Source organism: Cydia splendana, unplaced genomic scaffold (genome assembly GCF_910591565.1).
Source record: "Cydia splendana unplaced genomic scaffold, ilCydSple1.2 scaffold_45_ctg1, whole genome shotgun sequence".
In the NCBI taxonomy this organism is placed as follows: domain Eukaryota; kingdom Metazoa; phylum Arthropoda; class Insecta; order Lepidoptera; family Tortricidae; genus Cydia; species Cydia splendana.
The window spans coordinates 242,086-314,174 of NW_026946888.1; the positions used below are offsets into that span (position 1 = coordinate 242,086).

The 72,089-nt window shown below is 41.8% G+C and overlaps 4 protein-coding genes across 5 annotated transcripts; 3 read left to right on the top strand and 1 right to left on the bottom strand.

The window, feature by feature from the left end:
- Positions 1-3,898: 3,898 nt before the first annotated feature.
- On the top strand, positions 3,899-4,375 carry LOC134805588 (uncharacterized). Its single transcript, XM_063778864.1, has one exon. The coding sequence runs from the start codon at positions 3,899-3,901 to the stop codon at positions 4,373-4,375; it is 477 nt and encodes a 158-aa protein (XP_063634934.1).
- A 5,915-nt stretch (positions 4,376-10,290) lies between these two features.
- On the bottom strand, positions 10,291-14,501 carry LOC134805589 (uncharacterized). The gene is made up of 2 exons (XM_063778865.1): positions 13,372-14,501; positions 10,291-11,345 (listed from the first exon to the last, which is right to left on the bottom strand). Exon 1 carries the CDS (start codon positions 14,499-14,501, stop codon positions 13,374-13,376), a length of 1,128 nt encoding a protein of 375 aa, XP_063634935.1. The 3' UTR covers positions 10,291-11,345; positions 13,372-13,373.
- Positions 14,502-24,455: 9,954 nt separating this feature from the next.
- LOC134805606 (uncharacterized protein K02A2.6-like) lies at positions 24,456-28,905 on the top strand. 2 transcript variants are annotated; one of them, XM_063778877.1, is made up of 2 exons: positions 24,456-25,628; positions 25,997-26,135. In XM_063778877.1, the coding sequence occupies exons 1-2, from the start codon at positions 24,648-24,650 to the stop codon at positions 26,000-26,002; spliced, it is 987 nt and encodes a 328-aa protein (XP_063634947.1). In that variant the 5' UTR covers positions 24,456-24,647; the 3' UTR covers positions 26,003-26,135. The 2 variants fall into 2 exon arrangements, with proteins under 2 accessions (XP_063634947.1, XP_063634946.1); XM_063778876.1 differs by having other exon boundaries at positions 25,499-25,628; positions 25,997-28,905.
- Positions 28,906-48,857: 19,952 nt separating this feature from the next.
- LOC134805598 (uncharacterized) lies at positions 48,858-51,776 on the top strand. The gene is made up of 2 exons (XM_063778875.1): positions 48,858-49,164; positions 49,520-51,776. The coding sequence occupies exon 2, from the start codon at positions 50,379-50,381 to the stop codon at positions 51,774-51,776; it is 1,398 nt and encodes a 465-aa protein (XP_063634945.1). The 5' UTR covers positions 48,858-49,164; positions 49,520-50,378.
- The last annotated feature ends 20,313 nt before the right edge of the window (positions 51,777-72,089 follow it).

The following is a 72,089-nucleotide window of genomic DNA, read 5'->3' on the forward strand; positions in this document are numbered from 1 at the left end:
ACCGCACACGTATAATGAATATGCATATTTAGTCATCATGGCACTGTCTACCTATTTTACGTAGCTTACGTGCTAGCTTCAGGCGACTGGGTCCTTACGTACTGGCATGGGCTACGTAAGATACGTAGCTGCTACATGTATAACAGTAGACCGCACACGTATAATGAATCGGCATATTTACTCATCATGGCACTGTATAGAAGGTCGTATTTGTATTACAACTCTCGTAACTCGCCTACGTATTCGTAAAGATACGGATATCGTATATGTAAAGCCTTTAAATAAGTAGGAGGTGTACGTTTAAACAACTCGATATGATAACTAACACATGTATGAATAAAGAAGTTTTCTACTTATGTTCATGTTCTTTTGAAAACTACTTATTATAAAGGTATAAGCTACTTATAAGTAGGAGGTTGAACTGGATAATGTACCCGAATATGTATGGATAATGGTGGTAGCTACTTACATTCAAGTTCCTTAAACAACTACGTATTGTACGGGTATAACATACTTATTACGTAGGCGCTGACATTATACGTACAAAATTGCAATGCCCGTACGCAACATTGTGTATCTCCTAAACGCGTAAGTAGCTTGCACCATTAAGCAGTATGCGGCAGCTGTATTAAGTATGCTGCACCCGTAGTAAGTAGCAAATTGCAAGCTACTTACAATTTTTAGCTTCATAAGTAGCAAATTTTTCTCAGTGTAGCTTGCCAGTAACATTACAAGAATTACGCGACGAAACACGCAAAGATGTAACCTTGAGTCAAGTAATTAAATATACGCAGGAAGGTTGGCCTAAGAAAATAGATAATTTAAAATTAAAGCCATTCCATTTATGTAGTACACACACACAGCTGTCAGTGGAAAATGGATGCTTAATGCGGGGCCATAAGGTCGTGATTCCTGAGAACTTACGGTACAAAGTTTTATCAGAATTACACGCTTCTCATTTAGGGATAGTGAAAACTAAGGCGGAAGCCCGTTCGCGATTCTGGTTCCCCGGTATAGACGAACTCAGACGTGTGCGCCGATTAAAAAACGATCGGCGGCGGCGTTTACGGAAAAATCGGCGGCGGCGGCGTGTTTTCGGCGTGAAATCGGCGTGACCTTGACTTTCAGGTTTCTAAAGAAAAATCATTAATTTGTCGTTTGTTCTTTATAATTCAGGTTGCTGGTACTGAACTACGTAATCTACGTATAGTTAGTATAATCTACGTATAGGTTTTGAGTAAAATAGGGTTTGTAAATGAATATATGATACACGGCGGCCACATACAAAGAAGAGGAAAAGACCATGTCGTCAATATAGCACTGAACCTTTCGGAACAACCGAGAGGAAGAGGAAGACCAAAATCCACATGGTGATCCAATATTAGAGCCGATCTAAAGAACCAGCCGGCCTAGCCAAGGTTACAATCGCTATCGCTTCGACAACGAAAAGCACTATGTCTCTCTATCACTCTTCCGTATTAGTGTGACAGTGACAGTTGCGTTTCGATCGCTACGGAGCGTAAGCGATGTGCATCTTGGCTACGCGGCCTGAACATAACAGAAGAGACAACCCCGAATCGACTACTCTGGCGCAAAATGACAAGGAGACCCGACCCCACGTAGGTGGGATAAGGGAAGGAGGAAGAAGAAGAGAAATGAATATATGATAGGTATAATAACTCGATTATCCTAGTAACTGGCTTGTAGTAAGGGATTACCTGGTCCCAATGACTCAATCCGATCTGATCCATTTTGTCATGCTGTAAACGGCTTATCTTCAAATGTCCTTGAAATATCCTAGATATAGTGGACTGCTCTGGCTTCCCGTTAATGGTTTTCTTGTCGTATAAGCACTAGGCTGGCTGAGAAGTATCTTCTTCTTTCTCGTTTTCTCATTGCTGAGGATTGTGACCACATGTAATTTGTCTCAATTTCGTGCAGTCATAAGCCGTGTGGACTGCCGCCAGCCATCGACCATCTCACACATGCTCCACTCTGAGCACGTTTGCCATTCATTGGGCCTAAATTCATATTATGTTTCGCCACATCATGCGTTGGAAACCGCATAACGTGTCCGAAGAAAGATGTTGTGGAAACCCGAGTGGCGATATTGAGCTATTTGAAAATTAAGGGGTTTGTTCTTCTAGCTGTATGCAGCAGTCTTTGCCAACACTAAATCTCTAAAGCGCCAACCTTTGCACGTTACCCTTTTTGAGACTCGCGGTTCAGCACCATACTGGAATATAGGAAAGACGAGAACTCGTACCACCAAGATATACAAACTTGCTCGCTTTTTTGTAATCGCCGAGTGCGTCGGTAACTCGGAGTAGGTACGTTTGCCCTGTCTACAACCATTACTTTGCTCTTGGAATGGTTCATCTTAAGACCACTCTAGAACTTTCAACTTCCATTTTCTTCAGAAGAGCCGCCATTTCGATGTATTTCTTGTTGTTATTCCCGTAAGACTGTCGACAATAGTACTAGCAAGGATGATGATCGCAACGACACATTAGCTAGTTAGTTTTCCTTTTCTGTTGCTCTTTGAGGTTCCATGGTACATGAGCCCTGTGTTTTCGTTGCCTAGTTAATTGCAATGTAGTTAAGTATTTTCATGATATAGCATTCTGACTTCGTATGTGAGGTGAGGGCATAAAAATTCTAATTAATAGTTGAATGTGAATACTCAATTTATAGGAAAAAATCTTACTGCATATAATGCTCCCTCATCTTTCTTGACGCTGAACACTAAGGATTATTACTCAGTCTCTTTAATGGGTGTGTCAAATAGTTTGTGCAACTGGCTATTCTCTTTATATATAATACAAAAAAATCCAAATAGTAATCCAAATATCAAGTTAAAATAGCTGATTAACAACACTCAAGGTCACGCCGATTTCACGCCGATTATTCATCGGCGGCGGCGGCGTGGCAAAAAAGCCCGGCGGCGGCGGCGCGCCGGCGCGGCGCACACGTCTAAGACGAAGCTATCGAAACGTTAATAGGTACTTGCGACATATGTATCCAACTACGGCCGGCACCAGCGCGCGCGCCACTAGCGCATTGGAAATTTCCGCCACAGGCATTTTTCCGTTTACATATTGATTTCTGTGGCCCAATAAATGGTCGGTCATACTTAGTGGTAGTTGACGCTTATACCAAGTGGGTGGAAGTATTTGACATGAATAATTCAACCACTTCCACCGCCGTTATAGAAAAGCTATACGAATACATGTCTAGATATGGCCTGCCTCACACTATTGTAAGTGACAATGGAACGGCTTTTTGTTCACAACAATTTGTTGATTTCTGTTCATTAAACGGCTTATCACATGTGACGTCACCCGCCTACCATGCACCTAGCAACGGGCAGGCGGAAAGTTACGTCAAAGTATTTAAAAGGGGATTAAAATCTTGTTTACTTTCGAGCACCAATATCAAAGAAAACAAAATTAAATTACTTAAATATATGTTCGATTATAGAAACTCCATACATTCGACCACAGGGTTCTCGCCTGCACAGCTTGTCTTTGGTCGAAAATTAAGATCTCGACTTGATTTATTAAATCCCGTTATCTTGCCGCCGTCGTCATCGTCTATCGCCTTATCTGATGTTGTTGCAAATAAACAGTCCTTGCAGAATAATAAACAAAACAGGAAAAGTAAACCAGTTTTTAAACAAGGCGATATAGTATTATATAAACAGTTTAAAGGCAATAATAAATGTGTTTGGGGTAAGGGGATAGTTATTAAGAAAATAGGACGAGTCTTATATAAAATAAAAGACATTTCTTCTACTTTAACGGTAAAAAGGCATACAAATCAACTTATGCCACTGAAAGGGACGATTACCAACTGGAATGAAAATGAGTATGACGACATACCTGTACCGCCTGTAACAATGTCGAGGGACGTCGATACACCGCCGCCAGCGCCGTCGCCTCCGCCGCCGCCAGCGCCGTCGCCGCCACTTCCGCCGGCCCAGCCTTCGCCGCCTTCTCAGCGGACCCTGCCGCTGTCGCCTCCATCGACGAGTGAGATCCTAGATACTAGGCCGGTTTCTCCACCACTTGACGACGAACACGAGGCTCCATCTACGAGTACACCGTGTAACTCACCATCACCTCCGACGGCTCGTCAGACAGGAAGCCCGTCATATTTCTATGTGGGGGAGAAAAGGGACAATCGAAGACCAGATACTGTCGACCCAGCAGGGCATGAGCATCCGGCTCCACCGATTGCCGGTACCTCGGACGAGGATGAATTCCAAGAAGCGATCGAGGAACCTCGACCAGGCGAGCCTCATAGGGATCCACCACCAGTGGTGAACCCCAGAATAAGATTGCGTAACCGTCCCAAGGTCAATTATAAAATATAGGTCACTAGAATATTGTTATTTTCTAGTTTAGAGATAGTATTTATACTAGGGGAAGGAAATGTTATGTATGCACGTTTGCGTCTGTGTGTGTGGCTGCGCCCACCTTAACCGTTACCGTTAGCTACACAATAAACTAGTGCGAATAGAGCAGCCCGTGGTTTCACTCGTGTCCTCGTACTCATCTAACCTAACCCACTTTTCTAGTAGCAGTTGGTTTCTGTAAAGGACGCAGTTCCAACCTAACCTAATCCACTTTTCTGGTAGCAGTTGATTTCTGGGAAGGTCGCAGTTCTAACCTAACCTAACCCATTTTTCTAGTAGGAGTTGGTTTCTGTGAATGTCGCAGTTCTAACCTAACTTAACCCACTTTTCTAGTAGCAGTTGGTTTCCGTAAAGGTCGCAGTTCTAACCTAAGCCACTTTTCTAGTAGCAGTTGGCTTCTGTGAACTAAGGTTGCAGTTCTATCCTAACCCACTTTTCTAGTAGCAGTTTGTTTCTGTAAAGGTAGCAGTTCTAGCATGTCCAAATGATTTAAATGCATTTTTTTTTTGGAGATCAATTTTAAAAACGGCTGACCATTTAATTACTTCCCTTTTGAAAATCACGAATTTCATTATTCCGAGTTTACAAAAGATCTAATTTCTGAATTCCGAATTATTTTATTTCCGATCGTTCAATGATTTTTCGGAATAGACAAATTCGGAAAAAAAAATTCGGATTTTTTAAAAATCGGAACTTTAAGCTTTCGTTCATATGACCATCGGATTTTAAGTATTCGGAAATAGCGCAGTCGTGATTTTCTTCTTTCGTGGTTTTCAAAGTCGTGATTTCGATATTTCGGACGTATAAAAAATCGTGATTATGAAAATCGAGGTTATGAAAGTCGGAATAACATATTTCGGAATATTTGGGTGTTCCCCTGCAAAACGGAGGTTACTGATTTTTTGGCCACCAACCTGAATACCACCCTCCCAGCCTTCCAATACCCTTCTCATGATGATGATTTTTTCTTCGTCGATGAGATTGAACAGCTGCGGTGACAAGATACAACCTTGCCGCACTCCTCGTTCAGCTCTAAAGGGTTGTGACTCAGTGTCCTCTATCCGCACTCTAGACTCGCTGCTTAAGTATAAGTTTTGCACAAGAAAGATTAGGTGCTGCGGTATCCCCATTTCGCCCATTACTCTGAACATTTTACCCCAGTTGATGCAATCAAAAGCTTTTGCGTAGTCAATGAAGCACATAGCCATAAAGACGTCGTGCCCTCTGCATTTCTCAATCAATTGCCGCACGTTGAGTATTTGCTCCCGAGTGCCTCTACCCCTTACAAATCCTGCCTGCTCCCTGGGTATTTGCCTGGCAATATAGTTCTCTAGCCGCTTGTTCAGTATTCGCAAGAAGACTTTGCTGGCATGTGATATGAGCGATATGGTGCGGTAATTTTCACATCTGCGCGTGGAACCTTTCTTGTGCAGGGGTACTACTGTGGATTCGGTCCAGTCCTCGGTCCATACGCCTGTTCTTCAGACCTTCTCGCAGATCTTGTGCATGATTTTCCGCCCTTCGACACCTATACTTTTCAGCATCTGTGCCGTTATGCCATCGCTACAGCAAGCATTGAGCTTCAGCATCTGAATAGCTGATTATAAACTGATTATAATGAGGAAATTTTAAGTTTTAGTCAGGACATACAGTTAAATGCCTTACAATATCCCTAGCATTATAGTGTATGTGCACTCAGAACCGTAAACTCTCTGGACATACCTTAAAATGAACCTAGTAGCATTTTACTGTATTTCACTTACATCAAAATATTTCCCAGAGGGTACATTTACAGTAAAATGCATTTTAAAAACTTTGAATTGGTAGTATTATCGATAAATATAGTTTTATGGATCGATGGAGCATCAGAAATGATGTACGATACTGTAAAAAACCGAAAATCACAAAAAAAATACTTACATTGTTATGCCTCTCAGGTACGGAATGTAACGTTGTTCATTGTTATTTAGCGAAAATAACAATGAACAACGTACGGCTGTTCTTACTGTTGTCTTCGTGCCATTTGCCAAAACTATTGCTCGTTGTACATGTTGTTCGAGATTTCCTTTCGTTTTGCAGACTCTGTATACGTCTTCGTTTACATACGTGTGAGTTGACCCTGTGTTGATAAATGTATACAGGACGATCAATCCAAATGGGTCAGTATGGAGAAGTCAGAAACTATGAGAGATAGCAAAATCTGGTTCTTAGGAACCATGGCTTCGATTTTAGATTTAATGATAATGGCATTCAATTTTTTTAAATCTCTCATACATAACCGGGAATGAATCGAACCTGGTCGAAGTCTCTGTAAACAATGTTAGGTATAAATTCACAAGACAAGACAAGACAAGAATGCGCCACACCCAGCCGGGGACATGCCCGCTCCGGACTAGCCGGCATACCAGGGGACGAAATTTGTGGGGAGTGACACGCTCTGGGATGGGGAGGGATAGTTATAATCAGCCGGCTATGCAGCCTAAAGCCAATATTGGAAGTTAGGAGGGGTAGGTTATATTGTCGAAGGAGAGCGTTGGTGACATGCTGCTCGTCGTTTCCGCTTCGGTCTTCGAGATATCTTGTATCAAGTAGGGTCGATGTCGTCTTGAGGTGCCGTTTGCTCGTCGATTCGAGGTGTTGGTTCTTCTTCGTGTGATTCGCTGTCGGTTTCGTCCAGTTGATATATTTCTCCTGCTGCTTTGATGAATTCGCCTTTGTCGTCTGCCATGTTGATCCACTCAGAGGGATGCCTGGTGTAATACTCCATGTCCTGTGTCAGTGAGTTTTTCCAAGTGTACCTAGATTGGTCTGCCAACTTTAAGTTTACTGGCTCTATAGCTATAGGCGGCTTCTAAAAGGTGCGGTTTTGGCCGTCTTAGGATGTGTCCTAGGTAGCACATTCGGAGGCATTTAATCCTTTTGGTTATTGTTTTGCCGTTCAATATATCGCGAACCTTACCGGGTCGCGGCGTTGTTCCTGACATTTACTAACCGTACCCGATATTTAGTGACCATCTGTTTTATTATGTTCACGCTGGGGTCCTACAGATGAAGACAATGGCAGGCAAACAACCCTTGCGTCCTATGGTCTTGGGTAATGTATCGCTGATAATGACCGTATTTTGTAGAAATACTATTAATGGTGCCAGATGTGTACTCTTTTACAACTAAATTGCGTTGGTATTCTTTTAAATAATTTATCTTGATAGGTACTGGGGAGATAATTGCAAAGAAAAAAGCCCCTTTTTTTGAGCGGCGGATGTGGACATTTCGGGATTTCCAGGGAGCGATATGCATTCGGGTTGTGAATTGGTAGAGTAGGTAGGTACCAAAGATCGTTATTGTTGTGTGTCAGTTATAATAATATAATGTATTTTATGATCTATTGATCATTGGTTCTCTGGAATAGGTATTATTGGTGCGTTATATGCTGACCGCGTATATATTATTCTGTATAGTATACGATTGATGCCTTGATAAGGTAGAATTATTTATTCTTTTTTTAATGCAGAGCAATAGAACAAAAATATGTTCGTAAATAAAAACTGACGAAATTGGCTATGAGATAACTTTAGTTTTAAGCTGAAATTTGGAGGTAGATATACGTGTGACGCAGCGACAAGGGTCCAACGGTTTTTGTCTTTGACCACGGGTCAGTCGGCTTGTCTATCCGCGCACGACACACGTACATACTGCTCTCATATAAAAATCACGTGGTGTCTGTAACTTTCGAGAATTAAACGGTTTTTCGTATCCCGTATTTCGCGTTTCTATTGTGGAACACCTTCAACATCAACAGTGGTCACTTCGACCGGATTTATGTTCCATACTCCGCCTGCGAAGATGGTTAATACTCGCAGTACAACGCGCAGGGAACGCGAGAGAAAAGCAGAAGAGGATAGACAACTTCAGCTACAAGTGCCTTCTCAGCCAACTAATGGAAATAGTGCTCAGAACAATGACGAAACAAAGATTATCGTCCCCGAGTTTAAATTATCGGGTAGCAGCGTAAAATCGGAGCATCGCCCGGTGCCACGTACGCCCGCTTCGCTAACGGGGGCAAAGTCCATGTCGTCATCATCGTCTGTGCTGGCTCGAAGAAAACAGCTGGAACTAGAAGCGGCTCAACAAAAAGCGCGTATCGAAATGGCCCTCATCGACAAGAAACTTGAGGCTGATTTAGCCAACCTGATAGATGAGGAACACGAAAACTACAGTCCACATGATGATCTGCACACTAACAAAGAGAGTGAAGTGGAGAAGTGGTTGGAACGAAGCCAACGTGAGCTGGAATCCGCCGCGCAGCAAGTCCCCGATCATGGTAACCAGCCGGACCTGCCGTGCCCGCCGCCGGTCGTTGACCCCGGCACCTCTAATGGAACGATTCAAATGCTCGCAAGTGCGCTTCAAAATCTAACTGCAAGTACCGCTAAACAAAAGAGTGACAAAAACCTGCTAAGCCGATTATGTACTCCCAGAGACCTACCTAGCTACTCTGGCGACCCTTTGGACTGGCTACAATTTAAGCAGGCCTATGAAGAGTCTACCGAAGTGTGCGGATTTAGCCCGAAGGAGAACCTATGGAGACTGAGAAAATGTCTACACGGAACTGCCAGGGAAGCAGTTTCAGCTTTAATGGTTACTGCTACATCGCCCGATATAGTGATGAAAACCTTGGAATTGGTATGTGGAAATCCTGAAAGCATCTTAACTCGTATCATGCAAGGATTACGCAAGCTACCATCTATGTCGAACGAGTACAGTAAGGACATCGTATCATTCTCAGTCAAAGTGCAGAACTTCATCGCAGCCGTACATGCAGTCGGCCGCAAAGAGTACCTACACGACGTAAACATGGCTAATATTATCCTATCTAAATTACCGACCGTCATTATATCGAAATGGTCTGACTACAGTTTCCCTATAATAGCCGAAGGCAAGAAGCCACGCTTGGAGATACTCGGAGACTTTTTAAACATCGAAGCAGTGAAAATAACTACTACAGCGAACATTCACGTCACGGATCAGCGCAACAGTTATCAACATCACTCGAGAAACAAAAGTGATAATAATAACGCTAACCGCCAGCATACAGTTTTATTGCAATCGGCGACGACGGCGCGCAGTGACAATAAGTGTTTATTTTGCCGCGGTGCAAAACATGAGTTAACTGAGTGCAAGATGTTCAAAAAGGCGTTAAGAAAGGACCGGTGGCGTCATGTGAAGCGCCACGGAGTATGCTTCAAGTGCCTGGTGTCATGCCACGATCGCGAGAACTGCCCCGCGCCCGCGTGTGACAAGGACGGGTGTGGCGAGGCACATCACCGACTATTACATTATTTATGGTTAAAAGAACTTACCTAAGTGAATTTCAACCAAAATTTTACGAAATATTGCATCCGAGAGATTTAATTACCATGTAGTCCGTTTTTCGACATACTGCATCGTCACACAGTTTTAGAAATTAAAAAAGAAGACATTATGACCATTCGATTACTCATTCATTCACCGACCGGTCAGTCGCAACCAATCTTGTTCATTTGTTTTAGAGCTATAATTATTAACCCAGACTTTTATTCTGCATCATGGGGTTCTTTATTATTTGGGGTTGGCGGGATATTAAATCTCTCGGATGCAATATTTCGTAAAATTTTGGTTGAAATTCACTTAGGTAAGTTCTTTTAACCATAAATTTTACTTCAATATTGCATCCTCCAGATTTAATTACCATGTAGATGTTTAGCGCTGGTTGCAGAATGAAAGGCAACATAATAATTAATAATTTTAAGTTTATTATTATTATGCAATTGTAGGTATACAAAGTTAATCAGAAATAATGTATTAATATTATTCAAGATATTAATAATAATCACAGATTATTCAACTAATCAATTATCATAATGAACCTAGTTCAACTATTTAATACCGCTCGAGCAAAAACACAATCTTCCTGTGTATTTATTAGTGGTTGATTGTAAAAGCGGGCAAAACAAAGAGAATTTCCCGACCACCCCGCTGTTCTTTGAATTATATCAGTGGAAATACCAGATCGGCTAGCTGCGGACGTCGAGGCGTGCCGGGTGCTATGAGCGGTGAACGTCTTGGTGTCCACTCCGCTGTTACTTAGCTTTTGCTTTATCCAGCGGCTGATAGTTTGGGGACTAGCATTGTGAATAGGTTTTTTGATTGTCAAGATCAATTTGTTCGAGTTTATAGTGGATCTAAAATTACATGTTCTTTCTATGTAACAGGATAATGCTGATGCTGGACAAATAGTGGCTTTTTCCTTAAAAAAGGGTAGAGTCAGTCTTGGATTATGTCTGTTAGGCGCAGATGTTTTAATAATCTCATTAATGACAATAACAATACGGGACTCTTGTATCTGGATATCTGCAACATTTATTAAAGATAACGTCTGCACACGTTGTCCCGTTGACAACGCGAGAAGAGTTACCAATTTCTTTGTCAAATTTTCTATCGTTAGCGACTCATTAGGAAAGAAACCAGACAGGTAATCTAAGACTAAATTAGGGTCCCATATATAATTATATTTAGGAAAGGACGGTTTACTTTTGAAAACGCCTTTTAGGAACCTCGAAACACAATCATTATTACATCGGTCTTTATCCATAATCAAGGATAAGCTGGATCGAAAGGAATTTAATGTGCCATAGCTGGCGTTTGCATGGTACTTTTCTGTAAGAAATTTTAAGATGTCAGCAACAGAACCATTATACAAATCAATATTATTCACCTGACAAAACTCGAACCATTGTTTTAACCCTACATTATATTGAGTAAGAGTATTCTTTGATAAAGATTGTAACATTATTTCAATACAATCATCCGGTATGCCGCGTTTTACGTAGGCTTGTCGTATAACACTGCGCACGCCAGGGTAAGGCTGCGCCAAAGGGGGTGACACTCTCTGTAAGGTGACAGTAAAAGATTTTTATTAGGTGTCAGATAGATAATTTCTGATTTGACTAGGGACAGGAACAACGGAAACCATGGTTGTCCCGGCCAATGAGGGACAACCAGGATACCCCTTGCTCCATCTTCGACTATTTTTCGAAGACATTTTAGAACAAGCGCAAATGGAGGGAAGGCGTAAAAAAAGTAATTGCGCCATGAAAAGGTAAACGCATCGATTTCGTAAGCACCGGGATCCCGTTTCCAAGAAACATATCTTCGACATTTGTTATTTAGACGAGATGCAAATAGATCTATGTCAGGTTCTCCCAAGTGATTACGAATGATTTGAAAACTTTTATAATTAAGTTCCCATTCTGTGTCAATATTGGTATGTCTAGAGGCTTGGTCGGCATCGGTATTGTCACGTGACTTAATGTAAGACGCAAAAATAAATATACGTCTCTGTTCGCACCACTCCCATATCGTTCTTGTGATTTTGTTTAGATGGGGGTACTGTATACCCCCCATTCTATTAATATAGGATATAGCAGTGGTGTTATCGATTCTGAGTAACACATTTAAATCACGACTATATTTACAAAATGATTGTAAGCCTAAGAAGGCTGCCAAAAGCTCGAGATAATTAATATGATTTTGAGCTTCGACAGCCGACCAATGCCCCCTAGTAATTTCGCCGTTACAAGCTGCTCCCCAGCCGGTGAAAGATGAGTCAGTAAAGATTTCAAAATGATAAGTAAAAAAAAAAAAAAAAATTAAAATTTAAACTGTTTATTTTAAATAAAAAAGAATAAATATACCGTCAACTTAGAACTAATCTTACATTTTTAAGATTATTAGAACTAAGGGACATGGGGAGCAACCCCTATCAACATTATTATTGAACATTACCATTAAGTGTTTTTACATGCTACTGAGTCTTTTTACATTTATCTTTTCATTTGTCTTTTTTATTTATTTAAGTATCTTTTTGCATCTTATTTTGAGATTTAGACGCAATATTAGACCACCATTTAAAATCATCCAGTAAACACGATTTGAGAATCATTTGTGAATCGTAATTCTCGTGAGATTTTTGAAGGGCTAAAAATTTCTCGCGTTCAAAAAGCTTAGTATGCGCCCAACCATACGCCACTGCAGGACAAGCGGCCGTGAGTGTACCTACGAACTTTGCAAAGTCACGTATACTTGTATAAGTTTTAGCTTGCATATTTTTTGCCATTTCTGAGACTTTTAATATTTTATCATCAGGCAATTGTAATTGCATGGCTTGTGAATTTATTATTAAACCTAAAAATTTACACTTTTGAGCAGGAGTAAAAATACTTTTTTCGAAATTGATAACAAAACCAAGTTTCTCCAAATTTTCTATTAAAACATGTACCGTGTCTTTGCAAGCTTCTCGAGTATTTCCTATACACAAGATATCGTCAAGGTAAGCTACTAATATATGTCCCCGACTTCTCAGTAAGGATAGAAGCGGTTTCAATAGCTTAGTGAAGACAAGGGGCGCTGAAGTCAACCCATTTGGCAAACAATTGAATTCATATAGGTGCTCATATCTAAACCTTAAAATTTTTCTATACGATGGATGTATTGGGACCAGAAAGTAGGCGTCCTTTAGGTCAACTGTAGCCATGTAGGCGCCTTTTGATACTAACTTAATAGCTGTGCGAATATCTTCCATTTTGAAATGGTGAGAATAAACAGACTTGTTTAATGTTTTCAAATTCAAGATAAACCTAAAATCACCGTTAGGTTTTGGAGTCAAAAATATAGGCGAAATGAATTGACCAGGGGTATTTTCATTACATTTCGTAATGGCTCCTAATTCAATTAATTTAGCTATTGCTGAATCCATTTCCCTTTTTGAAAAGGGAGGGTTATTGGGTTCGGTCCTTTGTGAAATCGGCAAGGCAATTGGAATTTTATATCCGTTGTACAATAGATAATACCGACGGATCGTCGGTGACTAATAACCAATTATTATAATAATATTGTATGCGACCGGCATGTGGTACCTCTAACGCCGGCTCCGCTCGTTCGCCCTGTTGTTCGAGTAGTGACGCCCGCGACGCTGGCTCGAAGTCGTCCTCCTCGCCGACGTCGAGGACTGAGGCTTGTAGTATCTGCCCGTCGTCGGTGCTGGCGTTGCTTTCGGCTTGTATTGACGAGGAGGAGCTCTCGCGTTTCCCGGCTGCGCTGCTTGCTTACGATGCTGGAACGCCGGGTTGAATGTGAAGGATTTTTTAATCTGTTGACCCGACTTTTCTATATCTTTGGAGTTTTTGATTTTATCACCCAGTTTTTCACCAAAGAGATATTCGTCTCTTTTAACCCCTTTTATTTTGTTCCAGAACTTCTTATCTAACAATGGAACTAGGAGTTTGTTCCTGTTGATTGATTCTTCATAATGAAGGTCTAGCAGGACTTGGGTAACTTCCGAAATTTTCTTGATGATATCAAGTTTATCCAACTCTGATTTTATAAGATCATTTGCTAAATTTGCAAGTCCAGCGATGCCCCGGCCCAGTTGATTTTGAGCTTTTTCTAAACGCATGTCACGATTTTTTGCTGATTCATTAATGACTGCTGCCACCTCCGGATTTAACTTAGGCGCTCGGGCTAGTAAAAAATTACTAGGCATCAGTATTTTATCCACGAGAGACTGCTTCACTTCCTTGGCCAGCCCGTCCGTTAATATTTTCCCCCAGCGTTCAGAGAGCTCATCAGGAATACACTCACCGAGTGGTTCATCTAGCTTTTTTGCCTCTCCCAGTATACATAAGATCTCTTGCGGGAGTACGGTTGTAGATTTATCTATTTCTGTGTGTAGTACAGACTGAGCGGGGTTAGTTTGGACCGAGGCGGCATGTTCCGGCGGTACGGTAGGTATTAGCGGCAAAGATGGCGCTGTCGCTGGAGCTGGCGCTGGCGCCACTGCGATCTGAGGCAAGGGGCTCGCTATGCGGCTGTTCATCACTGGCTGCACTTGAGATGCCAAGCGGCGAGTACTATCATGAATCTCATCTTCCATAAAAGCTTCTTCACGAAGCATCTCGTCTTCGCCATACTCGCTATTTCTGCCTTCAACATCTTCGACATCTGGTGATTGTCTATCATAGTAAGAGCTTTGTGATGAACCTGACATCGAGGATTAGAAAGTAGGTACATACAATAATTGGCCCAGGGCAATATCTCGTATTACCACATTAAGGAGCACAAAAGTTATTGTTTCAGGGCAATATCTCGTATTACCACGTCAAGAAACAAATAATTATCTGTCAGGATAACATCTCGTGTTACCACTTCAAGACATTACTTAATTTACGAAGCGTATTCACAGGAAAAGTAACAAAAACAACAAATCAATAAAATTGTTAAAATAACGGGTAGTTTTACCTTTGCGCCTATTGTATCGCAATTTATCCTCCAAACGTCGAATTTTGCGACGAATATCCTTGTCATTATGTTTGTGTTTACGTTTTCCCATGTTTCGTACAGTTTTTAATGTGTAATTATAATTCACGATCAACTATAACAGAGCCTCTACCATCAGTTTTAACATTGACATAACGCTCACGTCTACGTAATTTACTTTCTGTACATCTCGCTTGCACTATTGCTCGCATATGCGAGTACGAGCGAGCTGCATAGAAAGTAAGTTACGTAAACGTGAACGTTATGTCAATGTCAAAACTGGTGGTAGCCGTACAGGATACGATGTTGACGATGCTGCACACGAAAAACGAATGAACAAGATTGGTTGCGACTGACCGGTCGGTGAATGAATGAGTAATCGAATGGTCATAATGTCTTCTTTTTTAATTTCTAAAACTGTGTGACGATGCAGTATGTCGAAAAACGGACTACATGGTAATTAAATCTGGAGGATGCAATATTGAAGTAAAATGTACAAAATCGCGATACGGATAAGGATGCTACGTCGGAATCTCCGGATACAAAGGAAACAGCTGAGTCGAGCCCCACTAAAGAAACAGTATCCTTTATAAACATAAATGACCAAAAAGTGTTTTTAAAAGTGGTACCGATTAAAATACGCGGACCTAACGGTGTATTTACGTCAAGTGCATTTTTAGATGACGGAAGTAGTATCAGTCTTATCAGTAAATCGCTCGCCGAGCGCGCCGGCCTGCGCGGGCGCAGGGCGCACTGAGACAATGCGAGTGAGCGGAGCGTGGAAAGATAGCGATTTAGAATGTACTTATACAGTTGTGTCTATCGATGTATCTAGTTTAAATGGTAGTGAGAATTTTAATATCAGTTTACGAGCTGTAGATAATTTGCATATTGCTGAGCAGGACTTAGGTCCATTGCACGGAGAAAAAAATATTTTACAATATTACCAGATTGTATAGTAGTTATGATTCTAGTGTAGGAAAACAGATTTCAGCCATGTTTAATAGACTCGTATTTTGGACAATATTAGAATATTCTAGTTAAAATATTCTAGTACACTAAAACTCTAATATCGTTTTGGTAACAATCTAATAGTAACAGAGTAAAATATGCATTTAGCATACAACACTTTACAATAATTGCGATGTTTACAATATTTATTAATTCGGTTCACCATCATCTAGTTTAACACACCAATAATAAAAGTGTGTATTACAAAATCTTTGTGTAAGGTCCACCTTATGTAATTCATTTATAGGTACTAGATTTTCTCGTACCTGTTAGCGGATTTTTAATACCTATTACTTACTCGAAATTTCTTGATTACTATGAATATTTTTACACATAACTAGATACGTTCTCTGTTGTCTAACATACTCTTTTTAATGATAACAATAAAGAGTGGTTCCAGCAACAATAAAAATTGTTGGCATTACAATATTATTGCACACTAAACAAAATATTATTTGCCTGTAACGGAAATCTGTTCAGTCCACGATATGAGCCAACTGCGGCCCCCCGCACCCCTGCGCCGCCGCCGCAGCGCCCAGAACATTCTGTCATTTTCACCGAAGTCCGGACAGAGTTCAAGTGTCGCCAATAATAAATGAATCAGGTTGCATTCCTGTTTAGATCACCGGTTTTAGCAAATAAAAGTGTCTGTGTGTAGTGAACAAAGGCGGACGAAGCGGATAGCGGTTTAATTGAAAATTTATACATATGTTGCTAATAGTGATAAGGTTATATTGGAGTGTTCTGTTTGTGTGTTGTGTTTGCTACCAAAATTATCTCTGTGTTATATTTGCCATACGCTCACTAAAATTGCGGCTGATAATTTATGTTATGTACTACTAAAATTAAAACGAATTTTAAAAAAAGTTTGTTTTTACTTTACTCATAGTAATTATTTAGGATTGAGATTTTTCTGTTTATGTTTCAGGCCACCACACCTATACCACAAACATCATTATTGCGGACTAAGCCAATGTAGGTACTTACTGCCGAGTTAAACAGAATAATGTTAAACACCTTAGGTAAGTCTTCGTCGCAACAAAAGCATGTTAAAGCGAAGACTCACCTAAGATATTTAACCTGACTCTGTTTCACTCGACAGTATATTACAATTTCAGTCCGCAATAATGATTTACTGAACACAAATATAAAACCCGTTAAACTCTACAATATATATAGTAAACAGAACATACTGTTTATTTCATGCCACAACAATTATATTTAACACAAACATAAATCTGGTATTCTCCAATACTGCATATAGTAAACAGAAATTGTTGATTATTTCAGTCAGCTAAAATTATACTTAAAACTAATAAAAAATCTGGTGAACACTAATGAAATATCTGATAAACTCTACCCTGTCCTATAATGATGGCTACAGATAGGTTTTGTATACTACACAAAATTTATTTTCTACGATACTAGGTATGTGGGTAATAGGAACTAGAAATGATGTTGTAAAGAACTAGAATTTTCTGTTAATGTGTAAAAAAAGTCTAGTTGTCACATATAATACAATAATACAATATTCTGGTAAAGAACACTAGATTTTTTTCTCCGTGTGATTGTAATAAATTTGCCCACTTACAAAAGTTAAAAGACAAATGGTCACCTAATGTAATTTCTTGTAACCCTGAGGTTTTAATTGGGCAGGATAATTATGATTTAATTATGCCGTTAGAAATATGTAAAGGTAAACCCTTTGAGCCGTTCGCTACGCGCACTGTCTTAGGTTGGTCCGTCCATGGGAAGATACGCGCCCCGCACGGCCGTGGCACCCGCGCCGCCCACAATCTGATGCTGATAGCGGCGGAGGGCGCAGGCGCGCCCAGCCCGAGCGCTCACCACGACGCGCTCCACGACCTTCATGAGGAAGTAAGACGTTATTTTTCTATTGACTCTCTAGGTGTGTGTAACAAGCCTCGTCAGAACAGCGATGACGTCCGTGCCTTAGCCCAGTTGGACCGCACGACGACCTTCGCTGACGGCAGGTGGCAAGTTGGTCTGCCGTGGCGCGACGAGAACAGCGTGATGCCTGACAGTTACCCTAACGCCTTCAATAGGTTAAAGGGAGTTGAAAAGAAAATGGCGGCAAACAGTGAGTATGCTCAAAGGTATACGGATCGAGTAAATCATTTGTTCCAAAATGATTTTGCCCGGGAGGTCAGTGACCCTCGATCCACTTCCCCTCACACATGGTACCTACCTCACCATACGGTGGACAATTTAAACAAGAAAAAGCTTCGTCTTGTTTTTGATTGTGCCGCAAAAAGTAAAGGTACATCGTAATTTATTTATTTGCTAATTTATTTATTTGCTAGAATCATGGTTACATAGATGTTAGATAGAAATATAAGTCCAGCACAATTCTGCCGACTTACGGCGTGCAAATTTTGCTATACATACTTAATTACTAACATGCATTTACTCTACATATATTTACATTTCACAGATTAATTATTGCTTAATAACAATGTCAATATTTATAAATAGTTCATTACCAAAATGAGAATAATTACATTAACGGATGTCCTACAGAATACTTGCATTAATTAAATTATAATTAGATAAACCATTTTACATAGAATTACATTTGCAGCCCTTTATTGCGCATAATTATTAAATCTACAGTTGGTTTCTTTTAAGAATTCCTTGACTGAGTAAAAGCACTGCTCTTTCAACCATAAATTAAGTTTTTTGCAAAAATTGTTATAATCCATGTCCGTTATTTGTTTTGGTATAGAGTTGTAGATTAAACAGGCCATGTAGTAGCAGTTTTTGCGGTACAGTTTTAGTCTTGGGGCGGGCATGGTTAAATTAACTTGAGTTTCAGCTCTCCGGTTGAAATTGTCGTTCGGCTTAAATAGTGACATATTTGCCTTTACTAGTTTAGCTGTTTCAAAGATATACATGCCCGGTAGCGTCATAAATTTATTTTTAATGAAAATTGGATAACATGACTCCATTGTGCCTAGACCCCAAATTGCTTTCAAGCATTTTTTTTGTGCGACAAATGCTCTATTTGCTTCAGAGCAATTCCCCCACAATACGATCCCATAACGTAATTGGGAGCACACATAGGCATGATATACTGAAATAGCTGTTTCTACTGAACTGGTCTTTTTAACAGTTTTCAATGCGTAAATGAATTTGTTTAATTTCTTGCATAGCATATCAATGTGATTATTCCATGTCAGATGATCATCTATATGAATACCTAGAAACACAGTGCTGTCAACTTGTTCAATTTTCTGGTTTTCATACACTATATTCAATTCTGGAGTTCTGTTTCGATTTGCGGAAAAATAAACTAATTTGGTTTTCCCTAAATTAATTTCAAGATTATTATTTGATAACCATGCTATGACACTCCTCAGGGCTGTATTGATGTTGGACTCAAAGGAATTAAGGTCGTTGCCTTGAAACATTATTGTTGCATCATCCGCAAAAAGTATACAGTTTTGTTCTGTCGCTCGTGGGAGGTCATTGACATATATAAGAAAAAGCAATGGTGCCAGGATACTTCCTTGGGGTACCCCTCTAATTACTACCTTAGCATTTGAGTCATAATCTTTTACAGTACTTGACAGTTTGTCTAACTTAGTTACTCGTGTTATTTGTTTTCTATTTAATAAATAAGATTTTAGCCAGTCATACGCTGGTCCTCGTATACCATAGGTCTGCAGCTTTCCGAGTAGAATGGTGTGATCTACAAAGTCGAAGGCTTTGCTTAAATCTAAGAACAATCCCGATGTCAACTTCCTGTCGTTTAAATTATCTAAAATATGTTTTAATAAAACAAATCCAGCTAACGTTGTTGATTTATTGCGTCTAAAGCCAAACTGTTCTGGGATTAATACGTGGTGTCTATCAAAAAAATCTAACATTCTATTATACATAATCCTTTCAAAAATCTTTGATAATGTTGGTATCAGGGCTATTGGTCTATAGTTATTTTTATCGTCTTTCAAACCTTTTTTATATAACGGTTTTATGATTGACATTTTAAGTTGTTCTGGAAAGTCACCATTTTCAAAAGATAGGTTTATAATATATGATAATGGAATAGCGATATGTATAGCGACAGATTTTAAGCAATCAATTGTTAGACCATCGTAACCAGAAGACTTTTTGTTTTTTAATGACATAATAATTCTGTGTACCTCCTGTGGAGTTGTTGGTCGTAGAAATATACTATTGGGTACACTTGCCAATTTATTAAAAGTGCTATTTTTATTATTGGTTCCACTGGTTTGTGTACTGCCGATAAAGAAATTATTGAATATGTTAGCTATGTGTTTACCGTCTTGTACATACTTATCATCTTCATCTTTGATGTCTGCAATGTGATTAGCGCTTTTTATATTTACCCCAATTTTTCGTTTAACTATGTTCCACGAGGCCTTAGCTTTATTTTCTGATCTTTGAATGAAGCGTCGGTTACAAAGTTTCTGTAGATTATACATACACCGTCGTAAAATTTTTGAATAATTTTTTACTCTATCTTTATTTTCTTGGGTTTTATTTAAGAAGTAGTAATGTCTTAGATCTCTTTTTGTTTTGCAACTCTTTTTTACACCGTTTGTGATCCATTTTGGATTATTATTTCTAAAACTAATTTTGGATCGTATTAATGGGAAACTAAGGTTAAAAAACAACGTCATCGTGTCATGAAAGCTGTTAAACGCATCTTGTAATTCTTTGTGATCATACACCTCCGAAAATGATAAGCTTTTTATGCTATTTATGAACTTAGTTTTATTTTCAGGCCAAAATGCGCGCTTGTATACAAATACGTGCCTAGAGTCGGAATTACAAGAGTTCTCTGCCTCTATCTCTATTGATTGCGCCGTGTCGTGGTCTGATAGGTGGAGTCGATGAATTTGACCTGACACGTGTTTCATATTGCTTATTATATTGTCTATACATGTTTTTTTCCTTGTAGCTTGCTTTATGTGATGTTTGAGACCGAAACTACTTAGGAGTTGACATAATTGATTTTTCCGCGCAGTTGGTTTTAAAAAATCGACGTTAAAGTCACCACATATTACTATGTTTTTGGCCTTTGTTTCTATGCTTAATAATAACGCCTCGAGGTTATTTAAAAATAGAGCTAAATCAGAATCGGGAGTTCTATACACACATATAACAATGGTTTTGCACTTCTTAATTTCCACTGCACATACCTCAAAATGTTTGACTTTGCCAAATGTTTCCTTTATATAGTCTAACTCGGTACACTCTAAATAATTTTTACATAAAATAGATGTTCCACCTCTCTTTTGTTCTCTTGAAAAATATGACACTAGTTTATATTGGTCTAAATTAAAGTTTGATTCATCTCCCTTTTTTAAGAAAGTCTCCGTTAAACAAATTAAATCGATTACTACATTTTGTTTCGCTAAATCTAACAAAGTGACCTCTAATTCCTCTACTTTACTCAAAGCTCCAGCTATATTTTGATGCAATACCCTGATTTTATTGTTGCGAGGGGGGACGTGTCGAGCAGGGTGGTATACCTAATACTCAGAATATCCAAAAGATATTCGCTGAAGGTCATTCAGGTATACGCACCGACCTCGTCGCACTCCGATGATGAAGTAGAAGCTATGTATGAGGACGTAAGTAGGGCCATACATACTTCTAAAACCTACTTTACTGTTGTTATGGGGGACTTCAACGCAAAGTTGGGCAAGAGAAGCGGGGATGAGTTGAGAGTGGGGCAATTTGGGTATGGGCAACGGAACCCTAGGGGTCAGAGGCTGGCCGACTTTCTGGAGAGAGAGGAACTCTTCATGATGAACTCTTTCTTCCAGAAGCCGCCTCACAGGAAATGGACCTGGATGAGTCCTGACGGTTCCACGAGAAACGAGATAGACTTCATCATGACCGACAAGAAACGGATATTCAGTGATGTCTCTGTGATCAACAGGGTAAAGACCGGTAGTGATCACCGAATCGTAAGAGGCACACTGAATATCAATATTAAACTTGAAAGGTCCAGCCTGATGAAGTCTACGCTCCGACCTACTCGAGCCTATGTTCAAAACCCCGAAAGCTTTCAACTCGAGCTCTCTAACCGCTTTGCTTGCCTAGAGAACTTGGCTTCAGTGGACGAAATCAACGACGGGCTAGTGGAAACTGTCCACACAGTAGGGTCTAAGTTTTTTAGATCCCGCCGTAAAGATAGACCTCAGAAATTGACCGAGCAAACCTTAAACCTCATGGCTGAACGACGCTCGCTACAGTTGCAGTCTCCCGATGACGCGGAGTCATATAGGCAGCTCAATAGACGTATATCTAAGTCCTTGCGACATGATCTGCGTCTCTTTAATACTAACCGTATTAAAGAGACTATTGAGCGAAACCAAGGCTCCAAAGTGTTCGCAAAGGACAAGTCTATTGGGCAAAGCCAGCTGACAAAGCTGAAACGGGAAGATGGCAGCATAGCGTCGAGCAAAGCGGAGGTTTTAGGTGAGATCGAGAGGTTCTATGGACAGTTATACACTTCGATCGCAAAGCCCGTTGACAGCTTGGTAGGAGATCCAAGAGCCAAGCTGTCCCGACATTATACCGAAGATATCCCGGACATCAGTCTGTACGAGATTAGGATGGCCCTGAAGCAGCTTAAGAACAACAAGGCGCCGGGCAAAGACGGAATCACTTCAGAGCTTCTGAGAGCGGGTGGAACACCGGTACTTAAAGTCCTCCAGAAGCTCTTTAATTCCGTCTTGTCCGAGGGCATAACGCCTGAAACATGGAATAGAGGCGAGGTGGTGCTGTTCTTCAAAAAAGGTGATAACAACCTATTGAAGAACTACAGACCCATCACGCTTCTGAGCCATGTCTATAAGCTGTTTTCAAGGGTCATCACGAACCGTCTCGAACACAGACTTGATGACTTCCAGCCTCCCGAACAAGCCGGTTTCCGAAAAGGCTATAGTACCATAGACCACATCCATACGCTGCGGCAAGTTATACAGAAGACCGAAGAGTATAACTTGCCATTATGCTTAGCGTTTGTGGACTATGAGAAAGATTCGATTCGGTGGAAACATGGGCGGTGCTTGAGTCTCTTCAGCGATGCCATATTGACTATCGGTACATCGAAGTGTTGAAGTGTTTGTATAGTAACGCCACCATGTCGGTCCGAGTACAGGAGCAGAGCACGAGGGCGATTCCATTGCGAAGAGGCGTAAGGCAGGGAGACGTTATCTCTCCGAAACTGTTTACTGCCGTAATGGAAGACGCCTTCAAGCTCCTGGAATGGGAAGGACTTGGCATCAACATCAACGGCGAATACATCACTCACCTTCGGTTTGCCGACGATATCGTAGTCATGGCAAAGTCGATGGAGGAACTCAGCATGATGCTCGATGACCTCAACCGAGTTTCACAACGGGTGGGCTTGAAAATGAACATGGACAAGACGAAACTTATGTCAAATGCCAATGTTGTGCCCATCCCAGTCTCTGTTGGGAACTCGGTACTCGAAGTTGTTGACTCGTACATCTACCTAGGACAAGTAGTCCAATTAGGTAGGTCCAACTTCGAGAAAGAGGTCAACCGCCGAATCCAACTCGGTTGGGCAGCGTTCGGGAAACTACGTAATGTCTTTTCGTCCGACATACCTCAGTGCCTCAAGACGAAAGTCTTTAATCAATGTGTGTTACCAGTGATGACTTACGGCTCCGAAACGTGGTCTTTCACTATCGGCCTCATCTCAAAACTTAAAGTCGCTCAACGAGCTATGGAGAGGGCTATGCTCGGAGTTTCTCTACGTGATCGAATCAGAAATGAGGAGATCCGTAGACGAACTAAAGTCACCGACATAGCCCACCGGATTAGCAAGCTGAAGTGGCAATGGGCAGGCCACATTGCACGCAGAGAAGATGGCCGATGGGGTCGAAAAGTGCTCGAGTGGAGACCACGGACTAGCAAGCGCAGCGTAGGACGTCCACCCACAAGATGGACAGACGATCTTGTTAAGGTCGCCGGAAGACGCTGGATGCGGGTCGCTTCCAACCGGCACGTATGGAGGTCCAAGGGGGAGGCCTATGTTCAGCAGTGGACGTCTTATGGCTGAGATGATGATGATGATGATGAGGGGGGACGAAAAAACTTTTCTTCGTTCAATAGTTGAATCCTAGGATCAGGTATAGGCATGTTCAACGGCGCCGTTAGCTTCACGGTTTTCCCATTCGCGCTATCTTCTATCGTGTTCACGTACTCGCACGCGGGCTGATTTCTTACATATTTGTTTAGTCTATTACGGCGCTGAAGCATTTGTAGTTGGTATAGAGGTGTGTAGAGTGAGCAAGCAATGTGATAATATATTTGGCTCGCTACCTTTTCCAGAACCCTCCGTTTATTTTGATCGTAGTAATTCTCTTCGTAGTCTATAAACACACAATGTTTAAATTGTTTCGCGATGTGTTTTATCATATAGTTTAATGGATGTTCACTCAGGTGTTTAGTGTTATTTACTCGTGAAATGAGAATATTTGTTCGGGTGTATTGCTGAAGTGAGTAATAAAGGTTTCCAAAAAACTCGTTAGGGTTCACGTCATTTGCTCCGCCAAGAATGATTAGGAAGTCATCCTTACTTAATTCTGCTCCAGTCCTATTCAGTGTGCTCATCAGAGTTTTTGTGTTTGCTCTGTAATGTATGTACCTACTTAACCTAACGGTAGTTGTCATATCCTCATATCGCGGTGCATTCAGATGCGCCCTCTGTAGGCAGTTTAGTCTCGTAATAAATATCTAAGTGACCGGACGTGTGTGTGTTTCATTTGTTCATACATCTCAGTGGCGAACGAGGATTGGATTTTAAAACCCAGAATTGGCTGGATGTTGTTTAAAGATGTCAGTGGGGAAAATAAAAGCGTTCGAGGTTTCGACAGGCAAGTGGAGTACTTATGTGGAGCGCGTGAATATGTATTTCAAAGCCAACGACATCAAGGGTGACTTGCAGTTGCCGACCTTGATTGCCGTTATGGGAGAAGAAGCATATGAGCTCCTCAGCAACTTGACAAGTCCAAAGAAACCAGGAGACATGACTTATGCGGAAGTTATTAAGATAATGTCTGAGCACGTCGAACCAAAGCCATCTTTTATGGCGGAACGATACCGGTTACGTCAGAGGCGACAGGGAGATAAGGAGACGGTCGCTCAGTATCTAACGGACCTTAAAAAATTAGCCAAGCATTGCGAATTCTCCACGACATTAGAGGAAAATTTGCGGGACCAATTGGTGTGCGGTTTGAAGAATGACACAATTAGACAACGCCTTTTCGCAGAGACTAGCTTAACCTATACCAAGGCCGTACAGCTAGCCCTTTCGTTGGAAGCCGCGGAGAAGGACGCAGCAATGGTGGAACGTCCGAGTGTGAGCGAGAAGGGCGATGCGGGAGAGAGAGCCGAGACGGTACATGCGCTCACATCGTGGCAGCCGCGTGGCGGTAATGGCGTTAACAAAGTAATTTGTGCAGTGTGCGGAAGGTTAGGTCACCGTGACGTCCAATGTCCTTACAAAGATTTTCAGTGTAACAAATGTGGTAAAGTAGGTCACTTAAAACGCGTGTGTCCGGCAAAGATGGCAGGTGGTAATGGCAGCAGCAGCGCCCGTGGTTCGGGCGGCGGCGCTCGTGGGTCGAGCGGCGGCAGCGGCGGCGGCGCCCGGCGCCCGGGCACCGGCGGCCGCAGGGGCGCGCGGCGCCCCAGTCGCGCCATACACCATGTGCTGGCAGAGGATGACGAGACTCAGTATGAAGAGGAGGGTACGTCGGGGTCCGACGTCGAAGAAGCAGACCTGTATCATCTTTGCCTAAACGATTATAAATCGGTAAGCCTATCGTTATGTGTAGATGATGAAGTCATGTCTATGGAGATCGACACAGGGAGCCCTGTGTCGTGTATAAGTAGTGATACTTATAATAAGTATTTTAAATACAGACCATTGGAACAGTTTCCTTTAGTGTTAAAGGTTTATGATGGACGCCGTGTTAGACCCTTAGGGGTCATAAGACCCGTGGTTAGATTTAAAAACCGGTTGAAAAAGTTAGAACTTTTTGTTGTTGAGGGTGGCGCTAACCCAATACTAGGCAGACAATGGCTAGCAGAATTACAGATTCGGGTTCCTAGGATTTATAAAGAGTGTTTATTCAACTTTAACGAGCCCCTTAACAATGATTTATGTACTTTACTCGACAGATATAAGGAGCTGTTTAGCGGAGGACTCGGGCGGTTTAGTGGTGGAAAAGCGACACTCCGAGTGCGTGAAGGGGCTACGCCGGTGTTTTGCCGCGCGCGGCCGCTGCCGTACGCGCTCCGCGACCGGGTCGAGGCGGAGCTGGACGAGATGCTGCGCTGCGGCGTCATCGAGCCGGTCGACACGTCGGAGTGGGCCACGCCGCTGGTACCGGTACGTAAAGCTGATGGGGGTTTGCGAATCTGTGCAGATTACAAAGTGACCTTGAACCCCGCCTTACTGATTGATAGGTATCCGCTTCCTAAGATAGATGATCTTTTAGTGAGACTCAATGGTGCCCGCGTATTTTCAAAAATTGACTTGACACAGGCTTATAATCAGGTGGAGTTGGACGACTCTAAAAAGTATACCGTCATCAACACACATAAGGGATTATTCAGATATAATAGACTAGTTTACGGATTGTCTTCCAGCCCTGGTATATTCCAGCGAATAATGTCCAATTTGTTGAAAGATCTACCTCAAGTAGAAGTATTTCTCGATGATATAATTATTGGTTCCGCGGACATAAATTCGCATTTAGTGACATTAGAAAAAGTTTTGAAACGGCTTCACGATCATGGAATGAAATTAAAGAAAAGTAAATGTTCTTTCTTATTGGAAGAGGTACAGTACTTGGGATATGTAATTTCAAAAGACGGAATTAAAGTAGATCCCACCAAGATAGAAGGTATCCTTAAGATACCTCGACCTCTCAATGTGACAGATTTAAGGTCATTTCTAGGGGTAGTTAATTTTTATGCTCGATTTGTACCGCATTTGAGTACCATTTTATCCCCCTTGTATGATTTACTTAGAAAAGGAGCTGTATGGAATTGGAATGAACGTTGCGAAAAATCATTTAAAAGTATTAAGAAACTGTTAGTGAGCGCGGAAGTGTTAAGTCATTACGATCCTAACAAACAGCTGACGTTGACCACTGATGCGAGCAGCCGCGGCATCTCCGGCGTGCTGACACAGCCCGGGGACAGCGCGGACGCGGGCGGTGCGCGCGAACGACCAGTCGCTTATGTCTCGCGTTCTTTAAATGAGGCGGAACGTAATTACTCTCAAATAGACAAAGAGGCGTTAGCAATCGTATTCAGTTTACAGAAATTACATCAATTCCTTTATGGCAGACACTTTACATTACGAACGGATCACAAACCGCTCGTTAGTATTTTTGGTTCCAAGCAGGGTATTCCCGCGATGGTGGCTAGCCGATTGCAACGGTGGGCGATTAAACTTTCCGCATATACTTATGATATAGAGTACATACGCACCGATGCAAATGGCGCAGATGGCTTGTCGCGCTTGCCCGTGCCGATCAAAAATGCTGACTCGCTAGACGGCCCGCCGCCCGAGCAAACGTATTTACATTTCGCTCAAAACGAATTGTTATTAGATTATCATGATGTTAAAAAAGAAACACAACGCGACCCGACCTTGAGCAGAGTGTTAGGGTATATACGATCCAGTTGGCCGACTGACGTAGAAATCCGAAATTTACAACCGTACTTTAACCGTAGGCTAGAATTGTACGAAGAGTTAGGATGCGTAATGTGGGGCCATCGGGTGGTAATACCAGAGGGTTGCCGAGATAGGGTTTTAAGCGTGTTACATGAGAGTCATATGGGAATCGTAAAGACGAAAGCTTTTGCCCGGAGCTACGTGTGGTGGCCGGGCATAGATGAGGCGGTGGAGCGCACGTGTCGCGATTGCGGCGTGTGCGCCGCCGAGGCGGAGGCGCCCGCGCGCCATGCGCCGTGCCCGTGGCCCTGGCCTTCGCGCCCGTGGACGCGGGTTCATTTAGACTTTTTAGGACCTCTTTATGGAATAACTTATTTGGTTATGATTGACGCTCGAACAAAGTGGCTCGAGGTATTTCCAGTAAATAGTACCTCGGCTAATAACACCATTGAAAAGTTGTGTGAAGTTAACGCTCGATGGGGTTTCCCTAGACAAATAGTTTCGGATAACGGCCCTCCGTTTACGAGTACACAATTCGCGACCTTTTTAACACAAAACCGTATTGAACATGTACACTCAGCTCCATATCATCCTGCTTCTAATGGGGCAGCAGAAAATGCGGTTCGAATTATTAAACGGGTTATAAAGAAAGCCGTGCGACAGAAACACAATGTTAATTTAGCTATCAGTAATTTCTTATTACATTACCGCAATACACCACACTGCACGACAGGCGAAAGCCCAGCTACGCTTATGATGGGTAGGCAGGTTCGTACACAATTAGATGTACTGCGTCCAGATTGTGAAGATAGGGTGCGTAAGGCACAGAGAAAACAAGCGGACATTCGATTAAGCCCCAATCGTGTTCTCCAATCAGGTGATAAAGTATGGATAAGGCAATATCAGGGTGATACAAAATGGCTTCCTGGTCGTATTACTCAGAGGACCGGGACTACGGACTACACAGTGTGCGATAACTTAAATAGGGAGGTACATAGGCACGTTGATCAGTTAAGGCGGCGATCAAGTATATTAACCTGCCCAGGTGACTCATCAGCTTTGCAGGTACCTCTGCCCGAACCGGTGGCATATACTGAAGACGCTATTCCTGACCGTGCCGATGCCCCGTTAGCCACAGGTACGCCGCAGCGCAGTCATCAAGGTCGGCCATCCGCTTCGAGCGGAGCGAGTCCGGGTCCGAGCCGAGCGTCTGACGCGCATTCCGTAACGCCGCAGGCCTCGCCAAGGTCAGACTGTAGCGAAGATCTCTTTTTGTCGCCTACAGCAACTTCCACCCCACCATCTAAACCGCCCCAGTTACCTAGACATGTCAGAGAATGTAGACTAAAAAACCCACCAAAATATAAAATTTAATTAGTATTACTTTTTTTTATTTTTTTTTATTATTCACTATATTTTGTGCCATGTTACGTTTAGTATACGGTTGAGTACCACTAGTGCCAAATTAAATTTTTACAAACAAATGTACTTAAGCATTGCACGTGAAAGATTAGGTAATAAGATGTTACCATTGTGATCGTATTGTTAAATAAATACCTAGTTTAAGCTAATTTTCTCATGTGTATTTCTATAACTGTATGGATTATAATTACACATAAGTGTTATCATTCATGACGGAAATACTAAGTATGTATTGTCAGAAATACCTAGGTAAATCAAGTGCCTAAACAATTACGTAGTTGCGATTTATATTTAGACTTTAATACTGTAAATTATCGTAATATACTTACATGTATACCTACTTGAACATCCGATAACTCCCTTATTCATAAAAAAAACAGAATTTCCAATAATAGTTTAAACAATAGTCTATTACAGCTTCTAATGACCCCATCTCAAATAAACAAGATTTAGTATGTTAATATCACTCAGTAACTGAATTATTATTGTAGACACATACATACTATAGATGAAAATTTATGAATGACGGTGTTATCGAACCTTTAAACTATCTATAAGTGGGTATATATTCATAGTAGTTAAGTTTTCCTTGTATGTATACAATGCTATTTCTATACTTACCTTAGATTTAAGATTCACCTAAAAATATTGATTGGTTTACTTACTGTTCTCGTGCACAATAACAATGTTGGTGTTGCATTTTTTTTTTGTGTTAGATTGTAAACTTACCGAGTACTAGGAAAGGAGAAGGTATGGTGTTCCTAAGTAGTTTTAAATGTTTAAATAACGTTTTAAGAAGAGAGTGATGTAATGTATGTACCTACTTAACCTAACGGTAGTTGTCATATCCTCATATCGCGGTGCATTCAGATGCGCCCTCTGTAGGCAGTTTAGTCTCGTAATAAATATCTAAGTGACCGGACGTGTGTGTGTTTCATTTGTTCATACATCTCAGGATAAGTATAACATAATATGTCGAAATAGGTTCCGTACAAAGTCTTCAGTATCAATCCGAGATTTTTCCCTTGCTGGTCGCATATTACGATTATTTTCCTTTTACGCAAACCATTTTCCGTCCGGAGTTGATAATCGTCCTCAAATTGTTTATCGTGTATTTTATTATTGTTACTCGTAGATGGTCTTTGAAATCTGTATGGCGGGGGTAATAAATTCGCCTGTCGATGTGGTGGAGGGGCTAACGCTGGTGGCTGTGGCTGGTGGTGGGGCGCATGCGACGACGGGGGCTTGTGCGACGCGGCCGATGTCTCTATATCGTTGAACGATTACCTACTTCAAGGCCCCGACCTACTCGCGTCCCTATTCGGCATTATGGTAAGATTTAGAGAGAATAGGTACGCTGTGGCCGGTGATTTGCGTGACATGTTCCTAAGGGTCAAAATACGACGATGTTCTCTCACCTTCTAGCTGTCGATCTAATTTGAACCTTAAGGCTGCTGTGTCTAAGGCTTCTTTTGGCACGCTGTCCAATATTGCCTCGCTGTTACTTGTCCAGTTGCACATGTCGAACCCGCCCTGTTTGTGAATAAAAGTAACATCTTTTACCATTTTTATAGCTGCGGCCTTGTATGAGCTATAATGTTTCATACTTAAATACAGTGTGGAAAGATAAGTCGGGAAAAGCAGTTTTGCCTGTTTTTGTCGGTTAAAAGTTCTTTTGACCAGTTCACACTTTTGGCTGCGAGATATATACCTACATCGTGTATTATGCTTGAGCTCATTAAATATTACGATAAGTTTTATTCAAATTAATATTTATAAATTATGAACCTAACCCAAAAACTACTACTACTACTTAGGTAAAATACGAGTAGTAGTGGCACAAAAATATCTAGGTACAGTCAACTGTAAAAAAATATGGGTGTAGAGAACTTACTCAAAAATATGTCCCATAGTTCTTAATTCACTGACATAAGAGTTATGTGACATATTTTTCTGACGATTTGTACACCCATATTTTTACAGTCGCCTGTACCTACATGTACATTTATTTTTGCCTAGGAATCAAATTGGTTGACTATGCATCAGGGATGTTACGGAGCTCCGGTACCGTTTCCGTTAAGGCGGAACTTCCGTTTGGTATTACACATCCGTTTCTGTTCCGGTTCCGTTATGTTTGAAACGGAAGTTATAACGGATGTCAATGCTTCGCGCGGCGGCGGCGTACATCAAATATGTACAAGTATCATACCAGTCATTCGCTCATCGCCCCGCTTGCCACGTGCTACGCTAATTTGTTGTTTGTTTGTATACTTTGTTTTATTCGTGTTATTAAAATTAAAATCGTATGTGGGTGGATTTCAAAATCCTGCGAAAACTTATGGTTCGGTCTTTATAAAAAAAACTAGTAGGTTGTGCGAGTTGCAACTTTTTTATATGTTTTTAAGAACTATTATCTTCATGTTCCTTCAATTACCATCCCCAATAACTTAATAGTTTTTTTTATATAAAATGTTTTATGTGTCTAAAATCATCACCGTCTACCGGAAAAATCTGAACCTTATTGTTTGCAGTGAAAATTATAGCATACCTATCGTACGATTGCGATTTTTCTTTTACTTATATCTTTTCCATGTTGTTGTTTAACACATGGGAAAATATGCAATAATTCCTTCACCGAGAAAGTACATTTAAAAATATTTAAAATTTTGTCACGAATATTCGTCAACACCGTCATGGTAATGTCAATGTGAGCTTATCTCCGTATATGAACAACGAAATACCGCTAAAGGTCCTTGCCCTATTTTTCACTTTAATATAGAATGCCAAAAATGATTTTACTATAAAGTTACATCATTGAATCGTGAGAAATATTACGAACAAATTTGTAAAACGTAGTTTGTCACAACAGAGCATCATCACCGTTATGCTTTGGTTTAAAAAAGTTACAAATGATATATTAGAAATAATTATTGAAATGAATGGCAAACTACATGAAGTTTATTGTGTAGCATAGACATTAACTACTATTATTCGTATTCTAGAAATAAAAACAAGAAACTCTCAAATCGTCAACACCATACCCATCATCACCGGGAAAAAATGACGACTGGTGATGATTTCATGTGTATGGTGATGACGGTTCTCAGAAACTTTTCTAGTTATTTTGCTATAATTCATTATGAAATTAAGCTGTATGTTTGAAAAAAGTTCTCTATGTCTTCTAACACTATATAATGTCTACCTTATAAATGTAGAATAAATGTAGAAGAAGATATGACTATTTTTTTCACACTAGAGGATGGTTAGTTTTAAATAACATTTTGACTGAAGTAGGCAAAATTTAGGTCACTTAGAACTTAGAACATACAAATGTTTATTTTTTATTATCTAATAATGTAAATCGTGCAACTTAGAGTCTGTAATTGCATGTTAGTCGTGTTAAAACAACGTATTTAAACAAGCAACATATATTAAGTTTTAAGCGACCATAGGATACGGTACTGGCTCACTATCGTAATGGCCTTATGTTTTTTGATAATATTATATTAATTGATGTATATAATTACAGCAATTAATAATTATACCATTGGGTAGTCACCGGACCCAATACCTAACATTTTGTAACTTATGACATGCATTACAAGTAGGGGTCCTGCAACTTATAAAACACTGATTATATATTAATGTTTAGCTATTAAACAATATATATATGGATTTAAATCATTATAGCTATTTTTAAAGTTAATTTATAAAACAACAAAAATACAAACTTATGCAATGAATCAAATTATCAAAAAAAAAGTAATATATCATAAAAATTAAGCTCACTGGTAAGCCAGCAATTTTATAATATGATATAAATACCAAATTATGCAGTAGATAAAAGAAGATGCGGGTTTAAACTGATAATAAGAGTACAATATTGTTAATATGATTTAACATTGAAAAAACCCAAAAAAATAAATGAATATATAAATTGCCTATTTCGGAATATAAATTATTTAAAATTATACACTAAAAATACTTGTTATATATTTATTTATATGAATAAAATGTATTTTTTATAATTTTCTAAAAATAATTTATGTAGCTAGTCTTATGTTCAAAAACATGTTATTTGTAATGTTTATTAAAGTTCTAAAGCCTTACAATCAAAAAAAGTTTTTGTTTTTTTAATACGTTTTTAATACATATATAAATTAGTTCCCAAATCGTCATTACCGTACATGCAGTGTCATTACCGTCTATAAAAGAGTCATTACCATACCATGATTGTCATCACCATCTTGCGTTTTTATATTCCGAAAGCGATAACTTCAAATATAAGCCACAAATGATTGTATAAATACCATAATGCTTAAAAAATAGCAATGCATGCGGACCAGATCATATACACACTTCTATAATAAAACATAATATTGACATCCTTTGCATACCAATATGCCATATATTCAACGAGCATATAAAAACAGGCACATTTCCTAGTCAACTCAAAAATGCTAAAGTAGTTCCAGTACATAAGAAAGGTAGCACACAACAAATTAAGAATTACAGACCCATCTCATTGCTCTCAATAATCGCGAAAATATTCGAAAAATGTCTAGCAGACCGGATAGAAAAATATATGAATGACAACTACTATATATCAACAAAACAATTCGGATTTCTGAAAGGCAAGGACACAATCACAGCTATTACTAAGCTAACGTCAGAGATAATGAATCATCTAAATCGCGACATAAAATGTGCAGGTATATTCTGTGACTTAAGCAAAGCTTTTGATTGTGTTGATCATAAGATTTTACTTTATAAATTGGAATACTATGGCATACGGGGTACTGTACTCAATCTGATATCTTCCTACCTAACCGGACGTAGACAATTTGTTGAAATCAAGTGTACAAGTCAAGCAGAAAATAATAAAACCTATAAATCTGATGAAGGCATTATAACACGTGGCGTTCCGCAAGGATCTGTTCTTGGACCTCTATTGTTCATAATATTTATTAATGATCTTCCAGAAAATATTTTACATGGAACTCCTTATTTGTATGCCGACGACACTAGTTTAATTCTGGGTGCAGAGACTCAAGAAGAATTGCAGAATATAACCACACGTGGCTGGGAAAATCTCTCAGAATGGTTTTCCGCAAATGGTCTGTCGCTCAATACTGACAAGTGCTATTACATGATTTTTAAACGTGCATTCAACTCAATGGACTGTTCTCTAAATCTCCCTTTTGCTAAATCGGATTCAATTCGTTTTCTTGGTATAGAACTAGATCCATACCTAAGGTGGCATGACCACATAAACTATATTGTGAAGCGTCTAGGAAGTGCATGTTATTCACTAAAATCGATGGCTAAACTTAGCGATAAGCAAACCCTGAGAACTATTTATTATTCATACGTAGAGAGTATAATCAGGTATGGCATTGAAGTATGGGGCAATAGTCCAAGTGTAAATAAAATTTTACTTATGCAAAAAAAATGCATACGCTTCATTGAAGGTTACTTCCCTGAAACGCATAGGCATCTTTTTATAAAGAACAACATACTTACAGTAACTGCATTATATATATACCAAATCTGTTTATTTGTTCATAAAAATTTAAGCTCATATGAATCCAAAAAAGAATGTGAGAGATACCCGCTTCGCCGCAATTTAGATCTTGTGCTACCTGAATCACACTTTGCATACTATAAGAAAAGCATCAACCACATCGCAATTAAAATATATAATAGTCTTGACATAAAAATTAAGGATTCCAATAATGTTAAAGAGTTTAGTACGAATCTTAAGACATATTTAATAAGTAGACCATTCTATAACCTGGACGAATACTTTGGTAAGATATTTGATATTTGATTAACATAGACCTTGGAATTGCATTAATTTTATCTTGATTTTTATTGTTTTGGACTGTTATTATAATTGTTTGTTGAATCTTGTGATGTGTTGTATTAATCTGTATAATTATTCATTTGTATACTAATGACATTATCAATTTTATTATGTGCTATCTATTTTCTATATTTTTGACATGTTTTTAAATTACTTTATTTTTTTCCTGTTTTAACTTGTTTGATACTGTGTATCCACTACTGCATGGACTATTCCTTATTCGCAATAAAGATATTGAGTATTGAGTATTGAGTATAAATATCCTCAATATACAGCCCCCTATTACTTTACCCAGCTACAATTGTGTTAAATTAAACATTTAAAAAAAATATTTTTTTGTATGGTGAAATTTTTGGTGATGAAATCCACCCATGTGTTCTGTTGTGTACTGACTACTGACTGTGTGTAGTGTGTGTGGTGAATGTTAGTGTGTAAAAAAACGCACAAAGAAGCCGAATCAAGTTCGATTTGGAACTATTTTGATGAAGTTAGTGGGACACGTCACACGGCTAAGTGTAAACTTTGTCTGAAGGTTTATTCTAGAAAGGGGAAAACGACTACATCGTTAAAAAGTCAGGCTCCGATTCTGGTTCCGGTTCCGTTTTCGGTTCCGTTTCCGGTTCCGGTTCCGTTTCCGTTTTCGGTTCCGTTTCCGTTTTCGGTTCCGTTAAACTAAAATGAAAACATTTGTTTCCGTTTTCGGTTCCGATAAAACCACATCCGTTACATCCCTGCTATGCATGTAGGTACCTACCTACATGTGAATAGATTTTTTAATCAAAAATATGTACCTATACACATATTAATCTGATATAACAGCATATTAATCTGAGCAAGCTTCTCAATAATTTGACAGTAAAATAAAAATCTATTACGTAAGGGTTCTATGTAACAATAAGATGTTTGTGTACTTTTCTAGGATCTTCAACCGGTTTCTTAAAGAAGGGCGAGCTGGTCGTTCAGACAAGCAAGGGGGGTGGTGACTACCACGCTCGGACTCTCACACATGTCTCGGTCGATCCACGCGCTCCCAAGGCGCTGAAAACGAACCATTTCCTGCTCAACGGTCCCAACGCTAACCCCCCTGGAAAGACAGGGAGACCTTCGTTGAATCCTGCTGGCGCTGCTGGAGATGCTGCCCACCCTCGTGCCGCGGCCATCCTCAGCGACGGGCGAGCGGCCACTGGCTGTTGGCGACCTAACCATCGTCTTCCCACGCAACGTACCTAATATGGCCACGCGGCGTGGTTGAACGAGTCTACACGTTGGCGAGGTGCGGACAAAGGGCGGCGTCTGGCGGAAACCCACGACGAGGCTGACTTCGAATCAGAGTCGACGAGAGGAGTGTGAACGACAGCCGAGACGCGGACCATATTAAGTTATATTAACTAAAATAAAGATCTTTATCACGTAGCCTAGCTTAACGTAGCGTAGCCTAAGAACTAGGTATTATTAGGTAGGTAGTCTAAGTATGTCATTTATGTAGACATAAAGTTGTAATGTAACAATAAGTTCCAGAACCTTTCTGTACCCCAATCCGAATAATAAAATGAGCCAAAATCTAACCCCTTACACAGATCGACCTAGCCCCAAACTAAGATTCTAGTAGCTTTTCATCAGAGAATAAGGACCCTTATTTATGCACATGGAAGACCAGTATGGTAATTTTCCAGAAAATGATTAGGCTCAGAAGTCAGAACCCATGTAGAGGTGTCGTGGCATCTCTCCGCCGCGCGACACGGCTGCTAGTCCGGTAGCAATAACTTTTGAAGTTATAAGATTATTAATGTTGCTTATTTTTTACATATAGTTTCCAGACCACATACCAAACCTAATAATAATAATTTGTGTCATCCTAGGTATTTGCTTAGGTAGAAATTTAGGTATTTCTTTTTTTAAACAGCATTTGGTAAAAAAAATATTCGAGATGAAATTCTTTGTTTCCCTGTAAAAGCAAAGTGGCTTCCGACGTACACACGCATTTTGTGGCATTATTATCCACGGGTATAATGACATTTAATAAATACCTAATAGTGACCCTAAAATGCCTAAAATAAAATTATAGTCGGTAAGTGAAGTGTTGTACTTCACAGGATATTATAATATGTTATTCCATCAAATGTGTGTCAAATTCATCCACCGCTTTTATTTTTAATATTTTTTTTCTTATAAACATCATGTATCTGCCACAAAAAAAAATTCATGTTATTAAGTTTACGTCTACATTATTATAATGCCACATCAAGACAACATTCATAATTGGGGTCATTTTCAACAACGGTTTTTTACTATTTGGCTAAATAAAACTTTGCATGAACGGCGTACGCGCCCGCGGGGAAGGCGGGGAAGGCTACCTACGCGGGTAAGGTGCTTGTTAGATGAACATTATGGCCCCTTTACACGATGGGCCAACGCCGGCCACTCCAAGGGACGCAACCATGCGGTAGAATGAGATAGCAATATCACTTGCTCCCTCTAACGCATAAATACGTCCCTTGGAGTGGCCGGCGTTGGCCCATCGTGTAGAGGAGCCATTACAGTGTATTTATTTCATTCGGAGGCATAATTACATTAAATCTTTTCATAGTGTGGGAGTAAGTATGTTGTAAGTATATTTAAAAATAAAATGTAGGCTCCTCATACTGACCAACATTCGTGACGTTCGCAATTAAAATGTAGCACTTTATCCTTGCCATAAGGACTCTCTGACAGGCTATTTGTATAAAGATACAATAAAATTTCGTCTTTATGGTAAACGACAAAGTGAATACCCTACCTTTTGAATGAGAATGTCACATCAGCGACTTTTAAAAATAACTTATATTCGATATTTAGTACACTTTTTAAGATTATTTTAAGATGCAATGTATTGCTAATTTTGTGATGTATAAAGCGTGGCAAGCAACGTCAATTACAATGATGATGGTGTACATTGAATAGGTACAAGACTTCATAAATTAAAAAAAGTTATTGAAAAAAATATATGTTTTTTTGAGGAGCAGAATAATTGTTTTAATTATTTTGGTGATACGGCCTCCACCGGGTTGGTATAATCATGAGAAAAATGTTGGCTTGCGATTATCGTTAGCCACGCCCCCCACAACATAGCATGAATTGAATGCAATGAAAATATATGCACTTACATGTGCAACTATAATATGTACCTTGTTGATACACAATACAAAGACTGATTTTATTAATTTTAGTAATATATATTATTACGATTTTACGATACCTTTTGGTTCAATTGGCGTAAAGGACAAAATGCTACTTTTCAGGAGACGCAAAAAATTGTTTTTTTTTTTTAAATGTTTATAATATATTTTTGTTGTTTATCGAGCAATGTTTTTGATGTGTATTGGAAAAGTACTCAAAATGTTAGTCTCTTTAACCCGTTTTCGCCTCTTTACGCCCATGAAATTATTGATAATTTAGTGAATCTTGTTTATTAGGGGGTCGTAAGTTACGTTATCAGACTATTTTATACCACATTCGGGGTGTATTAGTTACCAGTCACGGTACACATGTTAACTCTTCTCAGCATAATTTACTGTTACGAAGCTTAAAAATGTATCAAACGGTAGTTGATTATGCCAGGTATATCCCGATTAGAGCTATAATTCATTTTTTTTTGATAATATAGTAATAATAAAGAAAACACAGGCATATTATTTCCGGTTGTTTTCATCTTGCTAACGGCGAGTACTTGCACAGACATAATCTCGTAGCCAGAATTATTCACCAGCAGCTTGCCTTGGCCATACGGCCTTGTGGACCGCGAAGTTCTCAGCTGCGCCAGTTCTCGAAAATGGCCGTACCACGCTCTATTGGGATCGATCTATCATCACTGACAGAACTATTGTAGCCAATAAGCCTGAAATCGTGCTGATAGATCGATCGCAGCGCCGGGCCGTGCTCGTCGACGTCACCATCCCCATGATGAGAATCTCGTGAAGGCCGAGAAGGACATGTCCAGTAAGTACCTCGACTTAGCTCATGAGATAACCGCCGTGTGGGATGTTGATTCTACCATGATTGTTCCTATAGTCGTGTTGGTAAATGGCCTCATAGCGAAGAGTCTCGACCAACACCTAGAGAGACTCTCGCTGGGTGGTTGGATCAAGGGTCAGATGCAGAAGGCAGTAATTTTGGACACGGCGCGTATAGTACGTCAGTTCCTCACTCTGCGGCCCTGACTACCGGCAGCTTGGGCCCTGCCCCGCTGCCGGCGGCACCCTAGGTTAGGTTTTTATAATGTGTTTATACATTTTTTGTAATGATTTGTAAGTGTTTTTATATTGTACTTTTATACTCACATTGTAAAACCCTAACTTAAGACCTAAATTAAATAAAGAAGAAAACACAAATAATACAAAATAATTACATGCTCAAAAAGTACCTAATATTCGGGAATGAAGGTAAAGTAAATGTCCCACTGCCTTATAACAATCATAACATAACAGCTTTTAATCATAACAAGGGAAGTAATAGATCGCCTAGCGATGATTAGAATGAGCGTATTATTATCAAGCATTTGGACGTTTACTTAATTAACAAAAGACTATAATTCTATACAGTATGTTATAATAGGTAATAATTGGTTCACTATTTCAAGTGGTCTTATTTTAAAATACGGTTTGAAAATTCCTATTTAAGTAGTAATTTCTGTGTTATTTAGACCCCGTTACCTTTAGCTGCAATAATTTATAATTTCAAACGTTTAAAAATATTTTCTGTTAGAACGGTTATGAAACAATTGAATGAATGAATGATTTTATAGGACATTCGCTACACAGATTGGCTTAGGGTCGGTTGCACCAAACTGTTCGTATCGTTAAAGAGTTCGCTAAATTTTTATGTATGGAAAGTTTCATAATAAAGCGCGCCGGCTGATGTTGATCAGTCTGTCAAATGTGGTTGGTGCAACTGGCACTTAGTCGATAAACAACGATATTATAGAATATAAGAAATTATATGTATAATATACTATAAGAAATTCCACTGCGAGTAAAACGATGATAGTTGTTGAAAAACACCGAGCTGAGGTTTTTAATTTGAAGAGCAAACATTACATTTTAGTAATAAAGGACCCATCCACCCACAAAGCAACCACCTACAAAGGTGTGGATCTTTTTAGGTACCTTGGTTGCACAGTAACTGATACCAACCGAAGGGAGGAAGAGATAGATATCCGAATCCAAAACGCCCTAAGATGCTCGGCAGCGCTCCATCGAGTCTTAGTGTCCAAGCTGATCAGTAGACCGACCAAGATTCGAGTCTACAAGACTGTAATTAGACCAATTTTGATGTATGGGTGTGAAGCTTGGACGCTGACTCAGAAAGAAGAGAGCAAGCTCTTAGTGGCGGAGAGGAAAATCTGGCGGAAGATTCTGGGGCCTATCAGAGAGGAAGATGGGACTTGGAGGCGAAGGAAGAATAGGGAGCTAGAGGAGCTTGTTGCGATGCCCAATATAATTGGCGAGATCAAAGCCACACGACTCCGCTGGCTCGGTCACCTGGAGAGGATGGGGGAGGATCGTGCTGTGAGAAGAGCGTATGTGGGGCACCCGGGCGGAAAACGTCCGTCGGGGCGTCCCAGATACCGCTGGAGTGACGAAGCCCAAAAAGACCTGTCCGCCCTCGGAATACCCAACTGGCGTGAAGTGGCGCAGAATAGGGCAGAGTGGCGCTCTCTTGTGTCAGAGGCCAAGATCCTCTTTGGGTCACTGAGCCAGTGATGTATGTATGTATGTATGTATGTAATAAAGGACCCATAAAACTATTTATTTATTAGGCATTCTAGACCTTTACGCCCATGAACAAAGATAACTGCCGAAAAAACTTTTAGCGTAAATGCTTTGAAAGCAAAAGCTAACAATATTTATATATTTGAAATGTGCTAATTGAGCTCTTTCAAACGATATACAACACGTCATCATTACTTATTTTTATTTTTTTGGTTCGTGACTTTATGACCTCTAGAGGGCGCAGTGTTCATTTTTTGTGACGTCATATAGCCTATAACTAGCGGACGATTAAGACGATTCGAATGACATATCGTTTATCAAATTATAATGAGTACTTTAGAAGTTATGAGCGAACAGATGAACATACATACATACCGGCCAAAATCATAACCCTCCTTTTGCGTTGCCGTAGTCGGACGACAAAAGACATGTAAGTCATTTACAACAATATTTATATTTAGCGGTAACCTTTACGATAATATCTATGAATTTCTAATTTATACCTGGTCATTTACGCCCCTTGTGATAAGCTGTTGTTGCAAGCTCATAGTGTAAAAATTGGGTCGTAAAGGCAACTTTTTAAGAGATATCGAAATTTTCAAAATACAGAACGAAAGCGCTTGGAATTCTGAACAAAACTGTATATAACGACTACCGTAGGCTCAAAGGGCGTAAGGGACAACATTGCGAAAATGCAGTTATACTCAGTATTTTTTTCTCTATCGAATAATATATTTAAAATCTCGATAACTTGAAAAAAATATCCGTTAAGCGCTATGAAAAATCAATGCTTGAACACAATTTTCCAACGCATTTGTCCGGATCTGCGAATTCAACTGCGTAACTCCCAACTTTGTGTGCGATACGCCCTTTTGCATCGGAAATTTTATTAAATATGTGGTAATTTTTTGTACGTTACGCCTCTTTTCAGTAGCTTTTTGAGTGCTAAATGTACGTTACGCCCACAACTAATGGATATTTATACGAGTGTTAGATAATTCAATGTAAGAGATACGGCTCCATACTATGTATAATTTCGGGTTTATAATTGTTCCTTTTTTGTGGTTAAGTGGGATGACCTTGTCAATTTTTTCATTAAGTAGGTACTTGCATTACCTGCTCATGTGCTCATTGCTTTATTTATAGGGTTACTAAATTTTGATAATTTAAACTGAACTAGTGGGTACTTTTTCATCAGTTTTAGGAAAATTATTAAACATGACTATATTCAAATGATAATTATGGCTAATACTATTAGTTTTGTTTGTGACTGGGTTATTGGTAATATTGATTATAATATTAATACTTTTTTGTTTAAACCCTAATTTACAGGATTAACCTTATGAAAGTTACTGTCTAGGTATAACGTTTGCTTTTAAATCCATAGAAGTACGTAAGCCTGGCCGTATGCCTTTTTCTACTCTAATGTAATGTCATAAATATGCGATCATATTCATTAAGTTTTACTGAATAGACATACGAAATTTCAAAACTACTATTGTACCTAATAATATTTTACTATGTAAAAGTAAAATTTATAATCCAATTAACATTACAAACAGAAATAACGCGTAATACTTTCTATAGTAAAATTAATTTGTTACAAATTGTTGTAAGTATATCAATATACATAAATGGTGGGACAGCAGTGATTCTGTTGAAATAATATCATCATCATCATTTCGGCCTATATACGTCCCACTGCTGAGAACAGGCCTCCTCTCATGCGCGAGAGGCCCCTCGCCCATGAAATAATATAAACAAATGAAAAAAAAAACATTGTTTTTGTGGCTAAGAAAACGACCTTTTCGACGTTTAAGTATCCAACATAACAAAAATGGGGAAGACTTAACAGTGAATACATCTCTATAATTTTTCGGAAAAAAAATGTAAATTATAGTACTTAGAAGTATAGTGTTCCCTAATGCAAGTTGTCAATATTGCAACAAAATTGTTGGATTTACGCCAAATGGTACTAAAACAGTTTAATTTTTAGTACATTACGCCCTTTTTTTAATAAGATAAACAAACATGCTATTTTCGTAAATAAGCATTGTATTATAAGTTCAAGAAATCAGTTTAAAAGACCTCAAAAAGTTAGGAATAAGCCGCATACAGGCATCAGTTAATTCAAGCAAACAAAAAAGGTCTGATTTCGTTTCTCAAAACAAAACTGTTTGTTGGCTCTCCTGAAAAATTACGTTTTGTCAGTTAAGCCCTTTGAGCCTACGGTAGTGGATATAACTCATTTTCGCCAAAACGTCCTTTACGCCAATTGAACCCAAAGGTAAATTATTATCCAAGAAGCTTGAACTATCAAAAGTGTTGGTAATTATTATTTAAGGTAAATGTATTCAAAACATCAGAATAAACAGGCATTAAATAACCTCAATACGTGAAATTAATAATACCTATTATAAAAAAATGCTAAGAACAAAAAAAATACATTAAAAAAATAATGTGCATAATTTACGTTAAGTATGGAAAGACTGGTTTATGTTATTTATAAGGAAAAAAAAATTATACATGTTTATATTAAAATTTATTAGTCCATATAATTAAGACATATTGAAGTTAGGCTTGATTAGATATTAGATATAGAAATAAAAATATTAATAACATTAATATAAATTAAGTTCAAGAAGTAATATTCATTTGGCGCACAGGCGAAGTAAACATGCGCTGCGTACGCAACGTGTGGTTTTTAGAGAGAGGCCCTTACCCGCCGCCACGCCAAGGTCGCGCCGCGCCCGCCGCGCCCGCCCCCCCTGCACGGCCCGCGTTGCCCGTTTAGAGCCACCCGCTAGCGTCGTATGAACGCAAACATTATTTTTGTATTATTTGTTTATGCAATGGATGAAACTGACACAAATTCATATTTCTTATTTATCCCGCCTTTTAAATTAATAAGATGTGAACTCTAGTAACTTTAATATTCTTTTGTTATGATAATAGCCTGTTAGAACAAAATTATCAAAAATCTTATGAAGCTATTTATTTATTATTTATTTAGAAATTTAATTCAGGCAACAAGGCCCATATTACAAATACCTTACAGACTAACATACATATGTATTTTATAAACTTAAAACTAAACACTATTTAGTCGACAAAACGGCGTGGCTCCGTTGCATCTATGCCTTAATAAGACACAAAAACATGTAATGTACATTTTGACACGATTAAATACGATGTCAGCATTTTTTTTTTACTTTAATTATTTTTTGAGTCATTTTGAATAGTATGGCATAGTATCCGATTGCAATGGACGTAATTGACACAAACTATGTTTTCACATTAAAAAAACTATCCTAAATGCGATACAGTTACATGTTTTCTCTAGAATATTCTTTTCTTCAAAATAATTCAAAATAAAAATAATTACCACAAATTGTTAAATTACTTAAAAAGCAAATAATATCTGTGACACAAAACAAAATGTAAGATTAACATCTTAAAACACTATTCGTAAGCGAAAAAATAATTGACTTTAATATTACTTTAAGTTAGGGCTCAAAATATAGCCAGCGCTACAGGTAGGGTTGCCAGATGGTCGGGATTTGGCGGGATTCTCCCGATTTTTAGCAGGTGTTCCCGATTCCCGACAAAGTGTAAACTGTCCCGAAAAACAGCTTCACGTTATAAAACAATAATTTCAAGTTCCGAACTGTCGTCGAGCGAGCGAGCTGACGTAGTGCCAATAATGTAAAATATCGTTGTATTTAATACAATTACTTTAATTTGAATGTATTTTTTTAGAGATGCCCCGAATAGTGAATTTGGCCGAATACCGAATACCGAATATTCGGCCCCTCTCTCGGCCGAATACCGAATATTCGGTGACCGTTCTGTTCGCTGTTCTGCTGTTCGCCATCAATTATAGCACTATGTTTGCTAAGATATATTTTTATGTTGAACAGAATTAATGAATGTATATTAGAGTCAATCAAATCAGACCCATGATAAAAATAAAATATATTGTAATCGATAAATGCTCAAAAACGTGCCTTCGTATTTAACTACTATCCAATAATACATTTTAAATATTAAATATACCTAGTTTTTGGTTTTTTTTTTTTAATTTTTCTTTTTAGGTAGATGCAACAGATATTCGGTATTCGGCCGAATGTTGCCTACTATTCGGCCGAATACCGAATATCTGTTGCAAAAAGAATAAGAATATTGGGCAAAGTGTCCGAATAGGCCGAATACCGAATAGTTGCCGAATCATGGGATCGTGGCAATCGTGGCATCTCTAATTTTTTTTTTCCGACTTAAGTCCCAAAATCCCGAAAAATTGATATTGTTTCCCGATAATAGCGTCTTTCGATCTGGCAACCCTAGCTACAGGACTATGCGGCGCGCCGGAAACCTTATACAGTCGCCATCATGCAGATATATCCGAATAGCCAAGGTGCTCACAAATATCTGAACACGTCTCTATTGTCAAGGCGTTAGAGTGAGTGTTCAGATATTTTTGAACAACTTGGCCGCTCCAATATGTCTGCTGGCGACTATACAGTGTTGTTCAGATATTTTGAGCACCTTGGCCGCTCCGATATATCTGATGGCGACAGTACCTACAGTATATGTAATTATGTACATGCAGTATCTGAACAACACTGTACAGTCGCCAGCAGGCCAAGGTGCTCAAAAATATCTGAACACACAACAAGGCGTTGTTCAGATATATGTGAGCACTTTGGCCGCTCTGATATATCTGATGGTACGGTCTAGTCTGCGCCCACGACGCCGCGCCACCGGCGCGCCGCGAAAAAATCACACGGAGCGGTGCCACATCTCAGGCACTCGAGCTGCCGCGGCAAATGATATGTGAAATCGCGCGGCGCCCACCTCGGTGAGCTTAGCCACCGCCGGCCCGATTTCAGCACGCGGGCTTGCCTTATATTCAGCGGCGCCTCTCGACTAGGGCCGTATTACCCGCGTCCGCCGCGGAGGCCGCGAGACGGCTGAGACCTTTTTCGCGTGTGGAGATCGAGCCGCGCTACCTGATGACGTCATCTTGCTATCGCCCCGACCGACTCGGTCCAGAGGGCCTACCGCGAAGCACGTTCGACGTGTTGCCTTCCTGTCACACTTAAATACGAATTTACAAGTGCGACAGAGAGGCAACACGTCGAACGTGGTTCGCGGTAGGCCCCCTGAAATCACACTAAGCACTGCCCGATTACGTCATCCGGCCACCGCGCCAACTATCGAGTCGGTCGGGGCATCCCGCGCGTGGGGAGTCGCGCTATCCAATGACGTCATCAATTGTGGATGGTTGCTTCAAGTCGAGGCTACTCTAATGGATACAGCCGCGCTATGTAATGACTCCATTTTGCTGCCGCAACGCGATGACACTATGACTCTAGCATCACGCAGGACACTCTCCGCGTCCGACACGGAGTCCGAGCGGCTGGTCAAATAAACCAGGGCTTGCCGCTCGCGCGCTCCAATAAGTCTGCGCCCGTCTCGTCGACCAAGACTCGAAATACACAGGACATGTGCTAGCCCGGCAGAAAGGCGCTGAGCATCGGCCTACAACGGTTCGACATGGTACTTATCCCCGAGCGGGGCTGCCGTCTGCATTTTTTTTATTTATCCGCTTCGGCAGGTCCCGCGTAACACGCACTCCATTACGCGGGTGTTGTCGCAGTTTTCGCGCGTAATTTCTGCGTAATACGCCCGAGAACTGGGTATTTTTGAAAAAAACGCCTAACTAGTTTAAAAATTGTCGCGATTTTGCATGAATAATACGCGCTAGTTACGCACGCGTATACCGCGACAACGCGACAACAACCCGCGTAAAACTCTCAAGGAAGTGAAATTTTACGCACAAATATCGCACCGCTCCGGTGCAAATATTCGCTCGCAAAGGCGTAGATTTCAAAACAAGAGCACTCGCTCGGTTCGGCGTGGGTTTGCCGAGCTCCCCGAGCACAATGTACGCAACGACAGGGACCCGTTTTGCTAGTTGAGGACGCGTAAAATTTTTGTGTCAATCCGGTTTTTGGAAATTTTTAAAAATGGCGGAGTCGTGATACCTAGCGCTTAAACAAATAATCGTATCGATTCATAAGAGTTTTTTCTTTTTGATATATGTTTATAGATTAAATGTCCAATTCCAAAAATTCAGAAAATTTGTATCGCTGGTTTTGGCGGTATTTAGATATTTCGTTTTTACTTGAGAATGAGTAGCTAAATTTCGTCAGCTTTAGTAAGAACTATCATGGTGCATTTTGCAAACGTTCGCTTTTTTTGTTTGCATCGGGAGGTCCCTGGTTCCATCCCCAGTAATTGTATGCTGCTACACAACTTTTTGTATTTTTTTATACTTAAATTTCGTATCAATTGTTGTTTTTTATTTTATTATTTTATTTTGAAAAAATGGAAAAAATCGTATTTTTTATTTATCAAGCGCGGGCTAAGCGTATTCGTTTAATTTTTTGCAAGAGATGATGGCTTTTTGCGCTTTAAAGAAAACGGCGCCATACCTTTGGCCTCTATGCTCGTCTAGATGGCGACACTATTTTATATTTAACAATTTTTACTCATATCAGTAAAAGAACATGGGTCAAAATCATATGGCGTTCTAAAAATAAAAAAAAATATTTATCCATACATATATACATTTATTGATATTTTTTATTCATTTTCATTTTAATCGCACTGATTTACAATGACTACAAAATTTAGTACGACAATAACCCTCTACTATAGGGACCGTGCGCGTTGGAGGGTCTGCCATCTTGTGGTCTGAATCGGAAACATGTACATTGCCAAACCAAGTTCTACCATCTACCGTTCTTGTAGGTACGTTTCCTTATGCATTTACGCCTCACGCCAAAAATCTGACGGCTCCTATGCCGCCCCCTATAGTTCACGCACGCCCCCTATAGGGACGTGCGCGTTGGAGGGCCTGCCATATTGTGGCCTGAATCGGAAACATATGTGCACATGTACATTGCCAAAGCAAGTGCTACCATCAACCGTTCTCGTAGGTACGTTTTCTTGTGCATAGTAGGTTCTGCCATCTTGTGGGCTACATCGGAATCATAAACTACACATCTACGCTTCGCGCCAAAGATCTGACGGCTCCTGTGCTGCCCCCTATAGTTCATGCACGTCCCCTATACAATCTATTCTCTTTAGAATTTAGATTAGTTAGATATTTAAATTCTTACTCGACTAAAATTAAAAGCATGAAACTCCTTCTATTGCGACTCGAGGAGGAACAAAGACTGAAAAGACTGGCAAACCAAACGCGCACGAAGCTTCTAATTAAAAGGTAATGTTGGTTCCCTAACATAAGTAGAGTTAGACCAAGAAAAGTCTGCAGCTCAGCTCGCGAGGTCTACAGCTCACAGAGCCACTAGTGTCATTGTTGTCGTGCACGCGACACTACCACAGTTCTCCAAGCCGTGCCCGCGTAATTTGAGCGTAATTGAGCGCCCCTTCGCGAGCGCCCAACCTGAGCAGGGCGAGCGTGTGAAACCGATGGCCGCGGGGCAGAGGCCTCCACCAGCGCGCCACTAGTGCATCGATAGTTTGAAGCGTGCATTTGAGATTTTCGTCTCGGGCCACGCTTTTGTACAAGCGCTGTAATAGTTCGCCCGTATCACCCCCATTCCCACAGATTTGGCGGGAATGTAAAATGGTATCGCTCAATCGCCGTATCGCGTTGGTAAGAGATAACAACAACGTGTCCAGTTCGTTGTATGTGGAATTTAGTCGCTCGAGTTGCGTTATTAACCACACTCGCTCGAGGGCCGCATTCGGTGTCATTGTATACCTATACCTACCCGATGCCTGTACACGTGGCTTGCTTACTCTCTGCGTCCAAGGTCTCGTGCTCAGGACATGCTTCCGGGAATTCCCGATATATAACCTCGGAGTCCCGTTGTGCTTTTCAAACGTCTCCGTCCGCGTCGATATAGTGGACACCCACTACATTCGCGATATTGGCTCCCAGACTGAGAACCTGGCAACCTGACGACAAGGAAAAAAAATAAGTATGCTTTTTCAGTATTGGTGGATATTGGCGTTGGGGGGAGTACTATTATGCGTAATACTCGCCCGGTCGCTGTGGTATGTCGAAAATAAATTACACAAAGTAGGGACTTGTCCGCTATCACCTCTGCCGAGTCCTAGATACGAATGGTGTAACGTTATGCGTTACACGAACTATTATTATTAAAATAAAATACAAATATAGATAAAAATACCACTTAAAACTAATTTTACAAGCTAATATTTACAATTAAAACTATATTAAAACATAAAGAACAACAACAACAACAACAACAACAAGTTTTCGTCAGCGCCGTCTTAGCGCTCCGATAGATTTGTGAATGCAACATTTTAGAGCTCACGGAAACGAGTTCTTTTGTTTGTCGTATGGTCAGTTGCATTAGCGGATCGCCCGTCCACCATTCCCGATCTTCATTCGAAATAGAACGCACGTCACACTAATCATCGGTCTCTGATACGTACATCAATTTATAAAAATGTAACCGATATAACTTAATATGTTGTCGTCCCTAACGTTCCTCGAAATGTTTTTCCTTAACGTCGTAATACGTTGACTATGTACTATCGCGAGTGAAAGTAAACCCCAAATTGGGTAAGTGGTAAATTTATTAACGCAAATGTAGATTTTCCATGCTAATTAAATATTAAGATAATTTTAGTGCTTTTACTTTACTTCATCAAACCATTTCACAATTAAATACTAAGTGTATAATGATTTTGCTCGATCATGCTGCTGTAACGATATTGCATCAGAAATTATTTCCACCCTCATTTTGAAATAGTAAATTATTGCATCATCTTTACAAATTGTAATCTCCGACTCTGATTGTGAACATCCACGGCATCACTGCTACATTTTAGGTGCTTTCTTTTCCTGCCGCTCGCCGGGGATGCTCACAAATTACGTAGCCGACTGTAATCTCATGCGTTTGGATGACGCGTTCCAGGGTCCAAAGTTCGGGCTGAATTTTGTGGTGGAGGATCCACCGCAGCCTACTACTACGTTGGGTAGTACACTCGCCGCAGCCACACCTACACTGCGCTACGCTTCTCTCGTCAGTCGGAAGACCACCCCGTCTCAAGCACCGGGCGGCCCTGAGTACAGTCGGCCACAGTTCAGCGCCCGCGCACACCCAGGCGAGAGTACCTAACCGCAGAGTAAAGTGGATATTGTGTGGATTTATAAAACCAAACTTACGACCCTCTTGGCCATTTAGTTTTTTTTAGTTTTTTTAGTTTTTTAGTTAAATTAAATATTCTTTTGCACGAATCGAGATTACTCATTTCTCTCTTCTAAAAGGTAGTTAAGATCCTAATCGTGACACTGGCGCCCTCTAACGTGGTTAAATTCACACAAATCCTATTTATTTCTCGGCTTTTGTAGTTAGTGTATGTTTGTGGCTTATTCTTTTTTCTGTGCAACGTTTCTTTTTGGTTTCATTTGCTACTAAGGTGTACTATTAGTAGAAAGTAATTTGGTAATTTTGTAAGGTGTTTCGTAAATTGATTTCTACCCACATATAGTCAAATTCTATAATTTATTTTATGTTAGTGTTAAATTACGCTTAGTATCACAAATATAGTGAAATTAGTATTAATTGTTTCTATCGAGTGGAAAGTACACATTAGTAGCACGCTTTTCTTCTTTTTATTTGCAACTAACCTGTTTTTATCTTTATTTCTACTAATTGGGAAAACCAAACGTTCATCATTCATCAACTTTTGTAACAGATCGGAGAATTTTTAATATAAGCTTATTAGTTTCTGCTTCTTACCACTTACCCTCTAATTAAATTTAAATTCACGATGCTGCCTGTCAAATATCTTTCTCTTCAAAAATCGGAGCTTGAATATGAGGTTCAGATCCGAGGTGCTACTGCCGGTTCTTCAGTAGAGGAATTGCGAAGACAAATTGTAAAATTAGCCGCGGAGCACCCGGCTGAACACATATTAGAGTCTCCGCTAGATATTCGACAGGATCTTAGGGGTTGCGTAGAAGTTCTTACAAAAATACAATTGAATCTTGATATTTCTGAACCAAGTGTACCTACTATTATGAGAACGCAAAATATGCTAAATCACCTTCATAATCGTTTAGCGAGGATAACGAGCGGTGACGACAGAAAAGAATATAAGGATATCCTAGAGGGGCATAAAGTCGCCTCCCAGAAGCTCGCGGCTCTTCAAGCTAAGAGGCCTACACAAATAGCGACAACTTCTTCTAATTTAGGCGCGGGTCCCTCTAGTGAGACCTCGACGGCGGCCCCAGAGGTTCAGAACTTGATTTCGGTGACTTGCGATCGCACTGTAGCTGACTTGAGTAAATTAAAATTTAATGGCAAAACTTGTGTCCGCTCATTTATACAGCGCGTCGACGAATTTATTGTTGCACGTAACATTGCATCAACAAAAGTATTAGCTTTCGCCACCGAAATTTTTCAGGACAACGCTCTGCATTGGTTCCGTTCGGTACGGGACAATATTTCTTCCTGGCCAGAACTCGCTGCTAAATTGAAAGAGGACTTCGATCGATCTAATTATGATTACCGACTTACGACGGAGATTCGCTCTCGGACTCAGGGTGAACATGAAAACATAACTGTTTATCTTTCCATTATGAGTGGTATGTTTTCTCGTCTTTCGACACCCCCAAGCGAAGCGGAGCAGCTCGAAACCTTACTTCACAATATTAGGCCGTGTTACGCAAGTACACTAGCAGCATCATCTACCGAAATTAGGACAATTGATTCTTTACGCTCATTGTGTCGCAATTACGAGACTTATCATTCTCGACACTCACAATTTCAGGAGCCACCAAGAGTGACTTCTGACACTGTTGCACCCGAATTTGCGTACTCTAGGGAATCAAATAAAAGTACAAATAAATTTAACAACAATACATATAATAAACAAAATTACACATATAACAATAATTATAATAAAGGGCAATATTCTAAAAACACCACAAATTATAGCCAGAATCAAAATCAAAACAAGTCTCAACAACAAAATTATATACATTCTGTGTCCAATGCTGCTCAAAACAATAAACAACAACCGTATTGCCCAAGGTGCCGTAGTAATAGTCATCATATTCGGCAATGTACGGCTAGTAGGGACGTGTTTTGTTTTAAATGTGGCAAGAAAGATGTCAAAACACCTGATTGTCCGGTTTGTAATAAAAAGGCAGATACAAAAAACTAGATGAGCGGAATTGTAGTCATTTTGATAAGCAAGATTGGGACTCTTGGCTTAAATTCATCAAAACATTCTCTACATCTTATCAAATATCTACAATTCTGCAGAATAAGCCTCTCTTTGATACTAGGCCTTATGTAAATATTAAAATTAACAATATGGATGCTTGTGCTTTGCTGGATTCTGGTGCTGCAGTAACTGTAATCGGTAACAATGCGCATCTCAATTTAATAGACTGCACCTTGCAACAGAATGTCCGTCCTCCTTTAACAGCAGCTGGCAATCACCCTCTAAACTGTATCGGGTACATGAATCTGCCCATCACTTTTGAAGGTCAGTTCCATGTAATAACAGCTTATGTGGTCCCTGAGGACCCCACTAACATAATATTAGGTGTTGACTTTTGGCGTGCATTTAACATTTGTCCCAAATATGTAGGAAGTATAACATTATCTGAGAGCCCTCTTGACAAGGTAAACGTTGACAACCCAGATTCTTTCATTAACTCCTATGAAAACCTAGTCGAATCGCAGAAGTCAATTGCTGATAATGTTATAGCTCAATTCAAATCCATATCTATGGAAGAAAAAGGTTTAGGTAGGACGAACTTGATAACGCACAAAATAGATACAGGTGACGCTCAACCTATTAGGCAGCGTTATTACAGGATGTCGCCTGAAAAACAGCGTATTCTAGTGGAGCAGGTCGACGAAATGCTGTCTTTAGACGTTGTTGAAACATGTGAGAGCGCGTGGTCTTCACCAGTACTTATAGTGACTAAGAAGAATGGACAGCCTAGGTTCTGCCTCGATAGTAGGAAGCTCAACGCTGTGACTAAACGTGACGCGTACAATTTGCCATACGTTTCGGAAATTCTCGATAATCTTCGAGACGCAAAGTACCTGTCCAGCGTTGATCTTTCTAAGGCGTTCTGGCAGATCCCCATAGAATCTTCAGATCGCGATAAAACTGCTTTTTATGTGCCAGGTCGCGGAACATTAAGGTTTAAAACCACCGCTTTTGGCCTCACCAATGCGCCTGCGACTCAGCAACGCCTAGTAGATTTGTTGTTTGGCGACATGGAACTTAAGACTTTTGCATACTTAGACGATATTATCATTATTAGCTCGACTTTTGAAGAACACGTGTCTCGTCTTTTGCGCGTTCTAGATAAGCTTAAGTCTGCTAACTTGACAGTAAATTTCGAGAAATGTCAATTCTTCCGTAGCGAATTAAAATATTTAGGCTATATTGTAGATTCTCGTGGTTTGCGTACGGACCCAAATAAAGTAGACGCCATTTTAAATTTTCCTGCTCCGACAAGCAAAACTGAACTGAAACGCTTTCTCGGTACAGCAACGTGGTACCGACGTTTCGTTCCAAACTTCAGCACCGTGGCCGGGCCGCTCAATAGTTTGACTTCGAATGGCAAGAAAGCACCGCCGTTCAAGTGGACGCCCGAAGCTGAAGCGGCTTTTAATGCGTTGAAGGATTGTTTAGTTTCCGCGCCGATCCTCGCTTGCCCGGACTATTCTAAGCCCTTTGAGGTTCACGTTGACGCTAGCAACTATGGTCTTGGCGGCATGCTGACCCAGACCATAGATGGAAAGGAACACCCAGTAGCCTACATGAGCCGAGCTCTCACTGGTGCCGAAAAAAACTACAGCATTACTGAGAGGGAAACACTCAGTGCAATAGTAGCGCTCGAGCACTGGCGCTGTTACTTAGAGAATGGCCAAAAGTTTACACTGTATACAGACCATTCCGCGTTGAAATGGTTTCTTTCCTTGGAGAATCCAACCGGTAGACTTGCACGCTGGGGAGTCCGTCTAAGTTCTTTCAACTTCGAAATCAAGCATCGTCGTGGCGTTGACAATGTGATCCCAGATGCTCTGTCACGTGCTGTCCCCATGTCTGCCATCTCCCTTGCAAACGCGGTAGCCAATACTAAGGACGAATGGTTCATTAAAATGTATAACGGTTCACTGATTTAAACTTTCACGATTATTAAACATTATCAAACTGCACAACGGGACTTAATCGCGTATTTAAGTTTTAAGATTTACCTCCGACGTTTCGAGGACGGCGTTGTCCCCGTGGTCTCGGAGAAGACTGGCTCAAGTTGACATCAACATCTTCTAGCCGCGCGAGTTTTTCGAACTACCCGCACTTGGTCTTGTTTATCAGTTTGAACGTTTTGCGCACTAGGGATGTCACTCTGTCGACACACAACACTAACGATATTCGATTTATCGACTGTCGATATTCGTTTCCGCTTACATTTACTAATGACTGGATTCCATGTGGATGAGATCTTAAAACCCTCGTCCCGATTAAAATTGCAATGTTTTTTGATTTCAATGGCTTCCCGCACTTTTCTACTGTAGAAATGGCGATCCGTGGAGAGGATTTTAGGGTTATGCAGCTCAATCCAGTGGTTTGGTCCTGACTCCAGCAAATGCTCAGCCACCGCAGACTTGTTGACCTGACGATTTTTGACAGCTGCGATATGTTCCTTAACTCTTTCTGCTATGGTGCGCTTAGTTTCTCCGATATAGGAACTACCACAACTGCAATCTATTTTATAAACGCCAGGTGACTGGAACGGAATAACGTCCTTCGGTGACCTTAGGCTCCCTGCTACTTTGGATAAAGGTGTGTACACCGTCTTTATAGAGTACTTTCCAAGTACTGTGCCAACTTTATCCGTTACCCCTTTTACATACGGCAAAAATGCCGGCTGTCTGGAGACATCAGGACGTTTCCGCGTTGCCTTTCGTCTGGGTTGCCACTTTTTTACCTTGTACCCGTTCCTCCTTAGTACCTCCTGAATATGCGACATCTCACTCTCTAAATATTCAGCCCTACCCTAAAATCCTCTCCACGGATCGCCATTTCTACAGTAGAAAAGTGCGGGAAGCCATTGAAATCAAAAAACATTGCAATTTTAATCGGGACGAGGGTTTTAAGATCTCATCCACATGGAATCCAGTCATTAGTAAATGTAAGCGGAAACGAATATCGACAGTCGATAAATCGAATATCGTTAGTGTTGTGTGTCGACAGAGTGACATCCCTAGTGCGCAAAACGTTCAAACTGATAAACAAGACCAAGTGCGGGTAGTTCGAAAAACTCGCGCGGCTAGAAGATGTTGATGTCAACTTGAGCCAGTCTTCTCCGAGACCACGGGGACAACGCCGTCCTCGAAACGTCGGAGGTAAATCTTAAAACTTAAATACGCGATTAAGTCCCGTTGTGCAGTTTGATAATGTATAACGGTTGTCTAAACAGTCCAAATAATTTTCCAAATTTTATAATAAAAAATAATTCTTTATATAGGCTCTCCAAAACTGTATCACAATCACAACTCACCTCAGAGTTCGCTTGGAAGGAGGTTGTTCCCAGCGAATATCGTGACAAGGTCATAACCGAGAGCCACTCTGAACCAACTGCTGGACATCTCGGCATTTTCAAAACGTACAAGCGTCTGGCATTATCATATTACTGGCCCGGGATGCATCAGGACGTCGTTCAGTTTGTTAACTCTTGTTCCGTTTGCCTGTCATATAAGTCACAAAATCACACTACTTTGGGAGAAATGGGACGTCCCAAGCAGTGCAGCCGCCCCCATCAAATGATCTCCATTGATTTTGTAGGTCCACTTCCAGTCTCTCGAAAACAGAATAGCTATATACTTGTCGTGACCTGCTGTTTCACAAAGTATTGTAACATATTTCCTCTTCGTCGCGCTACTGCCGACGCAGTTGTTAAAGTCTTAGAAGACTAAATTTTTCTGGTATACGGTATACCACAAACAATTTTCTTAGACAACGGAAGTCAATTTGTTAGCTCTGTCACAGACGCGTTATTTAAGAAATACAAGGTGCCAAACGTGTATTATACATTATACACCAAAGTACTGTCCACAAATAAATTTAGTGGAACGTTTTAACAAGACTCTTGTCACTTGTTTGTCCACGTTTGTAGGTAATGACCATAGATCCTGGGACACTTTTATCCCAAAGATTCAATTTGCGATGAACAACTCCGTAAATGAAGTGACTAATTACTCTCCGTCTTTCTTAGTACATGGTAGGGAGCTGGTCACATGTGGATCGCACTACACTGATACAGACCTAGGTGATGAAGTTTTGTTCTTGCCGCGTGATATTTATGCTGAGAACTTAGGATGTCTCGCTTCGGTATTCAATGATGTACAAGCCTCATTGTGGAATGCACATGTAAAGAATACCATGCATTACAATTTGCGTAGAAAACCAGCAGAATATAACGTAGGCGATATAGTGTTTAAGCGAACTTACGTTCTTAGTGATAAGGATAAATATTTTAGTAAGAAATTAGCACCAAAATATTTGCAATGCAGAGTAGTTGAGAAGCGTTCACCATTAGTGTATATCTTGGAGGATATGGCAGGCAAGAATATTGGAGCCTGGCATATAAAAGATTTTAAACTTTATAATAATAGGTAGTATAGATAGGTACGACCCCAAGAACATCTAGTTTCTAGCATGAGTCAAAAGCTATGCCAGCTGATGCCTCGAATCTCATAAATGTGTGCATCAACAGCGTTTTAAAAGTTGTTGCTGTTTTAGTGAAAGTGAAATTTGAAAGATTGTATAGAAGATGATAGAATGAATTTGTAAATGCTAGGGATAATGAGACGAATTTTGTTTAAGACCAAAATCCTTACCCAGACGAGGCGGGTATATGTAACGTTATGCGTTACACGAACTATTATTATTAAAATAAAATACAAATATAGATAAAAATACCACTTAAAACTAATTTTACAAGCTAATATTTACAATTAAAACTATATTAAAACATAAAGAATGCAACAAGTTTTCGTCAGCGCCGTCTTAGCGCTCCGATAGATTTGTGAATGCAACATTTTAGAGCTCACGGAAACGAGTTCTTTTGTTTGTCGTATGGTCAGTTGCATTAGCGGATCGCCCGTCCACCATTCCCGATCTTCATTCGAAATAGAACGCACGTCACACTAATCATCGGTCTCTGATACGTACATCAATTTATAAAAATGTAACCGATATAACTTAATATGTTGTCGTCCCTAACGTTCCTCGAAATGTTTTTCCTTAACGTCGTAATACGTTGACTATGTACTATCGCGAGTGAAAGTAAACCCCAAATTGGGTAAGTGGTAAATTTATTAACGCAAATGTAGATTTTCCATGCTAATTAAATATTAAGATAATTTTAGTGCTTTTACTTTACTTCATCAAACCATTTCACAATTAAATACTAAGTGTATAATGATTTTGCTCGATCATGCTGCTGTAACGATATTGCATCAGAAATTATTTCCACCCTCATTTTGAAATAGTAAATTATTGCATCATCTTTACAAATTGTAATCTCCGACTCTGATTGTGAACATCCACGGCATCACTGCTACATTTTAGGTGCTTTCTTTTCCTGCCGCTCGCCGGGGATGCTCACAAATTACGTAGCCGACTGTAATCTCATGCGTTTGGATGACGCGTTCCAGGGTCCAAAGTTCGGGCTGAATTTTGTGGTGGAGGATCCACCGCAGCCTACTACTACGTTGGGTAGTACACTCGCCGCAGCCACACCTACACTGCGCTACGCTTCTCTCGTCAGTCGGAAGACCACCCCGTCTCAAGCACCGGGCGGCGAATTTACAAAAGCTATACTATTTCAGTCACGACTCAGATTCTAATAGGTGAGCTTTTGTTTATGCATATTACTTGACAATATCTATACCGTTTCAGTAAAAAGTACTCACTGAAATGGATTAGCTTTTGGCATACATATTTTCAAATATTATTTACGCCAAAACCTAGTCAAGTTTAGTAAGTTCAGTCACGTTTGAATGTGATATCAAAATTTTAATAATACTCATTTACCCTTATGGTTTACATTTTGTCGCGATATATTTAAACATTAATGCTCTCACAATACCTAGTCGAGCGGAGTCTCGCCGTCATTATTCAATATTATTCATCGAGTATTATTTGTACGACACTAAAGTTCACTGAATATTGATTTCAACAATTATTTTTTTACTAAATTACCTTTCACCTAGTATTCACGTTAAATTGTCAAAAAAGTAGTTTAGGTTAGTTTGATCTGCAACCTCCAAGAAAACGAAATGTTGCTGGAAAAGTGGGTTAGGTTAGAACTGCGACCTCCCAGAAAACGAACTGTTACCAAAAATTTGGGTTAGGTTAATTTGGAACTGCGACCCTCAAGAAAATGAACTGTTGCCAGAAAAGTGGCTTAGGTTAGGTTAGAACTGCAACCCCCAGGAAAATTAACTGTTGCCAGAAAAGTCGTTCTATGTAAAGAAAAGTCGGTTCGCTGTTTGGTCGCAGTTCACCTAACACACTCCTCCTCGCTTCGCTCGTCGTCGCACCTATCTTGACTCAGTGAACTCTGTCAGTGAAATGACTAGACGATATCGTATTAATAATTATCTAGCAAATGGAATGATTTGACCAAAGAAATGACACTCCAAACGTTGTACACATAATAATAATATACTTAACAATAATTCTATAAAGTAAAACATTGTCATGATGAAAATTTGGCGAATGTTGGTTGCCAAAGTAAATCATCTGCGAAAACTTGTCTGGCAAGTGAAATTCGGACACTAAAACTTCGGAGAAAAGGCAGAATAGCATAGTAAATCTTGGTCCTTAAATAAATCATCTACTTCATTATGTACCAATGTATTATAAAATACAGTCGACTTATAATTTATATTATGATTTCACACTAAACATGTCCTAATAAGAAATCTCAACTGATATAGTTGTTAAATGAAAAAAAAAAATTAGGCATTTTTAAGTAATTAGCACAAACAGTAATTAATACAATACAATCGGAGTCATTACTAAAATATTATTCAAGTTTTAGATCGCAACAAGCTAGCATTTGTAGCAACAATATCCATATGTGACGTCCCACGGTCAAAGGTACCTTATGGCGGGTATGGAGTTATGCATACCCCAGTAATCTACAATAAATAAGCTATCGATAACACAAAAGATCAACCTTCTAGGTTGCGTAGTTACAGAGATATGATTTTTTGAAAATAATGTTGTGAAATTAGCAACTTTACGATAGAGAAGTTTTAAGTTTAGCCGCCTAAAAAACTATGTTCCTGAAGTAAGTTACATAGTTGACTACAAATAATAATACCTTATATATGTGAGATTAAAAAAATATTGCGACTTGTTCTGTAATGCAAATAGAAACTTTTGATATCGACTGATTTATGTGTATACTAGCCAATCTCTTGAAAATAAAGTTTTATTTCATTTTCACGATTGATTGCAATGAGCTCTCAAGATTTAAATTCTATCTATTAGAAAACGACACTGACAGACAGTTTAAGCAAAAAACAATACCGATTTAGAGGTGAAAATGTATTTTCTGACTTTTTCATATAAAATCACAAAATTGAATATTTTTACTTTTAATGTGACACACAATCAATTTTTCTGAGCACATATGAAAGAAATTCTGTCATTCAAATGAAATAAATCCTAAAACCCCAACTAAATACTATATTTAACCCGTTATGCCACTTTAAACTTACATAACAATAACAGTATTTGCTCCATACATTTACGAAAAGGTACCTTATGGAAATAAATCTAATAATACATCACTACAAAATATCAATCATATTACAGTTTATCTTTTATGAATAGAAAATATTAATTTACATTAAACTGCCCCAAATTTAATTAGTTCTTCGTCATAATAATCTTAAAAAAGACCAATAATTTGTATGTAATGAAAAGGTACCTTGTGATTAAGTTACATGATGAGGCATGATGATGATGGAACAGTTAGGATAAACTAATAATATTTTGGGGTTAAGATGGTATAAATCGTCTATTTCTTATCAATAATATATTTCGGTTGCTATTGAAGATAAGCGGCATTGAGGTTCAATGACCTCAGATATTCCATAAGGTAATGCGTCGGGTATTGGCATTTTTCAGCAAACCAATGGCTGATTTACTGTATGCGACCAAACCAAATGAAGATTATTCTAGTTAAGAAAGGCTTGACGAGAGTAACTTTGGTATAATAGCAGGCTACTTGGATTTGTGATGTCGGTCTATGTACGGTTATAATATTTGCGAGGCGCCCCAACCAGAACTGAAATTATCAAATTAGTTTTGCAGAATGCTAATACAGTTCTCTATCAAACTTCTTTTCCCGTATTGACTAGTTTTTTTGGGAATTTTCAATCTTTTTTCCATAAGGTACCTTTTCTACTAAACTCTGAGACGACATTACTAGGCTTATAACTAACTTATAACAAAAATAAAAACAGGTAAACAAACGTTACGCATTAAGGTTTCAGATCACACAATAAAAAAAAATTGAGCATTTTTTCACCTCTTTACAAAACATTTCATATCTCCGAAACTAGAAACCCTCATAAGGTACCTTTTCCCGTGGAACGTCACATATTAATTTAGCCAACAAAGTCTATACGATTTCAGTAAATTTCTGTACTGTAATGGATTAGGGTTTGGTCAAGTTTTGTCCAAACAAAAGCTAATCCAGTTTAGTTCGCATCCGGACCTTATCAGTATAGGCTTTGTAAATTCGCCACCGGGCGGCCCTGAGTACAGTCGGCCACAGTTCAGCGCCCGCGCACACCCAGGCGAGAGTACCTAACCGCAGAGTAAAGTGGATATTGTGTGGATTTATAAAACCAAACTTACGACCCTCTTGGCCATTTAGTTTTTTTTAGTTTTTTTAGTTTTTTAGTTAAATTAAATATTCTTTTGCACGAATCGAGATTACTCATTTCTCTCTTCTAAAAGGTAGTTAAGATCCTAATCGTGACAATGGCGAGGGCCCAAACCATCGGCACCTCCCCACGAGGAGACTCTGTCGGGCGAATCGGCGCAACCACCATTTGCGCCTGCAACAGAGTGTTTGGTGCCGTTGCTTCCTGCGACGGTAGCGCACACGACAACGGCGCATGTGACCAAACCACCAGTGCATGCGTACTCGGAACAGCCACCGGTGAATCATGTCCTCAACACCGCCTTCGGCCGGGTCAATTGAGCCGATACGGGCCGGGCCCAGTTGGTATCGCTCTCGACGCATGACGGACTGGATATCATTCGATACCTCTCTATTAATAGAGAGGTATGGGAGGCCGTGCCCGCCTTTCGGCTGCGACGGCTGTGGCGGGTCGCTCCCCACCGCGTGGGGAGGTCAGTGGACGTCAATTTGAGGACGTCAGTGCTGCTGGTGTAGGCCAGCTTTTTCGCCACGGATCGTTTATCCAACCCCGCGACCCCTAGCCCGGTGATACCGTTTGAGCGGGGCCGGGCATCGGGGACGCAGGGAAGGCGACCGGCAGCTTAGGCTGGCGTGTGTGGCGTGGTGCATCCGATGAAAGTTGGGACTTGGCTTGGCTCCGCTACTGGTGTAGCAGAGCTCGGGGCAAGTCCCGGGCCCACCGTTCCGGTGGTCTGGTGGGGTGGTGTGGCGCGATGTTCTTGAGGTGCTCGTGCCCGCTGTTGTCCGCGCGGTCGTACATGGACCGCGCGAGACGCTCGATGAACTCCTCTAGGCCGCGCCACTTCAGTGTCTCGGCGAGGGATGCGTTGCTGACGTAGCGTGGACACTTGACGATGCTCCGCAGTGTGAGGGTCTCCTGACGCCTCATCTTCTCCTTGTTGGACCTGCAACAGAAAGAATGCCAGGCAGGTGAAGCGTATGTTAGTCTAGAGCGTACGTAAGCTTTGTACAGACCGAGTTTGGTCCGTACAGGAAGCTTACTACTAAAGACTGGGCGTAGACACATGCGAGCGACTTTCGCTCGGCTTACTGTGTCTCTGGTGTGGCGATCCATGTTGAGTCTCCTGTCTATGGTCACCCCCAGGTATTTCACTGTGGGCGACCATGTGAGCGGCTGACCTAGAAGGGAAGGAGGATTAGGCAATTTGATGGCTTGCCCTGTGATGAGCGCTTGCGTCTTGCCCACATTGACCGATAGTCTCCATTTGGAGAGCCAGTCAGGGAGGGCGTCAAGCGTCGGCTGGATCTTGGCGACTGCGTGCGGCATCTGGAAAGAGGAAGCAAAGTAAGCGGCGTCATCTGCGAATAGAGCTAGTTGCGCTTGCCCGACGACTGGGATGTCGTCGGTGTAGCGTACATAGCATGCGGGCGACAGGCAGCTCCCCTGGGGGACGCCTGCCTGTATCGGGCGTTCCTGTGACTGTACGCCTTCCACTTGAACGTGGAAGCGCCGGTCTGCCAGGAATGACGCGATGACTCTCACGATGCGGCGGGGGGCTGTGGACAGAGAAAGTTTATATATTAGACCTTCGTGCCAAACTCGATCAAAAGCTTTCTCCATGTCTAGGAGGACCGCGACTGTGTACTCCTTCTTGTTGAGCGACATGCCCATGTGGTGTAGGACACGGGTGAGCTGCAGCGTCGTGGAGTGTTGAGACCTGAAACCAAATTACTCCGGCCTGGGTGACAGGTGTGGCGAGAGGTGCCGGAGCAGCAACCTCTCGAACACCTTTGATAGGTTGCATAGCAACGTGATGGGCCGGTAGTTCTCCGGCTTTCTTCTGTCCTTTCCCGGCTTGGGAAGGACTATGACTCGCCCGGTCTTCCAGATGGCGGGGAAGTGGCCCGACCGCAGGATCCCGTTGAACAGGCGCGCCACCACCGCTAAGGTGTTTAGCGGCAGGTGGCGGAGCGCCATGTTCGGGATCTCGTCGGGGCCCGGCGCTTTCCTCGGGTTGCAGTAGCGTCTGATGGACGCCTGGACCTGTGAAGGAGAAAAGTAAAGTGGATCATCGTGTGGCTCGACTGGCACGTTGAGATAATCTCGAACGTGTTGTACGATGTCCGCTGTGTGTTGCGGGTCGGTGACGGGGTTGGGCCTGAATTGCTGCTCAAGGCTGCGAGCGAGTATTTCCGCTCTGTCCTTGGCCGCGTATTTCAGCTCCCCGTCCGTGTCGTCCTGTAGGGGCCGGATCGGCTCGGGCGTCGCGCTGAGTTGTCTGCATAACCTGTGGATAGAGGGAACACTATCAGTTATGCTGTCGATGTGGTTTTCCCAGCTTACAGCTCTGTGTTCGCTGAGTTTGTCCCTCAACAGTCGCTCAAGACGATTGAGCTCAGTCTTGACAGACTGAGCCCTAGTCCTTTGCCACTGTTTCCTGTACCAGCGCTTTTTCTCCAAAAGCGCTTGAAGCGGCCTCGGGAGTGGCGCGCGCCGGTCCGATTGCGGGATCGTGCGGCCGGCCTCGGTGAGGGCCGCCTTGATGTCCTCCGTGATCGTTGTTGCTGCTGCGTCGACCTCTTCTGCGGTCGAGATGGGACCTGTGCGGGGAGTATTTACCATGGCTTCCGAAAAAGCCTTCCAGTCGTAGCGGCGTCCGGGTCCCTTGCTGTATCTCGTCGTCGGCTGGTCTGCGATGGTCAGGAGCACCGGCCTGTGGTCGGAGGTGAGATCGTAAAATACCTGGTGCCGCATAAGGGCATTGACTCCGCGAGAGATCGCAAAGTCGATGGTGGTGCCTCTGTTGTACACATTGGCGTCGTGGTAGTGTGTGGGCTCGTATGGCCCGCCCACTACTAGATCGAGGTCCTCCACGATCTGGTAGATGGTGTTGCCCGGCAGGGAGTGGGCGGACGAGTTCCAAGCGGGGTGCTCGGCGTTGAAGTCCCCGGCCAGGATGGTCGGCACGGGGGAGTCCACCAGCAGCCGCTTGAGGTCGTCGCGCATCTCTGCCGGCCGGCAGTGTCCGCAGGGCCTGTAGATAGCAAACAGGCGCAGATTATGTCTTTGCAGTTTGATATCTACCCCCAGCGCGGATAGTGCCGTGGGTTGGTCGATGTCCACCAGTTGGTGGATGATGGTCCTCTTTATGAGGATGGCCTCGCCAGATGACTCCAGTGTCGGGGTTGGACTGGTCCAGCCGGTACACAATGTACCCGCTGGCTGTGAGATTCGTTGACGGCCTCAGCAGCGTCTCGCAGATCAGCATGACGTCGATGTCCTGGCTGTGGAGAAAAGTGCGGAGATCATTAGTTTTACCATTTAATGACTGCGCATTCCAGTATTTCCAGTATACAACTCTTAATTCTTTCTCTGAAAGGCCGTAAGAGTGTGCAGCTGGTGAGTGGGGGTGGGCTAAGTCTGGCTTTAGCCAGACTTAGACAGAGACTTAATCGCTAGTACCAACTCGTCTAGCGTGGGCTTCAAGGCCGTAGTTACCGCGGATTGCACCGCGGCGACTACGTCCTTGTGCAACGCTTCGGTGTTGAGCGCGGGGGGCGCTGCGGGCTGCGGTTGCGACTTCCTCTGCGGTTCATGTTGTGGCTGCCTCCGCTGCTGCTGTCCTCTGGTCCTCGGCTGGTTGGCTGGCGCCATTAGGGAACCTGCGGAAGATTCCTCTACCAGATTGGGGGTGTCCGCAGCCCTAGTGTTAGGGCCGCGGCGTGCGGGCGGGCGGCGTGTGTGGGAGCGCGTTCCTGCGCGCCAGTTCCTCAGTTCCCTGAGGTACTCGGGGCACTGCTTGTGGTTTGCTGGGTGATCCCCCCAGCAGTTGCAGCAGGTGGCCGGCTGGTCCCTGGGCCGTGTGCACTCGCTCGAGTGGTGGTCCAGTGCGCACTTGACGCACCGGACTGCCCGGTGGCACCCGTGCGAGGAGTGCCTGAAGCCCTGGCACCGGTGGCACTGCGGTGGGCCGGGTTTGCCTCTCCAAGGCTCAACCCGGACCTTGGTGTTGATGTCTGCCAGGTCGGTGAGGTCCAGGAATCCTGGGTTGTCTCGTTCCGTCCCGGCGAGCTGCACGAAAAACAGGCTGCCTCCGCGTCCTCGACCTGTAGATATAAGTTTCGCGTGAGAAACATTGTATCCTTTGGCGGCGCAAGCGTCTTTGACCTCCTGCACCGTTGTTGACGAGGGGAGGCCGCGGATAGCGGCCTTCATTGGGAGGGAGGCCTTGTCTGGATGCTCGACAAATTCGAGCTTGTGCTGCTTGTGCTGCTCCTTCAGGTACTTGGTGACCCTGATGTATTCTACCCCGGACCTGGGGTAGAATCGGACGCCGTTTGGGGCCGCGGCCTCGGTTGTGGCCGGGAACCCTAGGCGCTTGTTGATGGTGGCCAGGTGCTGGCGCCAGTCTGGGAAGTCCTCGACCAGGATCTGGGGCGGCTTGTGGTTGGCTGGCTGCTTCTTGGGACCTGCGGGCTAGATATGAGCGCCGCGCCGGCGCACCGCCGCCGCCGACAAAATTTACGCGCCGCCGCCGTCGACGCTGCGCTATCGGCGTGGCATCGGCGTGACCTTGTTAGATACTACTACGTTCAGAATCAGATAATATATATTTTATCTAGTTTAGATCTTTAACGGCGCCAGTCTGAATAGCTTATAGACATTCAAAAGGTATTTTAGGTCCATATAATTCTAAAACATCGATGGTAAATTCAAACTTTTCTGTTTGGTAACCGCGCTACTAGTGTTAGAGCAACGAAATGACTAATTTTGCCAGCTGGCTAGCTCATCCGTCATTCACCGCGAATTCAATTATTGCAAGCATGGTTTAAATGTCTTAAAAAGGTGTAAAAGGGGGTTAATTTCAGATATTAAGCGTTTTCACGCCCAAAGGTCCGGCCGTTGGCTTTGCACGGAAGGCATCGGAAACGGAATCAGGTCTCATTTTAAGCTTGGCCATTGTTCAAATTTCAAGCTTTGCTCTCTCGCAGACCAATCTTTGGCCTCGCATCGCTCGCATAGAAGTAAGCCGCTATCTGAACCTCCAAGTTTTCGGCCCTGTTTGGAGCGTAACTTTTGGCCTCGCTTTTAAAATGCTTGGTTCTTCTCCAATCTTAGCTCCACTGCAGCACGGCCTTTGGCCTCGCACGAATGCACCTACAGGAGAGCCCCAGAGGTCTTTAACACTATGGCCACGGTCTTTATCGGCCTTCGGTCTTGCTTACACTGGACCAATTCCAAGCTCTGCCCTCTTGCAGCTTGGCCTTCGGCCTCGCACAGAAGCGCGCCGTAATCGGCACTCCGCGCATTCGGCCGTCAGCCAAGCTCACACTTGGCGTTCGATTCTAAGCTGTATGCTTACCTGCAGCTCAGCCTCTGGCCTCGGATGGGAAGGCGTCGGAATCTGGTCTTCGGTGTTAGGTGGAGCTCGGCCTTGGGCCTCACTTTTTGACATAAACTGGTTTGTTGGGTCGATATTGGTTAATAACGGAGCTTGATTTTCCTCACTTCGGCTCTTTGGACAGTCGACCAGATGTTTCCCTGATACAGTCAATCCGCTACTTTTTACTTAGCACAATAGATAAGGGCCTCGCAAAGATCTTCCGGCCAGGGCCTCGCCAAGATTAAGACCGCCTCTGATGCCGCTCGATACCGTTTATACTATATAAAACTTTTTTCGTACCTTTATTCAATAAATTTTGCTTGCAATTGAAAAATGCACTTATTGTATAACTTTCTTACAGCAAAAACGTGTAAATTCGGTAAAATTTTGGTTTGAATTCTTTTTTCATTAATCAAAGGTGTTTCAAGGCCACGCCGCCGATTCGCCGCCGCCGCCGACCGATATTGACCGGCGCGCCGCCGCCGGCTAAATGCCTATCGGCGCTCATATCTACAGTGCGGGCAGAGAGGTGGAGGGATTAGGTGCGGTTTTTGTTGCGGCCGCGTACGTGTCGGTGCTTGCTACCTGTGTAGGTAGCAACACCTTGCGTGGCGGCGGCTGGTGAGCGCCTCCGGCGGCTGGTGTGGATGGCACGGCTGTGTCCATCGACTGCTGCTGCTGCGAGTCCTGTGGGCAGACGACGGGTTGATTAAGACCGCGCGACACAGGAGTGATGCGCTTACATTCCCGCTTCTCCTCCTGTGCCGGCGGGCTGTCCTCATCCCGCCGTCTCTTCTGTTGGCGCGCCCCAGAGTGCGCCAACAGGGTTGAGAGTAGGGCCGCCTCGAGCGGCCCGAGGACGCAACTGTCTAGCGACCCCCGAGCTACTCTGTCGAGTTTCCCGAAAATCGCTATCCAGGCGCCCTCGGTTATCTCGAGGCCGGCCTGCGGCCGGCAAGGCGACTGGCGGCGGCGTTGCGGTGAGTTTGCCGGCGTGACAAGTCGAGACTTGTCAGCCGGCTGCGGCGTGACAGGTCGAGACTTGTCGGCCGGCTGGGGCGGCAGCGGGCTCTCGGCACGTGGTGAATGCCTAACACGTGGTGATAAATCAAGCGGCGATAAATCGCCACGTGATAAATCACCACGTGCTTGGTCCCCGTAGTCGGCTGACCGCTCCGGCTCTCCGGTCACGGGTGACTCAGAGTTTCGCTGGTCCTCAGCGTCTGAGCCCTCGTTGGAATCCTCCACGGAGCTTACAACGTCAAGGAACTCTTCCGAGCCGCGGCTTGACATTGTTGACCCCGTGAAACTTCCAAACGCGGGCAGACGCTTTGGACCATCGTTGTCTGGTTCGCCCGTGAATCCGGCGAGCAGGAGCAGGTCAACGTCCGGGAGCTCCACCACTCGACGCATGACGTCATCGGGCGCGGTCACCTAATCGTGGAGAGCCACTAGTGCAAGTGTACTCGGTGCCGCGCCGGGCGATCAAAGCGCGGGCCTATCGGATTGAAGCTGGTAGAGGCGTGACGTCACAGAGCCACAGACGGCCTCCCCGGCGTGGGAGCGGAGCATGGACCACACTGAGAGAAAAATCATCACCAGGAATTAATAAACAGTTCTGTACTGGGGGAAAAAATGAAGTTTTAGTAGTAATCATGGAAGTTTCACTATTTCTGTAAAATTTATTTATTTCTACAAACAGCTCAGTAATACTAAATCTAATTTCAGCAAACAGACTTTGTTACAATCCATTTTTATTACTACTAAAATTCTCCGATTTTTACTAGTAAAGTTTGTGATTTTTGGAAAAAAGCATCTGTGATTTCAAGTTATGATTTTAGTAAATGTCTCACTTACATAGTTTTGTAATATCTAAAAAACGAGTTCGCGGGAATAACATTACCCCATTTAAAATAACAATTCAGTTATTACTATAGCGACATTACAAAGTTTACTGGTATTTAGTAGATAGACTTGTTGTGTTTATGTTCATTGTTGTACCAATCACTAAACGAGTTTTGTAATACCAACACAGCGAAACGAATGTTAGTGATTTTAGTAAAATTTACTACTTGCTACGTTCATTTGGTTAGAGTTAGTATTGTGTCGGATGTCGGGCGGGCGTGTCTCGTGTCTTCTTTGTTTAAAACATACTTAAGTTAAATAATAAATTTAGGATATATTGTGGGCCATGGACATATTAACCCGCGACCTACTGTGTAGTTGGGGTCTACAGGAATATATTGATCTGCAACTTCGAGCTAGCTGTTGTTATTCTAGTTATAATGACATCATAGGTAAATCTAAACTGTTTGCAATTCCAACCTCCCTAGCACAGGTGCGCCGCGAGAGCATGTTGCGCGCGTAATAACTACTAGTCTCTTTCTGACTGTATGAATAAGAAAGGAATGGGTAGAATATCTCGACAGGCTTTTATAGTGCCTCTTTAGTACAGAGATATACTACCAAATGCTTTTTTATTCATACAGACAGAAATAGAGACGGGTAGCTACCACGCGCGCGAAATGCTCTCGCGGCGCCCGTTTGCTAGGGGCGGAGGAATTGCAAACAGTTTAGTTTTTGCCTGTGACGTCATTATCTCTAGAATAACAACAGCTAGCTTGGAATCGCAGTACAGTTTAGTAAAACCTATGACGTCATCGTCTCCGATATTGCTAAAGCGCGCTTAGAATTACAAAACGGTTAGTTTTCACCCATGACGTCTGTTTGCTGAAATTAGATTTAGTATTACTGAGCTGTTTGTAGAAATAAATAAATTTTACAGAAATAGTGAAACTTCCATGATTACTACTAAAACTTCATTTTTTCCCCCAGTACAGAACTGTTTATTAATTCCTGGTGATGATTTTTCTCTCAGTGTGGTCCATGCTCCGCTCCCACGCCGGGGAGGCCGTCTGTGGCTCTGTGACGTCACGCCTCTACCAGCTTCAATCCGATAGGCCCGCGCTTTGATCGCCCGGCGCGGCACCGAGTACACTTGCACTAGTGGCTCTCCACGATTAGGTGACCGCGCCCGATGACGTCATGCGTCGAGAGCGATACCAACTGGGCCCGGCCCGTATCGGCTCAATTGACCCGGCCGAAGGCGGTGTTGAGGACATGATTCACCGGTGGCTGTTCCGAGTACGCATGCACTGGTGGTTTGGTCACATGCGCCGTTGTCGTGTGCGCTACCGTCGCAGGAAGCAACGGCACCAAACACTCTGTTGCAGGCGCAAATGGTGGTTGCGCCGATTCGCCCGACAGAGTCTCCTCGTGGGGAGGTGCCGATGGTTTGGGCCCTCGCCATTCGTATCTAGGACTCGGCAGAGGTGATAGCGGACAAGTCCCTACTTTGTGTAATTTATTTTCGACATACCACAGCGACCGGGCGAGTATTACGCATAATAGTACTCCCCCCAACGCCAATATCCACCAATACTGAAAAAGCATACTTATTTTTTTTCCTTGTCGTCAGGTTGCCAGGTTCTCAGTCTGGGAGCCAATATCGCGAATGTAGTGGGTGTCCACTATATCGACGCGGACGGAGACGTTTGAAAAGCACAACGGGACTCCGAGGTTATATATCGGGAATTCCCGGAAGCATGTCCTGAGCACGAGACCTTGGACGCAGAGAGTAAGCAAGCCACGTGTACAGGCATCGGGTAGGTATAGGTATACAATGACACCGAATGCGGCCCTCGAGCGAGTGTGGTTAATAACGCAACTCGAGCGACTAAATTCCACATACAACGAACTGGACACGTTGTTGTTATCTCTTACCAACGCGATACGGCGATTGAGCGATACCATTTTACATTCCCGCCAAATCTGTGGGAATGGGGGTGATACGGGCGAACTATTACAGCGCTTGTACAAAAGCGTGGCCCGAGACGAAAATCTCAAATGCACGCTTCAAACTATCGATGCACTAGTGGCGCGCTGGTGGAGGCCTCTGCCCCGCGGCCATCGGTTTCACACGCTCGCCCTGCTCAGGTTGGGCGCTCGCGAAGGGGCGCTCAATTACGCTCAAATTACGCGGGCACGGCTTGGAGAACTGTGGTAGTGTCGCGTGCACGACAACAATGACACTAGTGGCTCTGTGAGCTGTAGACCTCGCGAGCTGAGCTGCAGACTTTTCTTGGTCTAACTCTACTTATGTTAGGGAACCAACATTACCTTTTAATTAGAAGCTTCGTGCGCGTTTGGTTTGCCAGTCTTTTCAGTCTTTGTTCCTCCTCGAGTCGCAATAGAAGGAGTTTCATGCTTTTAATTTTAGTCGAGTAAGAATTTAAATATCTAACTAATCTAAATTCTAAAGAGAATAGATTGTATAGGGGACGTGCATGAACTATAGGGGGCAGCACAGGAGCCGTCAGATCTTTGGCGCGAAGCGTAGATGTGTAGTTTATGATTCCGATGTAGCCCACAAGATGGCAGAACCTACTATGCACAAGAAAACGTACCTACGAGAACGGTTGATGGTAGCACTTGCTTTGGCAATGTACATGTGCACATATGTTTCCGATTCAGGCCACAATATGGCAGGCCCTCCAACGCGCACGTCCCTATAGGGGGCGTGCGTGAACTATAGGGGGCGGCATAGGAGCCGTCAGATTTTTGGCGTGAGGCGTAAATGCATAAGGAAACGTACCTACAAGAACGGTAGATGGTAGAACTTGGTTTGGCAATGTACATGTTTCCGATTCAGACCACAAGATGGCAGACCCTCCAACGCGCACGGTCCCTATAGTAGAGGGTTATTGTCGTACTAAATTTTGTAGTCATTGTAAATCAGTGCGATTAAAATGAAAATGAATAAAAAATATCAATAAATGTATATATGTATGGATAAATATTTTTTTTTATTTTTAGAACGCCATATGATTTTGACCCATGTTCTTTTACTGATATGAGTAAAAATTGTTAAATATAAAATGGTGTCGCCATCTAGACGAGCATAGAGGCCAAAGGTATGGCGCCGTTTTCTTTAAAGCGCAAAAAGCCATCATCTCTTGCAAAAAATTAAACGAATACGCTTAGCCCGCGCTTGATAAATAAAAAATACGATTTTTTCCATTTTTTCAAAATAAAATAATAAAATAAAAAACAACAATTGATACGAAATTTAAGTATAAAAAAATACAAAAAGTTGTGTAGCAGCATACAATTACTGGGGATGGAACCAGGGACCTCCCGATGCAAACAAAAAAAGCGAACGTTTGCAAAATGCACCATGATAGTTCTTACTAAAGCTGACGAAATTTAGCTACTCATTCTCAAGTAAAAACGAAATATCTAAATACCGCCAAAACCAGCGATACAAATTTTCTGAATTTTTGGAATTGGACATTTAATCTATAAACATATATCAAAAAGAAAAAACTCTTATGAATCGATACGATTATTTGTTTAAGCGCTAGGTATCACGACTCCGCCATTTTTAAAAATTTCCAAAAACCGGATTGACACAAAAATTTTACGCGTCCTCAACTAGCAAAACGGGTCCCTGTCGTTGCGTACATTGTGCTCGGGGAGCTCGGCAAACCCACGCCGAACCGAGCGAGTGCTCTTGTTTTGAAATCTACGCCTTTGCGAGCGAATATTTGCACCGGAGCGGTGCGATATTTGTGCGTAAAATTTCACTTCCTTGAGAGTTTTACGCGGGTTGTTGTCGCGTTGTCGCGGTATACGCGTGCGTAACTAGCGCGTATTATTCATGCAAAATCGCGACAATTTTTAAACTAGTTAGGCGTTTTTTTCAAAAATACCCAGTTCTCGGGCGTATTACGCAGAAATTACGCGCGAAAACTGCGACAACACCCGCGTAATGGAGTGCGTGTTACGCGGGACCTGCCGAAGCGGATAAATAAAAAAAATGCAGACGGCAGCCCCGCTCGGGGATAAGTACCATGTCGAACCGTTGTAGGCCGATGCTCAGCGCCTTTCTGCCGGGCTAGCACATGTCCTGTGTATTTCGAGTCTTGGTCGACGAGACGGGCGCAGACTTATTGGAGCGCGCGAGCGGCAAGCCCTGGTTTATTTGACCAGCCGCTCGGACTCCGTGTCGGACGCGGAGAGTGTCCTGCGTGATGCTAGAGTCATAGTGTCATCGCGTTGCGGCAGCAAAATGGAGTCATTACATAGCGC

What these genes read in the sequence shown, in the direction of transcription:
- LOC134805589 (XM_063778865.1), bottom strand. Translation starts at nt 14,501, where the DNA reads ATGTCAGGTTCATCACAAAGCTCTTACTATGATAGACAATCACCAGAT.
- LOC134805598 (XM_063778875.1), top strand. Translation starts at nt 50,379, where the DNA reads ATGCTGCCTGTCAAATATCTTTCTCTTCAAAAATCGGAGCTTGAATAT.
- LOC134805606 (XM_063778876.1), top strand. Translation starts at nt 26,145, where the DNA reads ATGCTGCGCTGCGGCGTCATCGAGCCGGTCGACACGTCGGAGTGGGCC.
- LOC134805588 (XM_063778864.1), top strand. Translation starts at nt 3,899, where the DNA reads ATGTCGAGGGACGTCGATACACCGCCGCCAGCGCCGTCGCCTCCGCCG.